Below are 72,089 nucleotides of genomic sequence, written 5' to 3' on the forward strand. Positions count from 1 at the left end.
AAGCATTGGTATGGGTTAGATTTACTGGATTAGGTTTAGAATTTTGGAGAGAAGAGATTTTGTTTACAATCTGTAAGGAAATTAGTACTCCGATTAAGATTGATGAGGCTACATTAAAATGTGAAGTAGGATATTATGTTAATGTTTTAGTGGAAATTGATTTTACAGAATTAATTCCAAACAAAATTTGGATTGCTACTAAGTTTGGTGGATTTCATCAAGATGTGTTGATTCCTGATTGCCCCAATTCCGCAACACTGGCAAAATTGTTGGGCATTTGATCACTGAAAACAGATGTTAGAGCATTGCCCAGTTGAATCCACAGGTTTTGTTATCTCAAGCTTGTTAACAATGTCAAATGAACAAAACTATATCTTGATTTATAGTCTACTAAGTCAAGTCTCGGACTAGGTTTAGAATTTGGTAGTTGAGTGTTAGATATCGCCCTCAAAGAATGAAGATCGAAGAAGAAATTTGGAGAACTTCATCAGCAATGTATGTGAAGACTGAACCATTATATCTATTTTAGACTATGTTGTGTGCAAAGTAGTCAAAATCGGTCTCCTCGGCCAAGGAGATTGAGTATTATATATAAGTCAGATGAGTACTAGGTATAAGTCATGACTCATGAGTATTATATATAAATCTCTAATAAATATGTTTTGAGTATGAGGTCGAGTTTTGGCGATTTTTCAAGTCCGAGCTCATCGCTCCTCGATACAAGATACCCCACCGAGTAGGACCGAGGAACGTTTTCGATTACTTTGGTTGTATAACTTATTAGATTTATTGGAAATAAGAAATTTCGATTGAAGCTTGTCTTGCTAAATATCTCGAAATATGATTCAAACATTGATTGTTTAAAGGTCCTTAACAATATTAGTTCGAAACAATTTAATGTTCAATAATTGTTTTGTGGATCATTGAAAATTTCCCAAGCAATGATTCTACTCTAACATATAATATGAATCATTTTTCTTCACACAGGCCCCACTATCCAGAAAATGGCCATGCTTCAAAGTTTGGAACAAAGTCCGTACTTTCAAGTCTTAAGGTGATACGGGATTCCGTAATCTTGGACACCTTAATGTTGCTCTTCTTATGAAAACTGATTATAATACTTAGAAATCTATATCATGTCCAAAGGATTTCCTCGTGTCAATCCCTTTGATGGTCTAAATTTTATGAGGAATATCCGTTCACCGGTATACATATAAATGATTCTATGGCACATACCAATGTATCCAACCTCTCCACTTCATACTAAAGCCATGATTCTCTAGGATTTTAAAAAAGGGATTTCATCAGACATTTTCAAATGCTTTCTCTTTGTCTATCTTGTATAAAATTTCTGGATTCTTTTGTTTACCTTGATGAAAGCACCTTGCGAAGTACCACGTACACCACCAAATTTTTATTCAGAAACATGTATGGACAAACTTGTCATAATCAGTAGCACAGATCAACAGTAAAAATTTGCTACCTACAATGAAGACAAGTTTAACTTACGCGATCTCAGAAATCAATATCCAAGTAGCCACCTAGTATGCACCTGAACTCTAATATGAACAGAATTCAAACAAGAACAAGTCTTGTAATCTTTCATTCAAGATATGAAATCTCAAAAACAAATCTTGTAGGTCCTATACAGTCTTTTAGACTTAAAAAAAATGTCAAGGTTATTTTAACGCGCTGCTTGTGATATTTATATTATAAAGATAAACAATATAATGTGGAAATTAAATAAAACAAGACAGGAGAAATTTTGTTGACAAGGAAAACTGCAAAGCTGATAAACCTCAGACCTAATCCATAACTTAAACACCACATTGTATTAAGCCTCTATAGACACTAGCCTACTATCAGACTTCATACATGAATGTAGTTAAGACCGAATCGATTCGACGAGTAATTCATCTTCAATTGTGCTCATTTACGTCTCTTTATCTCGCAAGACCCTACGCAACATGATTCCCCTAATTGGCGTCCTCCACAGGCCTAGGAGTTGCTTCAACCTAAATGAAGACGTTTATGACTATTCTGCCTCTAATAGAAAGCATATTTGATTCCCTTTAGAAAAATATTCAATCAAGGTATATAAATCTATTATGAAGGTTCGAGAAAAGAAGATATCGAGTAAACTCAAGATTAGGTTGAACTTATTTTCTTCAAAAGTTATAGAGATGCCTAATCAATTCGACCTCACAAGAACAGTTTAAACAAACCAAACCATATATAGTTTAGATATCTATCTTGTGGAATCACAAAGTTTGATACGAAGAGTACTTTGTGATTTCTATCTATCAAGTTCCCGATCCAAAGTTTTGAAAACTTAGAAAATCAATAAGAACAAGATCCACATAGGAAGAACTATTAGGTAAAAGATAGTCTGACTGGGATTTCCGAATCCCTTAGTGAGCTCTTTCAAAGTCGTAACCTAATATATTTTCACCAGACAAAACATAGGTTTTTAGAGGACGAAGCTAGATGCAACTAGGACTTAGAAGTGCCATGATTGAAATTCTAGTGTGCATGGAGTTCTTTATGATGATGAAAAATGCTAAATAAGGAGGTTCGTGAACTAGTTTACATGCTTATAAATTTATTTGTATTCACCAGGCTAATTAAACTTCTCCAAATATATTATGTATGAAGCATGTGATAAATTCGTTTTGAATGACAAAGAAGATGTGTGCAACCGCATGTATACATAATGCACCGAGTAGTTTACCAGAGAGCCATGGTTAAGTGGTTATGGAACCGACAAGCAAAAAGTAGAGTAATATATTATCACAGGACCAAGTCCGTTCATGAACTATCAAAATAGTTAGTGAGCTCAAAGTCGTCTTGTAACTCAAAAACCTTTTGATTTTGGCAAGTTCGCGGACCGTCAAAACAATTTGTGTACTTGGAAACAAAAAGTGTACAGGAAATATACAAAATCAATTAGTTCGCGAACTTTACAAATCAGTTCATGTACATTTGAATTAAATAGTGTCCAATACTATCACAAAATTGACCAGTTCGGGAACTGAATAATTCAGTCCGTGCATGCGATTTAATTGAGATAGGAAATCATATTTATAGGTTCAAAAGTTCATGAAATGGTAAAACAGTTAGTGAACTTTGGGACTTAATTTACTCATATGTTGCACTCTTGTTTCCAAGTATTCATCATTATACTAAAGTCATACGACTTTTCTCAGTAGATAGAATGGTAGATGATATGTTAAAATAGGATACTCAGTCTTCACAAAGCTTTGTTGATGAAATTTACGTTGATGTCATCTGTAGTCTTTAATCTTCAAGGACGATTGGTGAATTCTGATACTCAACTACCATGTTATATTCTTAGTCCGAGACTGACTTTAAACTAAGTCTTATGGGATAGACATGGATGCTAGATTAGACAAATAACGTTGCAGATTACACAAAAAGCGTTGTCTATTCTTTAACACTACTTCTCTTTCCAGATACAATAAAAACTCCATATATTAATAAACTTTATATATTAATTAAAAATCATAGTTCCGACTTGGGCCAGTTATAAATAGTAATAACCTCCATATTTTAATATTAATAGATTTGTTTAGTCCCGCTATAAGGAATTTACCTCCATATATTAATATAATTGACATTATATTGGAAACTTATAGATCTTGTTACATCAAAATATAAGGTAAAATAAAATAATTATCTATAGTTGTTTTAGACAAGGATGTAACTTGTTGAATTGTCATCGCATCTTTTAATTTGAGGATGTGTAAGATCTCATTACTATTGACACCTTCTTGTTGAAGCCAAAATATTTCCAACTTTTTGAGTATGTTTAAGGCTTTTTGGGCTGAAGGTTTTAATATATTTGTACTATCATCATCAGGATTATCTCCCTCCACTTCTTATCTAATTCCATCGATGATTTATTCTTCGGTTAGAAAAACTTCGTTTAAAATTCCATTAAGAACGGATATCTTTGATGTTCCCAAAACATGCTCTTCAATTCGTTTCAAAATATCTTTTACATATATTAAATTGGCTAGAAAAATATCGAAAAATTCTTAAATGGTCTTATAAGTTCATGCATAGATATATATGTATTTATGTATTGAGACTGCAAATATGTATACACATTATCCAATATTATTTACATACTTTGAATTAGCAAAAAAAAAAAAAATTTTTTGGTATACCTCCATATATTAATAATTTGGTGAAGTCGCAAGGCTATTTATATATGAAGTATTTACTGTATATCTCGTATTCCGACTAGTAGCGAGATAGTTTCGTTGAATGGTTCAGCGCAAATTGATTTATTTATTTTGATCCGACGGTTGAGATGGTTGCGCAGTTCCATTCAGCGCGGCCACGGGGAATGGTTCAACGCATCTAGATGCTAGATTAGAATCTTCATAAGACTTAGGAGGTTATTCTAGCTTCCAATCCATATGCCAGACTATAAGACCACATGACCTAGCCTTAGGAGACTATAAATCAAGACATAGCTTTGATTAACTAGAATCGACAGCAAGCTTGACATACCAAAACTTGTGAGTTTGACCAAGCGATGCATCTTGAAACTTTTATATAAGAAACATAGTGAATCTTTTTAATCATTCAGTCAAAATCTTTGAGATGAGATTGTAAATGTTGTTTATAAGTCCAAGAGGGATAAAATCCTTAGGAGAGATTGTATCTTCTTTCAGTTATGAGAATGATGCAATTCTTGAGAGAAGCTTGAGAATGGAATGGAGGATTTATAATGGAGGGTGAGGTTGATATAGCTGTCTTACTAGTTTTTCTGAAAATTTTGCCACTACGAACGTTTAGTGCTTACCTATTGCATCATGGATTCATCTTGATATATAGTCCTTAACTTTGAGATTAATACTTGGGTATATATATAACTCTCATATTTTTTAATTGTCGTAAGTTTCCTTTGTTTTTTATCCCAGTTGATGTTGGACTACTGGTCGATAATAGTAGACGTATGTTTATCGCATTATTAGGTGTATATACTTCTTCTCGCGATAATATTATTTTATAGGGACGACAATAAGGGATCTTGGTTAATAAATATTATCCACAATACATATCAACTCCAATCTTATTTCTTAATTGGTTATTATTTATTCTGAGAAAAACATTTCAGTATAGAATATAGATGTTTTCCCAAACACATATAGCTTCAACAGATGGACGTGATTTGCATTACAACACAAAAGCTTTTATCGGTTATGTTGACATACTATTATTTAGATGTGAGTTTGTGGCAAATAGTGTCTCAACGTTCTCTTGACTCAGAGCAGATGTTGGGAGGTTTCACGATCATAAAGAAACACCAACAATTAAATGATGGGTTGTCGCATTTATCCTGGACACATAGATTAAGCTTAAGCTTGCTTCCTGAAACATTGACTAATCTTGTATCTGATATGTCGCGACCTGTACCAGAAAATATGAGAAGAAAACAAAAACATGTTAACATACTATTTTTATAACCACAGAAATTGTATATATATATATATATATATATATATATTATTTTTAATCGTAGTTTTTCTTTTATATAAATTCATTATCAGATCGTTTCATTTGTATTACGAACGACACATATTATCAATAGGATGGTTTATATTCTAAAATTTGAAATTTGCAAAGTATAGATCAAGCTACTCCCATTATGGGATTCGTGCTCATTATAACAATATCCCTCAAAATTGGAGAAATTATTACGACAAGACAATTAAGCCAACGCTCAACTTCCCTAACCTACATCTATGTTTGAATAAAAACTAGAAGTATCTATTCATCATACAAATCCAATACTTTTTCATTTACATGATAGAAAAAAATGCTTAATAGTAACATGAATAAGGTGCCCTTAAAAAATATGTTAATACCTTGGGTAAGGGAAAAAAGAATTATGTGAAGAAGAAAAAAAGGAACTATGCGCTTGAAATCGAAAACAACCATTGTTTTGCAAAATGAAAGAGAAACGAAATATTTATTGCTATTAGTTTTCTAAGAGGTGATGCTAAATGTACTTTGTTAAAAAACACTGAGATCCCAATTTATACCATTTTATACTAAAGTAGATCTATTCTTGAATCAGTGATACCATACACATAAGTGCATAACTACATAATACACGTGTACTTCTAAGCCATTATACATATTTGTATAATAACAAATTTGACGGTTTATATTAGTGTGCTCGTTGTGCAATCATATGTGTGATAACATTCTTTAAATAGTATCTTAGTGAGATACCCTTATTAATTGTAAAAAAAATCTTTTACAAAAATAATTCATGTCTATAAGTCTATGACATGTGTAAAAGCTTTCTTCATGTATTCATGTTGAATGTATTTTATCACTTGTTATGTTCTATCAACAAGATCAATTATTTTAAAAGACTTTAAAAGGAACAATTTTAACACTATGTTTACCATATAGTCATTTACCACGTTATCTTTGGTTAACTAAGTTTGAGAAACCATTTAGACTGTTAGCTCCTTTACTAAAAAGAATATTACAATTACATTCTTTTTGTTTTTTTTTTCTTCTCCAGGTTATGCAGCCACTTCTCAGGTCCATGCAGAAACTAATGGACATTAAGGAGAGTGTGATAACGAATGCCCAAGCACGAGCACAAAAACAGAAAGCCGGCCAACAAAAAGAGAAAACCACCAGCAAGAATAAATGACGTTAAATGCTCGAGAGAAGTTGGATTGCCTGGCTGTGCTGTAAATGATCTCTCTTTATATAGGCTTTACAACTTCCTCTTTCTTTTGATGTTGGTACTTGAATGAGTGTTAGTCTAGTAAATGGTTGTTTATTTATTATTGTTATTTTATTTTCTCACAACTACTTTTTCTGATAAAGTCTTTTAACAGATTTTTCTCACATTTAATATTTTCTTTATCGACCTCCTATTTTGTTTGAAATTTTTGGATTTTCAATTATTGTGAAATTTGTAAGCATCTTTTGTTAGAATAGAGAGGTACTACATATTAAATCAAGGTAACATGCACGGTAAACTAAAATTGCACGAAGCCTCAAACTAATTTATGTAATACATGTGTTAGTAATGGCTCGGACATATCTGGCCAAACACATTTTGTTGTCTTATACTTGCCAATTGATGTGGTCGTCGGCACGTCAAAATTAATTTACTATCGCACTACGTAAGTGAAAAGGAGAAGGTAACTAGTACACCACCAACTTTTTCGTTTGGGAGCCTATGTAGACAATCCTTGTAAGATCTATACGTTCAATTTCAAAATTTTATTTAAGATTTTTTTAACAATGTGAACCTAGTATATACCCAAGTTGTTCACAAACCGAATTATAAAAAGAACAAGTATTGTAATCTGTATTTCAAGAAATGAATTCAACAAGAACGAGTGTTGCAGCTTCTTTATAGTTGAGTTAATACTATCTAGGTATAGATACGTACAACCTGTGATATTTCAATCAATTATAAAGATAGAACAATATAATGCAGAAAAGAAATAACACAGACGCCGGAGATTATTGTTAACGAGGAAAACTACAATCCTGTAGAAAAACTCGGGACCTAGTCCTTGAACATTCACTCATTTAAGCTGTTACACCAATTACCTACTACCAAACTTCAGACTAGATGTAATCCCTGCCTCAGTTGTATTAAAGCACCTGTAAAACTCCTAGCGAAGCACTAATTCTCTTTAGGAATTCCTCTTTTAAATCTTCTAGAATAACACCAATTCTCTTTAGAAGATACTCTCAAAAATCTTCTAGCAGATTGTTAGGTATTTGTAGAAGATGCAGCAACACCGTTAATACTCTTTGATATTTTGTTTTCACAAAACACCGGTTTGATTTCCCTTTAAATGTGAAGCAAGGTTTTGGAAATCTTGTGTTTGTTTTAAATATTACCAGGTAAAAATAATATCAAAACAAACTTGTAGATTAGGATTTATTTTACTCTTCAAAACTGGAAGAGAAACCTAATTATTCTACAATAAGAACAACTAGAATAAATCTAGAGATATATTGTTAGAACTTCTTAAAGAATTTATGAGATACCTTAATTGAAGTTTTCTTTTTAACCCAAATATCGACCAACTAATGTCGGTATATGATCGTGGATTGAAATCTATCATACCTAGAGTTTATTATCAACAATCCTTGAATGACCTTATATCAGAAGAGGAATATAAAAGAATTATTGATTAACCTAGATTACAAGTTGTGTAACTATCAAGAAGATTATTACCACCTCGGCTTTGCGATCCCTAGACAAAGACCTTTTTTATTTCTCTCTTGTTAACGAAAAACAGAAGTAGTGGAAAACAACGTTATGAAGCACATACGGATTTTCTAGGGGATAAATTGTGTAGCTTACATAGACCCCGGCAGCGGCGCCAAAAATTTGATGGTTTTTCAAAATGGTTGTAGTTGTAGTGGTAAAAAGGTTCTTTTCAGACTTGTGAAGGTAACAAAATTTCTAGATTTAAATAAAATTTAGGAAAATAGCAAACTGACATAAAATTTTATTGAGAAATAGGGGTTAAGATTCCACCATTCAACAATACTTATGTGATCTAATATTTTTTTTTACTATGCAATTTAAATAATTGGGTTGATTCTAAATATTGCCAAAAGCATATTTTCCAAAATATCAAATGTTAATCACAAGTATAATGCATCAAGAGTCTAAAACTAAGCATGCATTATCAAGGGAAAACACAGTTGATTAATAAAAACCATTTAAATCATTTTTATCAATGCAATCAATCATATAAAAATATTGCATAAATTAATAAAATAGAGATTACCACATAATTATTGTGAGAATGGCTTCCTCTGTCACCCCTGGGTTTGGGTTTAGCTCCTCATCCCAAAAACACACTCACAAGATAAATTCATGGCTAAATAGATGTTTTTATTGATGATATGGTGTTTAACAGAATTTTTGCAACGCTGTATAAATGTTACAGCGTGACTGTTACAATGTTCGAAAAAGACTGCCTATAAACGATACTTCTGAACTGCAGCAAAATAACGACACAGTTATGCTGCTGTAGGTACTATTGAAGAACGACGCTCCAGGAGCGTCTGTTCTTCGTTCTTCGTCTCCTCCTTGAACAGCAGCAGCAGCAACAACAATCAATGGTATCTTCCTCGTTTCGGCTCTGAACTCTCTCTTATTTCTCTCTAAACTTTTCTCACCCTTCTATGACAAAAACCCAACTATATATAGCCTTCAGATTCCCTAGAAACTCGATCAAATTCGAGAATAAATCTCTTATTCTTCACGTGCAGTTTGAACAATAATTCCATCTGTCGATCTTTGTATGCGTCTGTTAGCTATTCTATTGCTCCCAAAATCTTCTCTGACTTGAACTCGACTAAATACATGGTTGTCCAGCGTAGAAAATCCCCCAAAAATCTCTCACCAATCTTTGAAACTCAAAACAGAACACCGTGTCCTGTTAGGACTTTAATTACTTCTCCCGGTCATTCCAGCCCAATTGGTTGGGTCCAATTGATTGTACCAGGCATGTTTAGTCATGTAGAGTCCATACGTACCAAATACAGCAATTGAATCTCCTAAAATCACGTCTGAATTTCGATCTCCAAATCTGCCAGACGCTGCATAGTCCTTTCCCGCCAAAATCTTGAGTTTGAAAATTGAGAAGGGATGCCCCCTATCCTCTGATGGGGTGCGAATAGCAAGTGTGGTTGAAATAAAATTGTTGGGTGGAAATAACCAAAACTTGGGTGCCTTTAGTGATTTTTCTGGGATGTTTTCCGCACTTTTTCGGGGTTCCTCCGGGATATTCATGAGGTACTTCCGGTACAATTCTGGGGCGCTTCCGGTACGTTATCAACGGAGGTCCAAATGCCGCATTTTTAGCCAATTTCGCCACAAAGCCTTAATTTTCCAAAAACACCTACAAATAAATAAAATAACCAATTAAGTACAAAATCGAGCACTAACACTATATACAATTGAGATATATTAGACACATAAATGCGTCTATCAATGGTTTCTTGAATTCTTAGCAAGTTCATGAGCTAATTCCTTTTACGAAACTCTCCTTATTTTGAGAGTCTTTCCTAAGTTACAACTCTTGCATAAATTATATGTTTATAAAATAATTTACAATTTAATTTAGGAAGGAGTTTAAAACATCATATACACTTTAATATAGCAATCAATTGTGTGTGGAAAAATAGCCATCTTGCCTAGATGAGGAAACATCAAAAACTTGTCTAAAAAAAGCATTTAGTCAAGTTTTTGCGCTCACAACTATGACATGTTATTAAAAACGACTTGATGAAATGCTTAGATGATTTTCACAACTATGCCTCTATGGATTGGAGGTTGAATTGTTCTTTCATTACCTTCATTCCTAATAAAGAAGACACTTGCACTCCAAGGGACTTTCGGCCATTAAGTCTTATTGGAAGTGTGTATAATATTATTTCAAAAGTCTTAGCGGAAAGACTAAAGAAGGTAATGTCGTATCTTATTTTTGATTTTGAAGGAGCTTTCATTCATGATAAGCAAATTCTTGATGGATTTTTGATTGCAAACGAGTGTGTTGATAATAAATTCAAAGAAAGGAAACCAAGTATTGTCTGCAAAGTTAACAATGAGAAAGATTTCGACCATGTTAATTGGCAAACACTTTTTTCCATTTTGCAGAACCGCAGGTTTGGTACTAAATGGATATCTTGGATGAAATGGAATGTATCGTCTTCGCATTTGGATGTATCGGTGATGGTTCTTCTACTGAGAAATTTAATCCTAGTAAGGGTCTTAGACAGGTAGATTCACTCTCTCCTTTCTAATTTTTGTTAGTTGTAGAAATTTTGTCAAAACTTATAAATTATGTAGTAGAAAGTGGTCAACTGTCTGGATCCAAAGTGACTAAGAATGGAACAACGATATCTCATATGAAATTTGCAGATGATACTCTGATCTTCTTAGATGCGAGTGTTGAGCAGGTGAGAAGACTACTCATTATTCTGACCATATTTGAAAATCTAACAGGTTTGAAGCTGAATTTAGACAAAAACACTATGATAAGTGTGGGGGTTGATGATGTTATTCAAGATACAACTACAAAATTGAGTTTTAGAACCAAAAGACTCACTTTTAAGTATTTGGGTATGGCTATCAGAGCTCAATGTAAGAGTACTGGCATATGGGAGACTATTCCTAAAAGAATGAAGATTAAGCTTGCTGGTTGGAAAAAGAAATTTATTTCGAAAGCAGGGACATTAGTTTTGATAAAAAGTGTTTTAGCTAGTTTACCTGTTTATAATTTGTTTCTCTTTCATTTCCCAGTGAGCATTGAAAAGAAGATGATTAAGTTTATGCGAAATTTTCTTTGGGGTTCAGATGAAGGAAGAAGGAAAATGACTTGGGTTGGATGGCCAAAAGTAAGTATTTCAAAATATTGAGGAGGTCTGGGAGTAAGGGATTTGAGATTAGTGAATATGTCCCTTTTGGCTGAGTGGGTGTGGAGATACTCAAAGCATAAGAAAGCTTGAGGCAAAAGAATCAGTTTCGATGCCTATTACAGACAATAATGCGTAAAGTACAAGTGTATGGAATAATGTGGTAGATTTGGTACCTGTTATTCAAAAATTTCTAGCATTTAAAGTTGGGGATGGTGAATCCATAAGATTTTGTCAAGACATATGGGTAACTAGAGGGAGTTTGAAAGATCTTTTTCCAGTAATCTAAGGATTGCAGGAACAAGCATGCTACTTTAGCTGAACGATTCATGAAGGGGAATGGACTTGTGGGTTTTTACACACACTCAATGCTCATGAGAAACTCGGGTGGGATTTACTTAGAAGAGATTTAAGAACAGTCTCGGTCTTAACTGAAGGCGAGGAAGATGAGGTGATGTTTTCGTGTGATTTCAACAGTAAAATATGTTATGAAACTTTAGCAGGTGACACCTTGGCTTGCGATTTTAGTAAATATATGTGGAAAAATGATATACCTCAAAAAGTGAGTTTCATGGTTTGGGCTACATTTCACAATTCTCTGCCATACGTGAAATTGTATGTTTTGTAATAGTGAGATTGAAAGTGCAACACATTTTTTCATGTACTGTTCTTACTCGTTCGATATTTGGGATTACTTCTTTAAGGATTTTAGAGTTGCTTGGACTTTGCCAGAATCTATCCTTCAGCTTTATAAAGCTTGGAGAATAACGTTCTTCATGGTAGAGGAAAGGAAATATGAAAAATTCTACCATATGCAGTCATATGGATTGTGTGGAAGGAAATGAATAACATGGCTTTTGGTGGAAGACAAAATTTTGTTACGGAGAGTGTGGCATTGACTGAACATGAGCTTGTTTCATGGTGCTGCGATACAAATACTTTTAGTTTCACTGACACTAGTTTGATCTACAGTAAATGGGAGAAGCTTATGGTTTCATAATCTCATTGTTGACCCTATTGAGTCTCAATTGGTTTAGTTGGGACACTCCGTTATATGAAGGTAGAATTTATCCAGTTGTTATTAACTATAGTAGTCATTGCATGTCTGCATTTTGTTCCCTGCAGTATGGAGGATTTGTATCAGACATTGCCTGCTCAACTCTCCGTATTCTCTAGACTATACTTCTGTGCTCCAAACTGCAACTTCTTCTCTGCAGTCTCTATACTATGTTGCAGTCGCTCCAAACCACAGCTTCTTCTCTGCATACTTTATGTTGGTCACCTGTTGTCGACTTAAACAGCTTAAGCATCCTTCCCTGATGTCTGTAAGACGTCAGCTTTTGGTTTTAGTGAATTGTTGTCAAGTTTTTGTCCTTTCTCCGTAGTTTTCAGTCTCTGGGTGTGGAGACTATGTATCTTATGTATTGTTTATTGCTGGCTTGGCCTTTTCTCTTTTAATATAACCCTTTCATTCAAAAAAAAAATTGCTCTCAAGTCCATGAACTGTTACAAACATTTCGTGGATTGTTTCCTATTCTCGAAATGCAACAGAAACAGTAAAACTTATAAGTGTTGCTTCAATAGATCACTCATAACTTCTTCATTATAACTCGGAATTGAGTGATTATTGGCTCGTTGAATTTGTACAGTCATTTACTATAACATGAGTACCATTCCATGGATAAAGGTCATTATCACTAAAGTCATTGTTCAAATATTTTTGAGTCCATACATAAATGCATGTTTACCGTCATAGGAATTGTTCCATAGAGTGGGCACTTGTTTCGATTTATTAGAAAGGTATAATTGAACAAGAGTAGAAATGAAATTATTTACCACATATACCTTTGTTGATGAAGTCCTCATTGATGTATTCATTTGATCTTCAGTCTTCAATATTCGAGGGTTATTCAATGATATTTGATACTTAATTACCAACTTCTAATCCTAGTCCGAGACTTAACTTAGTAGACTAGAAATCAAGAAAAAAATTTCATCATCTAACATTGACAACAATCTTGAGATAAAAAAACTTGTGGGTGCAACCGAGCATTGCTCTTAAAGTAAGATTTATATGAAGTACGAGGTAAGGAAAAAAAATCCTGTAGAGAGGTCTAGGTTGTTACTTTTATGCAAACCAAGGGGGGATTAAACTGATTTTATAAACTAAGTTAAACCAAAAACAAACAAGCAAATCAAAGATATGAGAATATTGGATAAAGGTTTCGCCTTCAATCACAAACATGTTCTTGTATTAATAATTAGAATTGAAATTTAATTTCTCACTATCAAAATCCCTAAAATACCTTCATCGCAAAGATATCCCATAAATTTCCTCAAGTCATCACACTTACATAAAACAACTCAAGTATGAATTCTATCCAGAGAACAACCTAATGTGTAATACACAAATCAAGTTTAGTTCACAAAACCCGGTAAGATTCATGAAATTTGGCTAATCAATGTAATTGACATACAACGTATAGACAGTGTAACAAAGGCCATAATTCACATGCGATTACAAGGATGTATCACTACAAGCAGTAATAACACTATGCTATTTGTGTTCAAGTAATATCACTTTTTGCGTATAATAAACCCTGAATTAGCTCTAGATATGAATGTGAGTCCAATCAATTTGCAACTTAATTACTTAGCTAAACAAACAGGAAATCATGCATGAAGATATTTGTAGTAAAACATGAACGATATTTATGAGAAAAAACTAATTCATTAACAAAAGAATCATGTATTAGGAATTTCAACTAATCCTTACCTAATAAAAGGAATCAACTATTCATGTTTTTGGAAATCATCATAACGAAGAGAAAAAAGATTTATCATGTGAAGAATTATTATGATTTTCCATAAGGAAAAGGTGTGAGTCCCTAGAGAAAGAGAGAACTCTTCTCTTTTATAGATTTCTTTCAAAAGGATACACTTTTATTATTCTTCTCAAACACCTCCAACTTCCATAATTAGGTCATATTCTAGTCTTCTCTAAGGTCCATGTCCATATACTAGCCTATCACGCCCATGATGCAAAAATATACATCTAAATTTTTTGTGTGAAAATTGGGTCATCGGAAAATGACGTCATTGGAGGAGTTCGATCATTATCACCGGAATCCGTCAATGGGAAACTATATCCGACCACCAGAGTCAACTAATAGTCGCCATTAGGTATAACAGTCAACTCAACTGTCGAGAAATGAGTCAGCTAGTCTAACTCAGTTGACTGGTATGAGTCAACTGAGTTGGATCATCGAAATTATTTAGTCGGCTCGCTTATATGAAAATATGGTAGAGCTTCCCCTAATGCTGGCTGACTTCCGACCGAATTTTAGGCATATCACTCATTTCAGTCAATTCAATCACGCCTTTTCTTGCTTCAAATAAATCCACACTTCATCAATCTTCACAAGTAACAACACTACCTTATTCTCTAACTACAAGGCTTGAAAATGTTTTGTCCAAAACCCCACAAACTCATAGTAACAGAACCAGTTCCTTCCAATTCCTATCACCCATTTTTATAATGACTCAACCTAACCCTCATCTGCAACTCTCATTTACACAGTTAGGTCAGCGACAACTTGTAGCTTCACATTACTTTTCTAACTGTTTACAACAAGCAACAACAACACAAACTTGCAATTGTTACCAAAAAATCACCCTCTTCTTGATTTCTTGCATGTATGACCCCTCACAGATTCACATCAGTTATTGTGAATCAATGATAACTATCACCATTCTCATACTGCAAAAACAATCAGTAACACAACACCATCTCCTTGTCATGTTCTTCTGCATATTCTCAACCAATTCTAACACCACTAGCAACAATCAATCACAAACCCAATTTTTCCATCAATTATTGATTCTAAATAACACTAGAACCCATTATTTCTCACATTGTCCTTGAAAAAGAGAGGGTACCAAGTACACCACTAGATTTTTTGTTCGGTAACTTGTTTGGAAAACACCGAATACAATTGCAAGTAAATATAAATTAAAGATCCTTGAATAATATGTATATATAATTTTTCTCTTTCTCTTCCACAATTAATATGTCTAGACTCAGAAATCTGTAAACCTGATCATGTAGAATTTTTTTCAAATGATATCACAAATCAGTATCCAAGATCAATATAGTCGTATCCAAATCAAGAGGATCCGAATTCTGACAAGTATGAAACTTGTAATCCATCTTTCAAGCTACGAACTCAACAAGGACAAATGTCGTTATCAATAACAATTAATAAGTACTTATACTACCTAGATTGATTACGTACTACTTGTGTTATTCTTATTATAAGGATAGAAAAATATAATACGGAAAAGGAGAAACGTAAGATACCAGAAATTTTGTTAATGAGAAAAACTACACCTGCAGAAAAACCATGGGAGCTCGTCCAGCTTTGAACACCAAATTGTATTAATCCGCTACAGACACTATATTACTATTAGACTTCGGACTGGAAATTAGTTGAGATCAATTTAACCCTCAAAGCAATTCAATTGCAATCATTTTGTTTATGTCTCTTGAACATCCCAAAGTTCTAAGCAATTGATTCCCCTAGATGACGTCCTGGATAGTTTAAGAATTTCTTCAACCTAAGTGAAGACTTTTGATACCAATCTGCCTCTAAATTCTAAGACTATTTGATTTCCATTTTGATATTTATATTTAGGTTTGGAATTTTTTTTGCAATAGACAAAGTTTAGCAAATCTCACGAATCTCGAACACTTACACTCAGTTAGCTGAGAATGCTCGATTACTAACTACCTCTCAAGAACAATCCAAACAAATCTTAGAAGAACAATTTTAGATATCTATCTTGAGGAAGCACAAAGTATGAGACAAAAAGAACTTTTTTTATTTCTATATATCTCGTTCCTGATCGGAAATTTACAAAAACCTCAATGATCAATAAAAATACGATCAGGATGCACGAACTATCAGATAAAATATAGTCGTACTTGGCTTTACGAATCCCTAAATGAAGTATTTAAGTTCAAAACTAATTATGTTTCTTATAGGAAACCTAGGTTAATAGAGGACGACACTAGAAAGCAACTAGGACACTGAAGTGTCATGGATTGAGAATTCATGTTGCATGAGTTTCTCTATTTATAAATTTTCAAGGCTCTAGGTAGTTTTGAATTCAAGCTAAGATAACTTAAGATTCAAGAAAAAACTTTCTTAGTTTAGGTAAAATTCTTATTAAGAATTCATGTAAGCATGTGAGAATTTCGCTTTGAATTACACAGAAGAATGTACATTATAGTCCAGGGTACTGGGACCATGTACAATAATAGTTCGTGGAAAATGTGCCTTATGAACTTGAAAGCATAAATCGTGTTCATTAACACTTGACACTTAAACCATGATTCACAAAAATATAGAGATTTAGTGAATAAAGATGTCTTAGAAGTGTTTACGAGAGTTGTAGCAACGCCAAACATATATGTGAAAATAGTTTATGAGCAACTGCTTAGTTCGTAAGAAAAAACTTCAATTTTTATAATAACCAAGTTTGGACACCAAGGAATTACCAAACCCTAAAATACTAAAAGATATGCAATAAATACCAATTATTGGTTTTCTAAATATTCCAACTATTTTCCAATTAATATACTGAAATCTCTCATGGATGACAACCAAATATTAGCTAGCATACAAGTATACTTTACTAATATAATATCCAGAGACACGTTTTAATTACTAGGAAACTAATGACATATAAATTATGAATATCAAAAAGGATATTATATAATATTTCGGGTTGGGATCTCACCTTCAGTATTAAGAAAAATACTTGAACATTAATTAATAAAACAAACCCAATTTCCGACATCTTGTGAACTTTCCAAGACGTCGGAAATTGTTCAAAATAATATGTCGACATCTTGTGAACTTTCCATAATAACCAAACCCAATTTCCGATAGATAACAAAACCCTAAGATTATAGCCGGAATGGAAAAAGCATTTAAATGGTTATTATTAGGGATCGGTCCTGCTATGTATATCCTTGGGACCGGTCCTAGTATAGATTCTTGTTTAAGGGATCGATTCTAGAGTATATTTTTGATTCCTTTCAACTATGAAACAAGTTTCGCAAATCTACTTCCTTAAACTCATGTAGTTAAACATAGTTTTCCAGGAACTGAATCAACCCAAAGTTCAACACATTAACTAGTAACGAATAAGAAAGATAATGTTGTATTGCATTTACAAAGTGCAAAACATAAACTTTATAATTCATAATCCAGTATACCAAATTTGTATGTAATAAATAGTATATACTTCCTTGAAACTTTGATCATAATGGAATGATCAATTATCCGATACTATAGATACATAAATTAACTTCGTATTATGTTTTCAATCTAAAGACTTGAAAGAAACGTAGACAAAATGGAAGCAAGTCAAGTCTGTATTATTAACCTCGAACAAAAGTATGATGTGTATGTTGATACCGATACGTCTTCAGGTTCTTCAGAGTAACACGAGTTTGTCTTAGTATTTATAATGCTCCTAGTCTAATCTAACAAAGTTGACTCTAGTAATCTAATCAAGCATCTTCGATTTTTGGAACTTGAGACCAGCGCTTGGTGGGTTCAACCGAGCAATGCTCTAACATAACACCAGTGAAATAGACACATGGAAAACTCTCCAAGCCACTGTGGGAAATGACTTAAGCATCATAGTCTCTATCGAGAAACATAGACTCTACTGGGTCTCCATCGCTCGATGAAGACTCTATCTCCAATGACTCTTTTTGTGCCTTTGTCATAACACTATAAATAGTGAGGCTTGTATTCTTACAAACTCATCCTGTAACACAAGGATTAATCGTTTGTGTAGGAAGACAGCTCGTTAATAGAGGAGAGTAATCTAATTAGGTGAAATCTTTTGTTTTTTCGTCGTTAAAATACTTCTTTGGGATCAGGAAGTTTTAGTAGTACCGTTGGTGAAAAAATTATTTTAGTTTTGGATTATTAATTTGACTAACTAATGTTATTGCTATCTTTGATATATCAAAATTGATTATTAAATGGTCATTCTCTTCTGATATAAGACCACCCAAGTTTGTTTGAAGATTGATTATTACAGATCTAGTGATTCAAGATCCGTAATAGAACTAGTGATCCATAAACGTTAATAGACTTCGTTATGTGTCTATTGATCATTAGTAGGAATCAAGTTGTTCGTCCAGGTGATACTTTGAAGATTAAAGAAGAGAAGACTGTTTCTTTTTGGTATCCAGGTCTTCGTGATACTTTGTGCACATTTGATTCTCTAGGATCCAAACAAGCAGTTTATTTCGATAGACATCAAACTTATTGTAAAATTTAATAAACTGTATAGTTGCTTCTCCTTGTAGAGTTTCTTGGATAAAGCTTGTTCACTGAGATGGATTATTTTATAATATTTATATTGGCTTGGTATATTTGACCAAATGAGTTTATATTGAAGAAACAAAAGATCCTTAATACTGAATTTAACTTTATCTCTCACTATTGGTGGGTTTGAGAGGTATAAAAGGAGGTGTTTATCGGAACATGTTAGCCCCTTATTGTTTCTGGTTAAGATCTAAAAGAATTGAGAGCATAAGTCTTCACAGCAGGTGAAGTGACTTGAGACTGGGATTCACATGCTTATACCAGATAAGTTGTAGGCGCATGGATACTGAAGAAACTAAGTAAATAAGAGTAGTTCACTTGGTCTTAAATATATGAAGTTACGATAGTCAATTCATATAACGACCTAATTCTAACAATATTCAAAATGTACTAGGTCTCATGATGTTTCTACTAATTAGCAGTTTCCTCGTTAACAAGATTTTGTTGTGTCACTTGATTTATTTTACTTCCGTGTTATATTGTTTATCTTTAAATTTAAAAGAAATATACTTATATGTTAGTCAAACTTGGTACGGTCTCATAGACTGGTTCAGTCATGAACTTAAGCTATATACCAAGTTACATTTGTCGAAGAAATCATATGGAAGTTATTGTTTATGTAAGACTACACAAAGTGTGTTTGTAGTAGGTTAATACGAAAAGATTGTGGTATACTCGGTACCCTCATCATTTCATATTTAAAACTAAAACACCTTAATATATGCCTTCATTGAGCTTCATCTGGTGAAGAAGCAATGAGTGGAAATCATATTTGTGCAACACCATAAGGATGCACAAACCTAAAAAACAAAAATATTTTTCGTTCACTCTTCGTCATTCCCCAAGTGATTTGGTTTACATACTTTCATTGTGCATCAATAATGTTAAGACTAACATACTCTCGTTCTAGTACATCTCTGTTAATCACACAAATATGAGTGTTGTAGCAGTAAGATTGCGGTAAATAAGAATTCGTTGCTCGGACTTCAAAAAGATTTATAAATAAAAATATATACACAAAAATTTGTCACAGGATCAAGAGATACTGGGACTCAGGATTCCACCATTAATCATTCACAGGATTCATATATTTATTCCTAACAGTTATAGCTCAAATAATAAGGACTCTCATTCTTGCCAAGGTAGATTTTTAGAAGATTAATTGTAAATCGAAATCATGGCATATCAAAAGTACTAAGACCAAGCATAAACCATCAAATGAAATGACACTGAATTAAGAAAAATATTAAAACGATTAATTATAAGTGCAAGTAGTTAAAAAAGGAATTAAATATAATTATCATATGCGTGAAATATGGCTTCCTCCATCATCCCAGTAGTGGGGTTTAGCTACTCATATTAATCATGTTCTCAAAATACATTTTTATAGCTCAAAAAGTTGATTAAAAGATGAGAAAATGCTAAAACAAAGATTCGCAACAGTTATAAGCGTTACAATTGCGCTGTATAAAACAAAACTGAAGTGTAGCAAAGAGCGATACAAACTCAGCGTTGTAAACAGCGACACAAGGAAAGTGCTGCTGGTGATGTTGAAGAACGACGCTTCTGGAGCGTCAGTTCTTCGTCTTCTTCCTCTCCTCGAGCAGCAACAGGAATTTCTTCCACCTCTCGGCTCCAAATCCTCCCAAACTCTTCTCACCTTTCCCAAACTTTTTTGCCTTGTATTTATAGTGAATTGGAGCCAAAAATCCGACCATTGATTGCATATATTCTCCATTTAATCCAAATATTCTCGGATATCAATAATAACGAAAATTTCCATTTTTAATCCCATGCATGCGTTAACTTTGATCCTACACGCTCCCAAATGTCTTCTCCACGCCTCAACACTCTTCCAACGCTAGTAGGACTCTTCCATGCATACAAGAACTCCATTTTTGCTCGTGTTACAATGCACGTGCTCTGTTTTGGGATCAAGGATCATCACGCGTTTTCCAGCCACTTCTGATCGAACCCACTGCCCATAATGTGTTCCTAATGCCATATCACATCTTCCTACCAAGTTTGAGCGATTGAATCTCCCTAAAACACCTTCATTTTGTTGATTGAAACTGTAACAGTTGAGGACTTCATTTCCCGCCAAAAAAAGTTTTTGAATTTAAAGAGATGAAGTGCCCCTAATCGTCTGTGGAGTGTAAATAGCAAATGCCCCACTGAGGTGCCCCTTAGTAATTGGGTTGCCCCTTAACCAAAATGAGAGTCCGAATAACAAATGTCCTCCTGGGATACCCCGCATAATTTTTCGAGCAGATCTTTCCAAAAATGTTTATTTCCTAAAAATACATAAAAACACAATATTAGTACAAAAATAGAGTTCAAACAATACGGACATTGAGGACAAATTAGACACAAAAATGTGTCTATCAAATACCCCCAAACTTATTATTTGCTAGTCCTCGAGCAAAACTAATAAAAAATAAATAAAACCGAGTTAATCTCGGGAGGGTTTACCAGAGGTGTGCCCACAAAACCATTACTCCAGACCCTAGCTTATCTATGCAGAACCTTGGAAGGCACTAAAGAATCTCCTTGGTTGGCATACTTATTGACTATAGGAGGAAGTACCCTGATGCGAAATTCCAATTGTTGTACACGAGTTTGCACTCAAGCATACTAAAATTCATATAAAGTGACAGAGCTCTACTCAGATAGTTGCACTATGGACATCATATTCGGAGTCAAACTAATCATATGGATACAAAAAGGAGATGGAAATAGAAAAATGTAGATGGTTTTGATGTTAACCAAATGATCGATGTTTCACATATCTGTCTGAAGGCCACCGCCAGAATGAACCTATCATAATGGACTGAGATACCGGTCTGACTAATATCAACACAACTGGCATATACAAGGGAACCAGTGGTCAATAACTTAAATCTAGATCAACAAACTGGCAAATACAAGGGAACCAGCAGTTGACTACACAGAACAATAACCATTTTTTTTAACTTAACGGCATGAATAGATATTTTTGATCCAAGCGCATGCTTCTTTTCAGCATATTACACGATAGTTCCCACGGGTCCTGCATTCCACGCTTGCTTAGGCGACGGAAACAGGGAGAACACACGCATATTGCTATCCAAGTGTTAATACTTATTCCGATTGGTCTAACTGGTCCGGTCTTTTTTTTTTTTTAGTAACTCAGTCACTCTAATTCACCCTAGCAGTGGTAACAACTTGAATCGTGTGCCCCACCTAATCACTTAGAGAAACATAGTTTAAAATGAAAAAATAAAATAAAAAAAAGAAATGAAAAGGACTCAACGAGATATGGTGCAACTATCATGTTATTTCTAACACCTGAGCTCTGTGCTTTTATGAATAGACTCTATAGATGTTTCCATCTAATCAGATTGGTTCCTCAACTCCTACAACCAAGATGCTTCCATCCACTTAGATTAGTTATTACCATCCTGAATACGCATAAATTTCTAGGCTATGGAGTTTATTTATTGCAACTAAAAGCTAACAAAAAGTTTCTTCCCCACCCTCAAACTTAAATCTAACATTGTCCTCGATGTTCTAAAGATAAAATTAAAAGCATGAACAAGGAGAAACTGTTACCAATGAAGCAAATGAGATAAGGAAAGATATTACCATGTCGCATGAATATTGGGTTACCTCCCAAGAAGTGCTAAGTTTAAAGTCTTCAGCCAGACTAAGCAAGGATTAGTCACCACATAGAATCATATAGTAGTAGCCGGAATAACTGTGGGTCATATGGATCAAAAAGTGTTACCCACAAGAAGAGGAAACTGCAACAGACCAAGAAGATACCGAACATACCCTTGCTTAAGACAACTACATCTAGTTGTGGTTCAGGTTCAGGCTCTATAAAAGGGTCTAAATAAAAGTTTTTCATCGGTTGGATTTCCTCAAAGCTAAGATCCGGTTCAGGTATTAGAGTCTGGAAAAACTCAACTAAGAACTTAGAAGCACATAACAACAACCTGAATAACCGGGGATCCTCTAAGTCAATCAGATTTGACTCACACAGCTGACCACAATGAAAGAGGTGGTCTTCCTTAAGAAAATGTGTCGACCCTAATATCCTAAAGTGATTAGGTTTAGTCTCAAAACTTAATAACCGACACATCTTAAAATCAAAAGTTCCCACAATTGGTTGAAAAGTTTTTGGTGAGAAAACAAAGTCAATCTTGGTATCACAGTCTGGGTTAACCACATCAACTAGAGGATGGGTTTCTAACAACTGAGCTTCTCTATGGACATCATTAGGTTTGGGAAAACATGTATGAAGATAATCTTGTAATATGGTTGAGGCATAAATGTCAAGTCCTACACGAGGGAACTTTCTAAGAGTTAAAGCACATGGAGAATGATAATCACCCCCAAACTTAGAGTTTTCTGTGTCTCTAGAAAGACTAGTCACAACTTCCCTAATTTCTAGGTCATCAGATTCCTGGAAATGGTCAATTGATTCTTCTAAGTCAGGTTCATCCTCACTCATCTCTACGAGTTCATCTTCTTCGTCTAAGACTATTGTTTCTAAATCGCTAGACTCGAAAAAATTATTCTCAAAATAAACTCGTTCCTCTAAATCATTATCGGCTTTGTAAACAGAAAATACTACATCGTCTAAAACGAGGGTATCTCTAGTCAAATCCTCGTCCTTTTGAATAGGTGAATAATTATTAAAATTATTTGGATTTGAACTAGAAATAATATTATCATTGTAAAGCTCAATTTGAGTAACCATTTCCTGATTACTATTCCTACATAAGTATGATTCTCCATCAAAACTATCCTCATCATAATAACATGAAAAAGATCGAACCTCATCAAAACAAGTAGTGTTACCAATTCTAACCTCGTCATCTTGATTATGCAAATAACTATCCTCATTTTTAAGGGTATTATTGGAAACACTATATTGGAAAGTAAGATTATTTCGAGCAAGTCTTTCGTTCGTCTCAGCCATCAGCTTGAGGGATTCCTCTATAGAAAGTTCACTCATTATTGTAGTTCTTTCGTCTATAATTACATTATTCATATCAGCTAACTTACGCGTCGACTCAGCTAACTCCCTGAGGGACTCTTCTAAAGGAGGAATAGGAACAAAGAGATCATAAAAAGGACTACTTTTCAATATTTTGATTGTATCCTCTAGATACGAAGAAGTAGTACTATAATCTTCTTGCTAGTAAGACTGATGCATGTGTGGATAGTAATTGGGCTCACCAGGGTATGACCCATATCCTTCCAAAGGATGGCGTTCCCAACCACTATTCCCAACATGGTCATAAAAAGGATGATGTCCATATTCAAATTCAGGTCGATAATCATTGTATTGGCTTCTATCATACCAGTTCGACATTCTTAATTGCAAGGGAATTCTACACAATCACAAACAAGGCTGACTCGACCAAATTAAACCTATAAAATCTAGCAAACAACAAGCATGATGGCTCCACTTAGATTTTTTTCTAGACCAGCTTCTATTCCTTCGAAAAGGAATTCGTTACAATTTGAGCACACCCCTATGGAATCAATCCGAGCTAATGTAAGTTGAATCGAGGTGAGGGAAACTCGGTGGAGCTTTGATACACAAGGCCTCACCGCTATCACAAGGCGGCGCAGTCACGCATTCAACTTACAGAAACCATCAAGAACTTTGAAGTATGCTTAAAAGAGTAACCAATATTTTTCGAAAGATTTTCCTACCAAGCTCGTTACCCTATCAGTCTCGTTCTAATCAGATTTTAAGCTTGGGTTCGCGTTAGGTTTCGTTTACCTAAGGCGGGCAAGAAGGGAGCGATAATGAAATCCGAACCCTTATCTTGTATTGGCCAGACCTTTCCCTTTACTAGGAATTTAAAAACAGTCCAAATTCGTCCTCAATCAATGAATCACCTTAAGGAATACAGTAACTCGCTTACAGGAGATTCGCGAGTGTTTCGATGGACTTACCTCCCGTACCAGACGGGGGATGAACCGTTGAAGTCGACTCGGGCCACGACTCCTATGTCATTTGCGAATCCGAGGGGCCGAGACGATATAGTAATCGTCGTCCTTCCCTGCACACAGTTTATATAATTTTTTTTTTAATAATACCCTTCCGTAGGGTTAAAAAAAGAATAAAGTCCAATTGTTTAAAGTCCAAAGTCCAAAATAAATAAATAAAAAATTACAGTTTTCCTCACACACTCTAAAAAAAAATTAAAAATTAAAAATTAAATCCTAAAATTGTCCTTTTTTCTTCTCTTTTCGCTTTTCGCTTTAGGCTTTTTCCTCTCCAAGTCCTTAGTGCTCCACTTCGAACCTGTAAATCAAAGAAAAAAAAAAGACAAAGTAAAAAGGAACAAATAATAAAAAAAAAATATAAACCTAAAAAAAAAATAAAAAAATAAATCCATATACAAGTCCGCGTCGGCGACGCCATTTTGTTGTTTGAAACTCTAACAATTGAGAACTTCATTTCCCGCCAAAAAAAAGTTTTTGAATTTAAAGAGATGAAGTGCCCCTAATCGTCTGTGGAGTGTAAATAGCAAATGCCCAACTGAGGTGCCCCTTAGTAATTGGGTTGCCCCTTAACCAAAATGAGGTCCGAATAACAAATGTCCTCCGGGGATACCCCGCATAATTTTTCGAGCAGATCTTTCCAAAAATGTTTATTTCCTAAAAATACATAAAAACACAATATTAGTACAAAAATAGAGTTCCAACAATACGGACATTGAGGACAAATTAGACACAAAAATGTGTCTATCAATGAGCTGCCAACTTTTGTGCATCACAATTTCTGAGGTTCACTATTTCTTCAATAAATTCTTCAATTACGTTTTCCCATAAATGGTTCCTTATTTCCGTGCAGCATTGATAACATCCTGCGCAGAAAAAATATAAGTCATGCAAATACATTCATCTTCGATTACGATAATTATTGCACCCCGATGTCGAAGTTGGGATGAGAAACCATATTACAAAAAACTAGCAAATGGTGAAATGTATAGAAGATGTAAGTAAAAATGATGAATTTTGTTTTAGATTATAAAAATGTGAGTGAGAGATGGTTAAATGCTGAAAAGGTATGATTTAAAAATTGAATATGTATAGAAAATTGATGTATAGTTGTTGGATGATAGAAAAATGAGTGATCGATTTTTAACTGAGCGACTAAGACTATGTTCCTGGCGATACAGACTTGATAGAGCGTGTAGTCTCTACTAAGCTATCGAGAGTCTACCACTCGATGAAGATTCCACCTCGATGGGAAAAATGACAAATTTGCCGCTTTGGCCATTTTGTTTGCCGTTTAGCCCCAATCCCAGATTAGCACCATAACTGGCAGCTCAGTTGCAAGGAAACCGACCTTAGATTGTTTTTTTATCTTTTTTTTTTCTATTTCCCTTTCCCTATATTGTTTTTTGGGAAATGTACAAAATAGTCCTGGTATTAAGACCCGATTCACAAAACCATCGTACTGTTACAAACTATTAACAATATGGTCACACTTCCGTTAAGAAATAGAGTTAAATAATGATTCACAGTTAAATATGTTAACCAAATTACCTATGTGTCCTTCCTACTTATCCCTCCGTACACAATTTTAAATTTTGCTTCATTGTAATTGTTTTGACGGTGGTGTTATTTGTTAGTGGTGGTGCCGCCACTTACACACTGATACACCGCATTCAGGATCGTTACACCACATTCAGGTTCGTTACACCGCATTCACCCAAAGGGTTCATCGCTTCCCCTATGAGGTTTAATGAAGATTCTTAAGCTTTCACCACCACCACCACCGCTTCATCACCACCACTTCAACTAATTAGTTAAATGAGAAGGGTATTTTGAAGGAGGTTATTTTAGGAAAACATAACATCGTTTTATTTAAAAGTGTTAAATCGGATGGAAATATGACAGTTTTGTGAAGGAATTACAAAAGTGTGACCATTTTGTGACTCAATTACAAAAAGTATGACCATTCTGTAAATGACCCTTGTTTTTTATCATAGTAAATATATTAGTGAAATTGGCTCTAGAGCTATTCTTCCATGGGTTATCATAGGTGACTTAAATATCACTACGCATACTCATGAAAGATCCACTTTCACTGTCCCGACTATTACTGAATTTCCTGAGATTCAAGCCATTTTAGACAATGCATACCTCTCTGACTTAGGTTATGTTGGTAATATGTGCAATTGGAACAATAGACATTCAGGCAATAACTGCATTTATGCTAGACTAGACAGGGCTCTGGTTAATTCATTATGGTACTTCCCCTGTGTACCATATTGATACTATTGGCAGTGACCATATACCTATTATCTCGGAGACCAATCTTATGTCTTACCAAGGTAATAAGCCCTATAGGTATTTCAAATGTTGGAGTAAAGATCCATCTGTTAGAGATGTCATTAATAATGCTTACTCTAAAGATGTTAGAGGCTCCTCCCATTCTAGTTAACTAATAGGCTGAGATTTGTCAAACATGAACTCAAACTATGGAATATCCAATACTTTGGAAATATTGATATTAAAGTTAGAACTCTTAATGCTAAACTCCATGATCTTAATAATCTCCCTTACTCTTCTAGCAATGTGGAACTGATTAAACAAGCAGAGTTTGACCTAAAACATTGGCAAAAAGTTCAAGAACACTTTTATGCTAAAAAATCTAAACAAGAATTCTACAAATCCTTTGACAGAAATACTGTTTTTTATCACAATTATGCTAATAGGAGGAAGCACTTTAATCACATTAGTGTTCTTAAACTGGACAATGGGCATTGGGTTAATGATAGAGCTAATCTTGAAACCCTTTTAGTTAATCATTTCAACTCTATATGGACTACTTAAAATCCATTTAGAAATCATGAAATTCTCAATTGTATAGGCCCTTGCATTTCTAGTAGTGGTAATTTTAATTTGATAAGACCAATAACTAAGCAAAAAATTATTGATACTATTAACCAAGTGACACCCTGGACTGCCCCAGGGCCTGATGGTTTTCCACCTGGGTTTTACAAAGAGAATATTTACCTCATAATAAAAGATGTCGGAAAACTGTCAATTGTTTCTTTGATTCCAAGCAACTTTTAGAGGAGATGAACCACACTTTTCTAACTTTGATCCTTAAAAATAATAATCCTTCTAGTACATTTGAGTTTAGACCCAGTTCTTTGTGCAATTCTAATTACAAAATCATTTCCAATATAATGATGAATAGAATGAAACCACATTAAGTAAAATGATTAGTCATTTTGAGGCAGCATATGTTCCTGGCAGGCATATCCATGATAATATCATTATTGCTCATGAACTTGTCCACACTATGAAAAGGAAAAGAAAAAAGATAAATGGGGTGTCATGGGCCTTAAACTTGTCATGTCTAAGGCCTTTGATATAGTATAATGGTGTTTCCTTAGAGACATTCTTAGAGATTTTGGTTTCTCAGACCACTGGTGTGATCTAGTTCATCAATGCATTAGTACCACTAGCATTTAGATTATGTTAAATGGTTCTCCATGCAAGTCTTACATACCAACAAGGGGTCTGAGGCATGGCGATCCCTTGTCTCCACACATGTTCATATTGGTAATGGAGTATTTTTCAAGATACCTCATTTCTGCTAAAAAAATCAACTCATTCATGATTTAAAAGTCACCAAAGAATCCCCGAGTATCGACCATATGCTTTTGCTGATGATTTCCTCATTTTTGCTGAAGTTTTTCATGTTGAAGCTGCTAATCTACTGAGTTTAATCAAGGATTTTAGTCTTGCTTCAGGTCAGGTAATTAACTTTCATAAATCAGGTTTTTTCTTTAGTAATAATGTTAATCCTGATCATGCAGTGTATCTTATAAAAGACCTATAAGTAAAGAAAATTGCTTTAGATGAGAAATACGTAGGTATTCCTCTTTTTATTTCTAGGTCTAGAACAAATTCTTTTCACCATCTAAGTGAGCATTTTGATAAAAGAGTGGCCAAATGAAAAGGAAAACATTTTAATCAGGCAGGTAGTCTATTATGGTTCAAAATGTTTTAAAAACATCACCTATTTATCATATGAACACTCCAGATACTATTATCAACAATATGGAGTCCTCTCAAAAGGACTTCTGGTGGCATAAGTCTAGTCCATGGGGTATCTACTTAAAGGGTTGGCCAAATATCCGTATTCATAAATCTTAGGGAGGTTTAGGATTTATAAATCTTAAATTTGTCAATCTATCTCTTTTAACTAAAAAAACTTGGAATTTGATTCATAAACATGATGATCTATGGGTAGCTAGATGTAAGTACTTTAAAAATTGCAGCCCTTTACATTGTATTAAGAAAGCTGATTACTCTTGGACTTGGAGGAGCATAAGTCGTGGTCTAGAGGTAATCCTTCATAACTACTTACGGCAAGTCAAGAATAGAGACAATATCCTTGGCTTTAGAGATAAATGGACTCCGAGTTCTAGTGAACCCAAGTTTGTAGCCAGTCCTAATCCTAATCTCATTGTTTCAGTCTTTATTGATAGAGACACTAAATCTTGGAAATCTGAGATGGTTAGAGATTTTTTCACACCACAAAATGCCAACAATATTTTGAACTCTAGGATTCCTTTCTCAGGGTGTGATAAACTTATACGGACAAATACTATGAATGGCATGTTTTCGGTTAAGTCTGCTTCCAAACTTATTTCTGGTCAAAACACTAATATCAATAATCCTCAAAGAAACAATCCTCTATATAAATCCCTATTGCAAAAAGTACATATTTTTGCATGGAAGTGTCATGAGAATATTCTCCTAGCTAAATCCATTATTCACAGGTCTACTAATGATCATGATTCCTCCTGTGCTATGTGTAATTCAAGTCCTATTGAAATACTTGAGCATATTATTATGCACCGTGCTTTTTCAAAAACTGTTTGGTCCCTAACTCCTTTTGCAGATCTCATTGAGCAGTATAATATCTTAAATATCACCATCCAAGGTTGGATATCAAGTGGATTACAGATGATAATTTGAAAAAAAAAGGCAGGTGCTGTCTTTTCAATTGCCTGGAGCATATGGAAAGACAGATGCTCTTGCATCTTCCTGGGGAAAACACTAAATCATCATGTCACATCAAGACATGCACTTAAACTAGTTAATGACACAGATTTGTATTTGAGTAATACAAACTCTCAGGAATCTAATAATCCAGTACCTGTAACAGAAAATAGTCTCAATACAGTCATTAGTTCATTACCAAATGATTGTTGCATACTTTTTAACGATGCTGCTTTTGATAAAAATTCAAATTATCTGGAACTGGTCTAGTTATGCATCACACTACAGGTTCATTCCTTGGATGAAAACTTAAATCAAGGTCTGTGAGGAATTCAGAGGAAGCTGAAAGTCTTGCTTTTATGGAAGCTGTTTTCTAGGCAAAGACGAAACGAATGGAGAAAGTTTGTTTCATCAGTGATGCTAAACTAATCATTGATTCTCTTAATAGCAATAATAACCAACTACCTTGGTATAATAATTCAGTCTTAGAAGATCATTCACTGGTTTAATTTTATCGAATTTGAATTTTTACGTAGGAATCACATTGTACTTGCTGATCAGGCTGCAAAATTCAATAAAAAGTCTAGAACCTCATAAGAATGAATGGAAAATATCCTTGGATTTCTCGGTTCTACTTTGTGTAATCTTATTTTTCTCAATAAAATTCTTTTTCATAACAAAAAAATTTAAGATTGTTTTTGTATCTCTTTTTTTCTTTTTAACTTATTTCCCTGGACCTGGATGGTTGAAGGGTGCATTTTCCATTACTGGTCCAATGCGGTCCAAAGATTGACTTTTGCTCGTTCGATCGTGTGCCTTTATTGATCGGGTAATACTAACCACCGGTTCATAAAACTCACCACATGAGCCGCCTCCATGACAAAACCCTAAAATTCGACTATAAATCTAAAGGATGAAACCAAACTAAAAGATTTTAGAGAGGCGAAGAGGTAGAGAGAAGAAAAAATGCAGATCTTCGTGAAAACCCTAACTGGGAAAACCATCACCCTTGAGGTTGAGAGCAGTGATACCATCGATAATGTCAAGGCTAAGATCCAAGATAAGGAAGGAATTCCTCCAGATCAGCAGAGATTGATCTTCGCTGGAAAACAACTTGAAGATGGCCGTACCTTGGCTGATTACAACATCCAGAAGGGTAAGTTCTTAGGTTTCACTTGTTTTTTGTTTTGATTTTCATTGTGTTATGTATTTTGATGAGTTATTTATGGGGTTTTGGAATGATTTTGTTGGCAGAATCTACACTTCATTTGGTTTTGAGGCTTCGTGGAGGTATTATTGAGCCTTCTTTGATGGCTTTGGCTAGGAAATACAATCAAGATAAGATGATTTGCAGGAAGTAAGTTGGCTACTGTTTTTATATTTACTATCAATTGATTTTTATTTGATTTATTTTCAGTAGTTTTATCACTTAGAGGTATTGTGTGTACAGATTTATGTCATGTTGTGTGCTTTTTCGTTCATGTGTGTGTGGGTAGTTGGAGACTAAAGGTTACTCAGCAAGTGTATGGATCTATGAATTTTTCTGTTGTGTTGGTCAAAAATTTAGTATGAAGGATTTCCTCTGGTTCATAAGAATCATTGATAGTTTGCCTGCATTTTAGTAGTAATAACGAGACTTTTTTTGTGTTGTCCCATAGATAGTTTTTGTTAGTTAGAAAATTGTACTTCTTTAGTATTGTATTTCTCTGTATTGTATCTCTCTGTATGGAAGAGCCTAATCCTTTGGAATTTTTGTCGTGTTGGACCTCATAATTTGGCCTAAGAATCATTTTGTTCTGGTGATTTTTTATTTCATCGATTTAAGTTTTACTGTTTTTTTCTTCCCTTTTTTGATTTATTTTAAAGAATCTTCTTTTGAAGATAAGTGTTGTGATGATGAAAGTTCTGGATCCGACTAAATTATATGAATGGATAAATAACCTCCTACTCATTCTGAACGCTATCTATCTCTACAATGAAGATTCACAATGCACTTGTTATTTGTGTGAGGAAGCAAGTGTAGGACTGCATTTGAGTAGTACTTAGGCTTGTATCATGCTATCCCATTGATGGTTCTTGTTAGTTAGAAACTAGACACTATATTTCTTTGGAACATGAATCCTAGTTTTATTGTCCTAAGAGCTTTTTGTTCTGGTGATTCTTATTTTTTTTAATTAAGCAGGTTTGTTTTTTCTGTTTTGATTCATCTTTAAGAAACATCTTATGAATTGAGATTGAAGTGTTGTGATGATGAAAGTATTTTAAGCCGACTAAATTATATGAATGGATAAATAACCTCCTACTCATTCTGAACGCTATCTATTTCTACTAAGAAGATTCACAATTTTTTCCCACTTCTGCACTTAATAGTTCTTTTTTTTTTTTTTTTTTGATTCATCTTAAAGAATCTTCTTATGAATTGAGATTGAAGCGTCGTGATGATGAAAATTATTTTAATCCGACTAAATTATATGAATGGATAAATAACCTCCTACTCATTCTGAACGCTATCTCGACAATGAAGATTCACAATTTTCCCACTTCTGCACTTGTAGTTCATATGAGGAAGCAAGTGTACCACTGCATTTGAGTAGTACCTAGGCTTGTACTATCCATTGACGGTTCTTGTTAGTTAGAAACTTTACTTCTTTGCACTGTATTTCTTGGTATGAAAGAGGTTAAACTTGTGGAACTTGGGTCTCTAGTTTTATAAATTGGCCTAAAAAATCTTTCTATGATGGTGATTATTTTTTTTAATTTAATCAGATTTGTTTTTCTCTGTTCTTTTCTTTTTTGATTTATCTTTAAGAATCTTGTTATGAATTGAAGCGTTGTGATGATGAAAAGTATTTTAATCCGACTAAATTATATTAATGGATAAATAACCTCCTACTCATTCTGAATGCTATCTATCTTTACAATGAAGATTCACAATTTCCCCACATCTGGTAGATTTAGCAATTTCATCTTCTGTGTTGGAAAATATGGTCGTCTTGATTTTTGATTTGGTTACATTGTCATGGATTTATTTATGTTATAATTTATTCAGCTGTGCTACTTTCCTATGGTTGTCTAACCTAACTGTACTGCCTGTAGATGCTATGCCCGCCTTCATCCAAGAGCCGTGAACTGTAGAAAGAAGAAGTGTGGTCACAGCAACCAGGTAATTTAGTTGTTTATGATGAAAGTTAAGGTTACATATTTGGTTTGCCTGGACATGGGACTATTTATTGAATCTGTTTATTTCTTTTTCATTGCAGTTGAGGCCCAAGAAGAAGATCAAATGAGCACTGGTGTTGCAAGCTGTTGTGGGAGGTGGTAGAAGTGCATTTTGTGTTGTCTCAAATCTCCTAATTTTGTTTAGTTTTGGAACCTGACTCCACTGTTATCTTCAGTTGACTATGTTCTTCCCGTATATGACAATTCACCTATAAAATTTTGTTTGAAGTAATATGTTTGAATTTCTTAAGTCATAGCTTTTGATAAGTTTTTGGTTTATCTCATTTTGAATCCTAAATGTTTGCAAATTAGCAAACGAATTGCCTGACAGGGATTTCCTGCTAAGCTGACAAATTTTGCGGCTTTACATTTTTTATCGCTTGCCGTTGACCGATTTGCTAAGAATCTATTGGAAATGGGCATGTGTAGGAATGTGTACCCATAGGGACCATAACCAGAGCCAGTGTGAGTAGGTGTAGCTATGACTATGAGACCGCGTGGTCGCTGGCCACAGAAGTTGTCAGTCAAGTAGGTCTTAATGTCATGTGTCTGCGACACCGGCGGAGGGAGAAAATTTTAGAAATGATTGAAGTCATTGCTTCAAAAAACTAATTGCAAAAGGCAAATAAGACGTGTCCTTGCTAGGAAACATCATTCTTACCTGTAAAAGTACAAAAACACAAACCAAAATCGAACTTCTAGTTGTTGGTGATAAACTTCCTTCAATTCCAAATCAAGTTTCTTAATCGAAAAATTCCATTGTCCGCAGTACTAATAATTGTTTACCTGCCTTATTCTCTTGAATCCTCAGTCCATACAACCGCATGGAGCAAATAATACAGGAACGACAGACTAACCTAAAAAAATCTCTAACAGCCGGCTGGCGTTCTCGTGCTATAAATACAACTGATCAACGTTCAAGCAAAAACCATCATTTCCATACAACTCTTTACTAGCATTCCCTGAATACCTATCAACCATGGCTTCAACTTTTGTTATGTATGTCATGATCTCCTTAGTTCTTGGCTTTCTCAGCTCTCCAATAGCCCAAGCAGGCGATCCAGATATCATCACTGATTTTATAATCCCGGCAAATGCAACCCTTATGGGTCATCATTCACGTTCACCGGGATACAAAATTTGTATGCAACTGATCCCCCACCAACCTTCAGGGTGATAAAAATTGGCATGAAAGAATTCCCTGCCTTGAATGGACAAAGTGTTTCCATGGCTATTCTTTGATTACCCTGCCGGTTCAGTTAACCCTCCACACACCCACCCTCGCTCTGCCGAGCTCCTTTTTGTCGTTGAAGGTAGCCTCGATGTAGGTTTCATTGACACCACTAACATGCTTTTTACCCAAACACTCCAACCTGGAGACATGTTTATTTTTCCCAAAGGTCTTGTTAATTTCCAAAACAACAAGAATGCCACAGAACCAGCCGCACCTATTTCTGCATTCGGTAGTGCAAATGCTGGAACAGTGTGATGAAACTTAGCTTATATAAAGACAACTCTCTTTATTGATGTTTAGAAAATCTCTCAAAACTAAACACAAGCTCTAATCTTGCTCATATGATCAACCACAACTTTGGTGATCATATACATATAGAACTATGAATTCCTTTTCCTAGTCCTATTACCTTATTACATGTCTTTCCTTTTCTTAGAACTAAATGACTTCTAATTCCCTTAGGATTACATCAATTTCCTAATCTTGTCCTAACCAGCTTGTTAGTGACTTCTATGTTGAAGTTAATCCAACATTCTGCCCTTTAAGCTTCAACTGTGCTTGTGAAAAATCTTGTACTCCTATTAATTTCCTCATTTCTTCAAACTTGATCCGAGCTAATGCCTTTGTCAATATATCTGCTTTCTGCTCAGTTCCTGGTATGTGTTCAACGTTGATGATCTCCTTCTCGATACATTCTCGTATGAAATGATACCTTTTGTGAATGTGTTTCGTCTTCCCATGAAACACTGGATTTTTAGTGAGTACAATTGTAGACTTATTATCAATCTTGATGAGAACTTTTTCAGGTTCTCTTCCTTTGATTTCACCCAATAATTCTTGAAGCCATATTGATTGTTTAGCTGCTTCTGTTGCGGCCATAAACTCAGCTTCACAGGATGAGAGGGCTACAGTGTCTTTCATCTTCACTCTTTCAAATTCAGACATTAAGGTTTGCAGACGGGCTTCTTTAACTCGATCAGCTCCGAGATTACGTGCCTTTATTGCATCCCAAATTTTCTTTGAAGTTTCCTGTTCACCAACTTGTAGAACAAGACATTCTGGTATTGCTTGAAAGAGTAATACAATGGCAACATTGTTTTTGTTTGGGTCCAATGTACCAGGATCAATTGTTTCCCAAACTTTGTAGATTTTCATCAGTACCTTCATTCTCATGGCCTATACTGTGTAGTTTGTGGCGTTGAGGATTGGAACTTGTATTGATGGTGGCGTGAACTCCTTTGCACGCATGGTGGTGCTCTCGTCTCCCATGGCTCGGTGTTGACGAGTTTTGAATCGTATGATCTTAGTTTTATCAAAACCTCAAAGCTCTGATACCAATTAATGGCAACTGCAAGATGAAACTTAGCTTATATAAAGACAACTCTCTTTATTGATGTTTAGAAAATCTCTCAAAACTAAACACAAGCTCTTATCTTGCTCATATAATCAACCACAACTTTGGTGATCATATATATATAGAACTATGAATTCCTTTTCCTAGTCCTATTACCTTATTACATGTCTTTCCTTTTCTTAGAACTAGATGACTTCTAATTCCCTTAGGATTACATCAATTTCCTAATCTTGTCCTAACCAGCTTGTTAGTGACTTCTATGTTGAAGTTAATCTAACACAATGTTAGTTCCTATGAGTGTGTTCGCCACAGGTATCGATGATGCAATTCTTGCTGAGTCGTTCAAGACAGATGTTACTACCATTCAAAAGATTAAAGCTGGTCTTGCACCCAATCCCAAAGCTTAAACGTCTCCTTTCAATGATCTAGGACATTGTGTGTCACTACGTCCCGTTCATGTGTGCTGTTCAATTTCCTTTAGCGCAATAAGTTTGAGTGTACCCATTTTAATTACTTTGTCATTGGATTTGTCTCTTGTTTTACTATGAAATAAATTATGAATTTTCAATCAATATTCATCTGGTTTGGTTGGTATTGTGCGTTTTTCCTGCAACATGTCTCGAAATTTTCCTACCAAAACAATCGTATAAGTACACCAAACAACTCATTAGAATGTGCTTCAAGATTTTTGATACTGGAACAATGCATGTTTTGTGCAATGAGGCAAGAAAATTAGATCAAATGTAAAGTTAGTCATTTGTACTCTCTTGTTCCATATTTCGGTTCATGCATATATTGAGGAAATTCAAGTTCTTGTACATCTGTCATTTTGAGATTTACTATGTCAGTTAGGTTGCTAAATTCTGACCAATAGAAGAAAGAAGAATATACGTTAAACGTACTCACATTTGCTTTCTTCTTTTCCTAGATCCCTAATTAAGCAAGAAATGACTTTTCTTGCTTTCTTTTCAAGACAACTTCCTGTTTTCTTTTACACCATAACATCAAGATTATCACAGCAGGGAAAATTTTCAGGCCATGTTTGAGCTAGCACAACAATGTTCTTCTGTGGACGGAGACATGTAAATTATCGCGGTAGAATGGAAGTCCATAGTTCAGCAACAACATAAGGCCAGAGTACAAATGTCTATCAAGCAAATACATGTTAATTCGACGTACATTTTTCTTTGATTCTTTATGCTTAACCATCATTCTGTCGATTCATGTAAGTTAAGTTTCCTTGCGTTGGCTACAAATCAACAACTTTACTATATTGAATATAATGATCGGAATCCTAAGACACCCGTTATTAAAATTATAAGGATGAATTTAAAAACTCCATTTAGGAATAGTGATACTTTTATCGGTTCTATTAATGGTTTGATCTGTCTTCATTGTTGGAAAAATGGTTTTTGCATTTGCAACCCCATGACAAAAGAGTACGTTATTCTTCCCGAACCTACGACGGATTAGGCTTTGGATTTGGTTACCTTCCTTCAACCAATGAGTACAAAGTTGTCGCATTGTGTAAGTTAAGCACTATAGAGGTTATGGTTATGGTATACACTCTTGGTAGTGGCAACAATGGATGGAGAGGTGTTGGAAGGTTTATTTATGTAGGTCAGTGTGGTATTCACCAACGACTAGGTGTCTTTGTGAATGGAGCTCTTTATTGGGTGCACGATTAAAAGGAGATTTTTGTCTTCTATTTTGCTAAGGAAAGATTTTTTGTACAACCTCCACCACCTGCTTCGCCACAAGGAGGTTATCGGAAGGCTGATAAAATAGGGGTTTTAGGTGGGTTTTTGTTTCAGAGATATTCCGATTCAGACGACGCACCAGCATCCCATGACATATGGCTATATAAAAAGAAGAATGATGATTATAACATGAAACAGCAAGATTGGACCAAAGAGTTTAAACTTCCTGCGGAAGAAATCTTAGACTTTACGAAGAGTGGGGGGATTTTAACTTACAGTTCTAACAATCCCAACCTTTATGATCCAAAAACATCAACCTCGAAAACGCTTGCATTTTTCAGGGAAGGCTTTCGTCGAGTATTCCCTCACAGGAACACTCTACTTTCGTTGGAAGAATTAGGAGAAGAAGATACAGAAATAATGAAGTCAGGGTAGATTACGTAGTGTTAGACTGTTTTATATCATGCGATTGGTTTTTATTTACCGTGTCATTTATCTTCATATCACTTTGTTCTTTCTCTCTGAATTACATACAACTAAATAAGAATTTTGCCAAGTAAAATGTTTGATTTTCTAAAGTTTTAGTTTTAGCAATTGAGAACGACAGTTACGTGTCTTCTTTCATTATATGGATGGCCAATGTACGCATATACAAAAAGTCTACCTGGTATGTCATAAAAAATCAAACAAAAACCTTGAAAATGACTTGTAGGAGTCCAGAGCTGTTTCGGCTTAATATAACCATCATCGTTATTATCATTGCAGCTACCATTACTAATCTTGTCCACTGTGCGTACAGATATTTGTTACCTGCCTGATTCTCTTGAATTCTCAGTCCAAACAACTGCATGGAACAAAAAAACAGGAATGATAGACAAACCTAGCTAAAGAGCTTTATCCATAGCCGGCCAATGTTTTTGCACTATAAAGGCCGAAATTTAGTGCTCCAGTGAAAACCACCATTTCAATACAACTTGTAACTATCATTCATTCCTTGAATATCAATCAACTATGGCTTCAACTTTTTTTATGTATGTCATGATCTGTTTAGTTTTTGGCTTTCTCAGATCTCCGATAGCTCACGCAGGTGATCCTGATATCATCACTGATTTTGTTATCCCCGTAAATGCAACCCTTGATGGGTCATCGTTCACATTCACTGGAATACGGAATTTGTATGCATCTGATCCTCCACCCACCTTCAGGGTGACAAAAATTGGCATGAAAGAATTCCCTGCCTTGAATGGGCAAAGTGTTTCCATGGCTATTCTTGATTACCCTGCCGGTTCAGTTAACCCTCCTCACACCCATCCTCGCTCTGCCGAGCTCCTTTTTGTCGTTGATGGTATCCTTGATGTAGGTTTCATTGACACCACTAACATGCTCTTTACCCAAACGCTTCAAAGTGGAGACATGTTTATTTTTCCTAAAGGACTTGTTCATTTTCAATACAACAAGAATGCCACAGAACCAGCCACTGCTGTTTCTGCATTTGGTAGTGCAAATGCTGGAACAGTGTCAGTTCCCATGAGTGTGGTCGCCACAGGTATCGATGATGCAATTCTTGCTGAGTCGTTCAAGACAGACGTTGCTACCATTCAAAAGATCAAAGCTGGTCTTGCACCCAATCCCAAAGCTTAAACCTCTCCTTTCGATGATATGGACATTATGCATGTCACTGTGTCCCGGTCATGTGTGCTATTCACTTTCTTCAACGCAATAAGTTCGAGTGTCAACCCAATCTACTTTATCATTGGATTTTTATCTTGTTTTACTATGAAATATATTCTGAAATTTCAATTAAAATTCTTCCGGTTTGGTCTTGCAAGTTTTTCCTCTTGGCCTGCAACATGCAAGATGTGAAATATGCGGCGGTGAGTGCATCTTGAAATTTTTACACCAATACAATCAAATAAGTACACAAAACAACTAATCATGAAAACTTTGGGGATAACTAAGAAACCAAATTTAACGTTGTCATTAAAATGTGCGTCTATAGTTTTGATACCGGGACAACGCATGTTTTGTGCAATGAGGCAAGAAAATAAGATCAAATGTAAAGCTAGTCAGTTATACTCTAGTGATTTCCTATTTTAGGAAACACTGAATTTCTTGAACTCCAAGTAAAAGAGTCGAATAGATTAGTACTCCGCCATTTTTAAACCCTAAACCCTGCTTTCCTAAAAAAAGAAAAGAAGGTATTGATGGATAACAATCTCCCAGGAGAGATCATATTTGATATCTTAACTCGTTTACCTAGCCAATCAGTCCTAGATTGCAAGTTGGTATCCAAAACATGGAGAAATCTCATTCAGCATCTCTCGTATGCACTCATATCGTCTTAATCCTTCTATTGATTCTAGTAAGTTGAGTTTTCTTGCCTTGGATACGCATAGCCAACTTTACTATTTTGAATATAATGATCATAATCATAAGACACCGATTGACAAAATTAGAAGGATGAATCTAACAACTCCGTTATAGTGATAAATTCATTGGTTCTATTAATGGATTGATCTGTTTTTATTGTTTGGATGCAACATGGAAAGGTAGTTTTTATATTTGTAACCCCGTGACAAAAGAGTATGTTATTCTTCCTGAACCTACGACTGATTTCGATTCGTTGAGCTTGTTCGGTTGTGGATTTGGATTTGGTTATCTTCCTTCGACCAATGAGTACAAAGTTGTCGCGTTGTGTACGTTACTCGACTTTGTAGAGGTCTTGGTATATATATACTCTTGGTAGTGGCAATGGGTGGAGAAATCTTGGAAAGTTTTATTCTACAGGTTCCAATTTTGTTTACAGCAAACAAGGTATCTTTGTGAATGGAGCTCTTTATTGGGAGTATGCTGGGAGAGGTATGATTGTGGTCTACGATTTGGCTGATGAAAACTTTCGTGAACGACTTCCACCACCTGCTGCGCCACTAGACGGTTACCAGAAATGTTTGTCTGATACAATAGGGGTTTTAGGTGGTTTTCTGTTTTATGAAATGATCTATTACGATTCAAATAACGTACTAACCCATCATGACATATGGCTATACAAAAAGAGAAATGACATGCAACAGCATGAGGAGCACCCGTCGTTGGGTTGGACTAAACAGTTTAAAGTTGTCGATAGAGAAGTATTAGATATAACGCAGAGTGGCGGTATTTTAAGTTATAGTACCTTCATATATGGGTTTTCCAACAATCTTAATATTTCCTATCCAAAAACATCAACCTCGAAAACACTTGCAGTTTTCGAGGAAGGATTTCGTCAGGTATTCCCTCACAAGAACACCTTTGTATCGTTGAAACAATTGGGAGAAAAAGGTGCTAAAATAATGGAGTCGGGGTAAATTGAGGAAGTCGGTCTAGTAACTTATACTGTATTGTTTTTACAAGTTGGAGTGGTATATGCAGCAGAAATTGTGCAAATCGGGAGTAAGTAAAAGCAGCAGCATTCATGCAATTTAGGAGCCTCCTTATTAGATGACAATTTTTTACTAATGCAGTGTTTGCGCATGTCTTATATGATTAATAACAATACATAATTTTAGGTTGGTAGCTTTATATCAGGTTATGGATAGTTACTTCACGCATTCTACATTGCTAACCATTAGAGTTTTCCATCTAATGACCTCTTTATCCATAGCCGGCCAACGTTTTCGCCGTATAAAACGCAGCTAATCAAAATTAAAGGCTCCAGCAAAAACCACCATTTCCACACAACTTATAACCAACCTTGAATTATGGCTTCAACTTTTGTTATGTATGTCATGATCTGCTTAGTTCTTGGCTTTCTCAGCTCTCCAATAGCCCAAGCAGGTGATCCTGATATCGTCACTGATTTTGTTATCCCGGCAAATGCATCCCTTGATGGGTCATCATTCACGTTTACCGGAGTACGGAATTTGTGTGCATCTGGTCCTCCTCCCACCTTCAGGGTGACAAAAATTGGCATGAAAGAATTTCCTGCCTTGAATGGACAAAGTGTTTCCATGGCTATTCTTGATTACCCTGCCGGTTCAGTTAACCCTGCTCACACCCATCCTCGCTCTGCCGAGCTCCTTTTTGTCGTTCAAGGTAGCCTTGATGTAGGTTTCATTGACACCACTAACATGCTTTTTACCCAAACACTCCAACCTGGAGACATGTTTATTTTTCCCAAAGGTCTTGTTCATTTTCAATACAACAAGAATGACACAAGATCAGCCACCGCTGTATCTGCGTTCGGTAGTGCAAATGCTAGAACAGTGTCAGTTCCTACGAGTGTGTTCACCACAGATATCGGGGATGAAATTCTTGCTAAGTCGTTCAAGACAGACGTTGCTACAATTCAGAAGATTAAAGCTGGTCTTGCACCAAATCCCAAATAAGCGTGGCGAAATTGCATTCATGGGCCATTAACCATGGATTATGCATGTTTAAAACTTGTCTAGCTGCATGGGCCGTGGACGTCCAGCCGACTAGCTAAGTCTAGAAATTATTGTTACCAGTTACCGATGACAAAAACTTGAAAATCAATCGATATCTAGAATGTTAGATAATTTTACTAGTGTGAAAGCAAGATTTTTGAACCCCTTATCAAACAACCATTACTATATTAGCTCAAATACAAACTTATATGGAAAATTATTCTTCTATCTGTAATGCACCAAAATCGGCCCCAAAAATCCATTGGCTTCCGTACGTACGTTGCAAAGTACACGTCTTTCTTCGTTTTCTTCTCAACATTCATGGTCTACCATTAATTTGGATTCTGGTGTTGTGTCTCTTTCAATTCTATAAACAAGTTTGTTCAAGTCCTCCAAACAAGTTTCCTCGACGTGTTTAGTTTGGTTTGTTTGGACTCTTGATTCTTGACTGAATGAGGTCATTGTAATTGCATATCGTGTAGATATATTTCACAGCTGGTGTGAATCATAGAGAAACAAATACTCCAAATGATATAAAAAATAAAAGAAGTTGCTCAAATTCATCTGGTTCTCGAATTCGGACATAGTACTAGTACGGAATATGCACTACAAAACAAAAGGCTTTTTGTGACGGCTAAAAAGCGTCCAAAGAGGCCCAAATCCGCCCCAAGAAGATATTAGTAATATTTTTCTGACCGTCCCCTGTTCCACCGTCACTAATACTATTTGATCGTCATTTCTTTTAGGGACGATCACTAATATTATTGCCTTAATTTAAAAATTTGATCACTAATAGGGACGAGTACTCCATGAGCGTTCCAAATAATCCTCTTTAAGGACGGTTTTGAAAAAACAGCCTGTCCCTAGAAACTACTTATTTTGTAGTGATGCTTAGCAAACTTAAACCTAGTCAAACAAGAAAGATTGACAAGAAAATTCAGTTACTTAGTTGCTGATACAAAACTTAAAATGTTGGGTACCCTATCGGTTTCACTCAATAAATAACTCAAATCAACTTATGGTGCAATGCAAAGGGTACTAGGACGAGTCCATGCATCTCCATACGATCACACACTTATAAATGAAATCACGTAGCGAATGAAATACTTGTCGCGTAACTTGCAAACAATTTATTTTCATCACACATGTATCATTTTCTTTTTGAACACATTGCAGCTCTGCTCCGTCATCCTGACATCAGCATTTTTCTTTCTCTTTTCTCCTGAATGTTTTCCACAATTTCTTCCAAAACTTACCAGATTTCTATCTTCTTTCACTCAATTCTTCTTTATTTGCTCATTGTTTGTGATTCTTGCATTTGCAATCCTATTCACCAGACTTGGAAACATATAATCTCAAGATTAAATTCAAAAAACACCCTATCCAGTAACATTAAGTTTTTTCATTCAACTGCTTCTACACAAGAAAAAACTGGCATCAAGAAAGTTCATTACAACTCTATCAACACCCAGTTGAACACCCTAAACAAAGCCCCTGACCATTACATCACCTGTGCTTCTGTAAATAAAAAATTTCAGTCTAAGCACCATATCGTTACCAAAAACAACACAAATACTTTACTATTCACTAAACACTTGGATTCTAACCACCAAAATACAGTTCGACTTTTTCAAGATCATAATAGTCTGAAACCACAACAAAAATCTATTAAAATACCAATTCCAACATCTTTTCCTATTCACATCACCTGCACCAACAAAAGAAAGCAAAAACTGTCCAACTAGAGAAAAACCACTACCTTAAAGTCAACACCACCTGTGGGAGACTTAGGAGGAACGAGAAGAAGTACTAGAAGTACCTTTGTGCAAAAAACTTGTTGATCATCTTCAAAATCTTCTCAAACATTGAAGATTTTACTAATCCCAGTACTTGTGAAGAGACGACTAATAGTCATCTTCATCAGAATCCCAATCCTCCTCTTCTCGGAACCATTCATCAGCACTTTCAGAAGGCGCAGGAGATGTGTCGACAGACGATGATGTACTCTCAACATCATCAACATCACTTCCATCATGATCCTCATCGGTTTCATCCTCTAGGGTCTCCTCACTATCACTGCTACTCTCCCCCTCACGCATTGTCCTTGTATAAATCTTGGGATTTAACAGTTCAAACTCAAATCTCCCCTTCAATTTCCTGTCATTATATTGCCCCATCCTTGCTTTATCCGCTGCAGCATCAGAGTCCAGATCACTGGTGTTCACCTCCTCAAGATCATACTCAATCCCTTGCATAAATCTTGTGATTGAACAGTTCAAACTCAAATCTCTCCTTCAATTTCCTGTCATTATATTGCTTCATCCTTTCTTTATCCGCTGCAGCATCAGAGTCCAGATCACTGGTGTTCACCTCCTCAAGATCATACTCCATCCCTTCTTCTGAATCCTCAGAATCCTCGTCTGTTGCACTCCCATATCCTTTATATCCTGAATGTTTCTCTATCCATTCCTCTCCCTTCCTCTGATCATATGCAAAAAACTTTGGCTTCCATGCAGAAAACTTGCGATCATATTTTTCCTTTTCCTCTCTTCGTCTCTGCTCTTCTTCTTCCTACTGACGAATTACCCCATGATGGCGATGATCGATCTCTGCTTGAATGTAATCTCTCAATTGCTGAAGTTCATTGGTACTCAAAGTAGGAAAAATATCTCTGGCTTGTTCAAAGGGGATTGAAAGTGGAGGATCATTCTGATTATTGGCAACACCATTGTTGGAAGCAACTTCATTACCTTGATTTTCCATATTCTAGTTTAACAAAACCCTCCATAATCCTTTCCTCTTCTGATAAAAAACCAAACTTTTAAGTTCTGAATTTGCTAATCTCTTCCATAAAACCCCTTTTAAAGAACCTATAATGCCCATTCATTGCCATTTAAGGCGTTTGGTTAAGCGTCTTGTCGCTTTGTTTACCACGCCCTTTCAAGACCATGCGTATGGTTTAATCACTGCAGACCATAATTATCCTATTCAGCCCTATTTTCAACACCTAATTCTTCTTTTAGCCATTACTTCCTTTGGAACTGCTATTAAGGGAGTATCTGGCAGGGCATCTAATATTGATATGCATTTTTGGGGTCTAATTAAGATTTTATGTTTTATGCAGATTAGAAGAATGCAACATCAGTTGAGAGGCACCATTGCGGTCCGGGGTATCTCTGCCACATGGGTTACTAGCTTCACTACCAAAATTATGCCTACAATGTACCTACAACAACCCTTTCAAAACCCTGAACCACAACAAAATCTTTCCCTCCATTCCCATCTTTATTTCCCAGTATTTACCCTTTCTACCATTATTACCTTTGACAGTTTGTACTATCATACCTACGTCAGTCTAAAAAAGGACAAACCCATTAATGATTCACCAACCCAAAACTACGTCAAGTTTACATACCATTCTCTTCCACCCCAGGCTTACATACAAAGTATTATGGGATTTGTCCTTACTTGGGACTCTTATCATCAAACTCACGTGAACACCCCAAATCTAAAGTTGTCCATAAAGCATGGATACGAAAATGACATCTCTTATGATGAACCCTCTACCCAACACAGTCTTTGCAGTATCACTACAACTACCTTACACCAATTTTCTCCTGGAATATATCCAAATTCTAGTCAACAACTTTCTCATTCCCTTTTTAAGGTTCAAACTATAAACAAATAAAATTCCCTTGCTTACTCCACATCCTTATTGTTTGTGATCAACTCCATAGTACCGACAAGAGATTCATTTCTCTTCAGCTATATTTTGTATTAATTATCTGTAACACTGATCGCAACCAACATATATTCATATATATTCAATTCTCTTACCTGATGGAGTTCTCAAATTCCTCAGAAAACCACCAAAAGTTAGATCAAGATATTCAAAACATGTCTACTCAAATGGCTGAAAAATTAACCTTACCTTCTACACTTGCTGAACCAGTGTTCATAGACAAAAAAGTTGTCCTAGCTGAATCTGATAGTAACTGGAAATGGTGTATGGCGGGAAATCTATGCTGTGAAACGCTGGTTCCTACATCCTCAATCCGTTTCTACATATGCAATAATTGGCCTTTAGCTCAACATCCTACTATCACCACCTTTAATGGTCTGCGAAACAAAGTCCTTATTCATTTCTTATCAGAAGAGGATTTCAATAGAATAAACTCTCATAAACCTTGGTTCGTTTGCGGTTACTTAATGGTGTTAAAAGTGGTTCCAGTTGAAGGATGGCATGCAAACCATCAACTCCATTTCGATGGAGAAATTATGTGGTTTATATTGTGCAATATTCCAAACGAATGTACAAAATTTGAGGATCTTCAGAAACTTACTCTCAGCATGGGCGAACTCATTGAAGCTCAAAATACTTTTGGTAAACACTCTCTAAAGAAGAATGTCAAGGCGTATCTCAGAATCCCAGTGCAAAAAGCTTTACCAGTAGACATTCCTCGCTTTACCAGTGGTGAAACTCAACCATTTTTGATTGAATGTAGACACATCAAAGTTCCAAGGTATTTCTGCACTTCTTGTCATGTTCTTGACCATAAAGATCAACACTGTCCAGCATGGAAATTGAAACAGAAAAAAATTAAAGAAATTGAAGCTTCCAGCAGCAAGTATTTTCTCCATGCTGTCTCAAGATTAATGATGCCTCATCCAGTGGTAAACAAGCAAGTATAATCTTCCTCCAATGCTATGACAAATAGCATTATGCAACAAACCGAGACTGTGCTCGAAACTCAAATCGAACCTCCTGCTATCACAATATGAAACAAAGGAAAAGCAAGGGATATGGATCAGAGAATGGAAAATACTACTCATAAAGGTTTATCAAACACTTTTCAGATGGGTCCCTTTGTAAACAGATCCTCTACCTTGAAGATCTTTGATGTTGGCCCTGTTCAACAACATTCGTCTCAGCTGGACAATGGTCTACCAATCATTTTTAAACAAGTTACTACTCAAAATGTTACCGTTGAAGCAACTATTTCTGGTTCCAAGCCAACTCCTAGTGGACTGATTCACACTACCAACTCTTCAAGAAGGTTCAAGACTGCTGCTGCCCCAATATTAACCCCATTATCACTAAAGGAACTCTTAATTCAACTTAGCATGATGCTTTAGTTAATCTCAAAATGAAGATTAACCCCAGGGATGATTTGAGGAAACGTACAAGAGCTAATTCTAGTTTGGCAAGTATTGAGGTTATTCCTGAAGAACAAGACACCACTGAACCTAACTATGCTCAGTTGTGTCCTCCAATTACCAAATTGGGGGATTTACCTGCTATCGATCTTTCTACATGTTCTCTCAATACCCAACCAATGGTTAATTTTTATGGGAGTTACAATGTACCTGCTGACAATTCCCCAAACAACAATGCTAGGTAATTCTAGAATGTTAGGTAAATTCACTAGTGTGAAAGCAAGATTTTGAACCCCTCATCAAACAACCATTACTATATTATCTTAAGTACAAACTTATATAAAAAATTATTCTTCTATCTGAAAGCACCAAAATCGGCCCCAAAAATCCAGTGGCTTCCGTACTTACGTTGCAAAGTACACGTCTTCTTCGTTTTCTTCTCAACATTCATGGTCTACCATTAATTTATATTCTGGTGTTGTGTCTCTTTCAACTCTATAAACAAGTTTGTTCAATCCCTCCAAGCAAGTTTCGTCGACGTGTTTAGTTTGGTTTGTTTGGACTCTTGATTCTTGACTAAATGAGGTCACTGTAATTCCATTTTGTGTAGATATAGTTCACATCTAGCGTGAATCATAGAGAAACAAATACTCCAAATGATATAAAAAATAAAAGAAGTTGCTCAAATTCATATGATTCTCGAATTCGGATATATTACTAGTACGGAATATGCTTAGTGAAATTAAACCTAGTCAAACAAGGAAGATTAAAAAGAAAATTCAGTTACTTGGTCTTAGTTGCTGATACAAAACTTAAAATGTTGGGTACCCTATCAGTTTTCACTCAATAAATAACTCAAATTAACTTATGGTGCAATGCAAAGGGTACTAGGACGAATCCATGCATCTCCATACGATCACATACTTATAAATGAAATCACGCAGTGAATGAAATACTTGTCGCGTAAACAATTTATTTTCATCAACGTGCTAGCCATTAGCTTGGAATTTGGATCACTTTTTCCTGCATGCATGCATGCTTGACTCAAATTCCCAAGCTAAGCTTTGAAGTAAGAAAATAGCCTCAGTTTGACAGTTCATTTCCAACTAAATATGACCATCACCCTAACGCATGCTCGGCTCCGCCACCGCCTATACGCTGGGATATTAGCTGCAAACTATTGATCCTTGTATATGTAATGCCTTCAAACATGCAATGAGTTTAGTTAGGTTTATCAACTTGAGAGACCTGAGGTGAAAACCCATTTGTATATATGTGTAGTGTTTACAATACTTGCAATACAGGGAATCTTAGTCGTGACTTGGCTTACACGATATAACAAATTGAACTAAAGATATATACGAGAAAACGGTATTTCAATAGGAAATAAATATCAAAATTTCCTATTATCTAACACCCTCCCTCGATCTAAGCGGGTGATCAGAAACAGTAAGCTTAGAGCGTAGAGAAGAGAACCTATCTCGTGAAAGGCGTTTAGTGAAGACATCAGCAACCCGATTTTTGGAAAAAACAAAGCGAACAAGCAGCTGACCAAGTTGAACCCTTTCACGAACAAAGTGATAATCAATTTCAATATGTTTAGTACGACCATGAAAAATCGGATTCATAGTAAGATAGGTAGCTCCAAGATTATCACACCATAAGACAGGAGGAGTGCAAACTGGAACTTGAAGTTCTTTAAGCAAAGATTCAATCCACATAAGATCAGCAGTTGCAATGGCAAGACCACGATACTCAGCCTCCGTACTCGACTTAGACACAGTTTTATGCTTTCTAGAACTACAAGAAACAAGATTGGATCCCAAATAAACACAATAACCACTAGTGGAACGTCTATCGGTTTGATCACCAGTCCAGTCAGCATCCGTGTAGGCTTGAAAACTTAGTTTCAAATCAGAAGAAGGACGGAGAGTAAGACCAAAGAAGAAGTACCTTGTAAGTAGCGCAAAATTCTTTTGACAATGATAAGATACTTGTCAGTAGGATGTTGCATGAACTGACAGACTTTATTAACCTAGATGGCAAGCTCAGGCCGTGTGATTAATAAGTATTGAAGAACTCCAACTAAACTCCGATATTCAGTAGGATTTTTCAAAGGAACTCCTCCTTGTGGATTTAATTCAGTAGAAGTGGTAAATGGAGTACTTACAGGCTTTTCCCCTTGCATATTAGCACGATCCAATAAGTCCTCTATATAACGTCGCTGGGAAAGAAATAGACCAGTAGGTGTTCTCGTAACCTCAACACCAAGAAAAAGAGACAATTCTCCAAGATTTTTGAGTGCAAATTCCTTGTGAAGAGTATCAATAAGATGTTGCAAAAAGGTAGAAGAGGAGCTTGTTAAGATAATATCATCAACGTACACAAGAGGGTAAGTGACATAAGCAGATGTACGATAAATAAATAGAGAAGAATCTGCACGAGAAGTAGCAAAACCAAGTTGTTGAAGAAACACACTAAGACGAGTGTACCACGCCCTCGGTGCTTGCTTGAGTCCGTACAAGGATTTATGCAGTCAAAAACACATGATCAGGATAATTTGGATCAGAATATCCAGGAGGTTGCTTCATATAGACTTCCTCCATAAGAAAACCATTTAGAAACTCATTTTGTATGTCAAGCTGGCGAATAAACCAAGCAGACGTAAGCGCCAAAGTAATAACAACATGAATTGTGCAAGGCTTTATAACCGGACTGAAAGTTTCCCCATAGTCTTGTCGTTCGCGTTGATAAAATCCTTGAGCAACTAACCGAGACTTACGATGTTCAACAGTGCCATCAGCACGACGTTTGACACGAAACACCCATTTACACCCTACAACATTCATATTCAGAGTACGTGGAACATAAAACCACGTGCCATTTAGAATGAGAGCATTATATTGATCATCCATAGACTTGCGCCAGTCGGGATCTTCTTTCGCCTGCGAATAACAAGTTGGCTCAAAGAAAGCATCAGTAATATTGGCATACTTCAAAGCTAAAAGAGCTTTCGATTTAAAAATACCATCCTTTCCCCTTGTAACCATAGAATGTGCATTTTTAGTTGGTATTCGAGAAGCTTGGACAGAGTCAGGTGAAATACTGGAAATACCAGAAGAACCAAGGTTGGCAGCAACTCCAGGCTGAATAGAAATGACGTCTTGAGATGCAGACGACAGCAACTCGATGGAACTGTCACAGTGTTCATCAGTAGTGGAAACCTGACTTACAGATTGGTTCGCAGGTAAGGCATGAGCTGCATGCGATAACAACCCTGGTGCGGAATCTGAAGTCGAATCCCGAAGTGCAGTAGCTGGCTCCGTGAAAATTGGTGCTGTGGTACTCGACGGAACAACTTCAAAAATGGGCAGATTTGATCTAACAACAGAACTTGTCGGCTGGGCAGGTACAGGCTGAGCAGAAATTGTCGTCTGGGAAGTAACATCATCAGATAAAGGGATAGAAGTAGACACGTGGGCCTTAGAAGGAGTAACTGGCTGAGACAATAATCGTCTTCTGTAGATATGACCAAATCGCTGTACTTCAGGGGAGGATTGTTGAGCTTCTTCATGAGACTATTCGAATTCCATAGACCAGGGAACCAAAACTGCAGGCGAGTCAGCTGTAGCAGGCAGTGAAGAATGTTGTACAACCGCAATGGACGTATCTGAAGAAGAATGTTGCAGTAGGTGCAGAAATAACATCTGCCAACATAGGAGTAGCAGCTGGAGACGGCAAGCGGTCCAAAAACTCAAGAAAAAGAGCAGCAGAGGGAAGCTGCAACATATTAGTAGAGATGCTAGAAACTGTGGCAGGAGAAAGATCTAAAACAGGAGGAAAAGACACAGCTTTGGAGGTGGGCAAGAAAAGAGAAGAAGTGGTTACATGTGAAGGAGATGGGGAAGATGGTAGTATCGACGAGTTGAGGCCTATAAAAGGAAAAGATGATTCGTTGAAAACAACATGACGGGACCAATAAACTCGACCAGAAGAAATATGAAAACACTTGTAACCTTTACGAGTTGCACAGTATCCAAGAAAAACACAAGCAGATGATCGTGGTTCAAGTTTATTAGATCTATAATCTCTAAGATGAGGAAAGCATAAGCAACCAAAAGTCCGTAAAGAGAGGAAATCTGGGACTTTATTAAAGAGCAATTCATATGGAGTTTTAACACCTGTAGGAGCTGAGGGAACACGGTTCATAAGGAAGGTAGCAGTGGAAAAAGCATCGTACCAAAAAGAAGGTGGAACATATGCCATAGATAAAAGATTTAAGCCAGTTTCAACTATATGTCGATGTCGTCTTTCTGCAAGACCATTTTGAGAAGATGTATGAGGACAAGTCAAACGATGCTGCTTACCATTTTGTTGTAGAATTTTGTTGAGCTTCTTATATTCAGTGCCGTTGTCAGTTTGGAAATTTTTTATCTTTCAACCAAAGAGAGTTTGTACTTGACGATAAAAGACATCAAAGATACCAATAACGTCAGTTTTTGTGTACATAGGATAAATCCAAGTGAAACGGCTAAAAGCATCAACAAAATTAATATAATATCGAAAACCTTCATTAGATAAAAGTGGAGCAGGACCCCAAACATTTGACACAATAAGATCCAAAGGATGTTCATAAACCATAGTACTAGATGAAAAACTAAGTTTATGACTTTTATTAGCTAAACAAGACTGACACATAGAAAATTTGGAAGCGGAAATAGGTAAACTGTGCTTAGAAACTATGGCTTTGACAGTTTTGAGCATCGGATGCCCTAAACGAGAGTGCCATGTCTGTAAAGAAGTACGTTCACCAACAAGAGCAGAAATAGGTGAAACCGGAAGAAGAGTGTAGAGACCCTCCTTATTAAGCATTCCTCGAAGTAATACCTCCCCAGTTTGGAGATCCTTCACAAGGAAAAGAGTCATAGAATTCAAAGAAGACATTATTGTCAAGACAAAATTTAGAGACAGAGAGAAGATTTTTAGAGAGTTGTGGAACATGAAGAACATTGGGAAGAATAAACTTACGAGTGGGAGTTGTAAGAATACCATCACCAGTATTTGATATTGGCAAAGAAGAACCTCCAACAGTTCGAATACGATCAGGTCCATTCTACTCATAATGGGTATGTAAGTTGCTGAGATCATTGGTCATATGATTCTTCGCACCACTATCAGGAAGCCAATCATAAGCGTAAACAGATTGATGAGAAGCAGCATATGCTGCGGGAGCATTGGAAGAGGGCCGTCTGCCCCTATTGGAAGTATTCCTGGGCGGTGATCTTTTGTCACGAGGAGGATAAGTTACCATATCCAACCTTTTACGACAATATCTAGCATTATGAAAAGGTTTAATGCATATTTGACAAACAACAGCTGGTTTTCCATCCCGTGTAAGAGGAGTGTCTGCAGAACTATTGAGAGAGGCAACATTAGCAAGAGGTTGTGAAAGAGAAACCTGATTCTGTGCAGCAAGACGAAGATCATAGATAGTAGCATGGATTCATATTCATCAGCCGTAATGACACCCATCGTAGTGATTAAAGAACTAACTATTGATTCATAGGATGAATCAAGTCCCTTAACAACATAATGCCGAAATTCTTTGTCAGAAACGTCAATACCACTAGCAGCAAGAGCATCAACAATATTTTTGACCGATTGAATGTAATCAGACATGGTTGAGTTTCCTTTCTTGATAGAAGAAAGAGACTCCTTGAGATGAATAAGATGTGCATCAGTTTTAGAAGCAAATAGAGCATCAATCTTGGTCCATATAACAAACGAAGTATCGCACGTCTTAACCTTAGCTAGGATTGGAGCAGTGAGAGAAGACATGATCCAACCAAGTAGAAGTTTATCAGTACGTCTCCATGATAAAAACTGTGGGTTTGGGAGGTCATTGACAAGAGCCGGTGAACTGGAAAGAGAACCATCTACATATTTCTCCAAGTCATAACCTTGCAGATAGGGGATGAATTGAGCTTTCCATAGCAGATAATTGTGACCTGTCAGCTTTTCTGAAACAGCACCATGAAGGCGCTCAAAAGGTACATGATCGAATGACAGAGAAGATGTTGAAGAAGTAGAAGTTATTGAGGAAGAAGTTGGTGAGGAAGAAGTTATTGAGGAAGAAGTTGATGAGGATTGAGAAGTTACGGTAGACTGATGAAGAAGAATATGTTAAGAAGTGGTAGGTAAAAGAGAAAATAAAAACCCTAGAAAACAGGTCGAAGTTGGATCGGCATGTCTGATACCAAAATAGGCAATGAGTTTAGTTAGGTTTCTCAGCTTGAGAGACCTGAGGTGAAAACCCGTTTATATATATGTATAGTGTTTACAATACTTGCAATACATGGAATCTTAGCCGTGACTTGACTTGACTTACACGATATAACAAATTGAACTAAAGCTATATACAGAAAAACGGTGTTTTAATAGGAAATAAACATCAAAATTTTCTATTATCTAACACCTTTCGAGTTAAGGCTTATTAGGCGCCCTAAAATTAGGGGACAAAAATACAAATGGACTTTTTCTTCTCTCCATGATTGGTGCCTTAATTAATGAAATGGCTAAAAAAAAGTCTGCCAAAGATTTATTTTCGGGACATCTTAAGATTTTTTTGGGACATGTACAACCTCATCTAATCAATTGTCTCCTACTTCTTTTGAAATTTCATGCCTTCAATTGATATATATATATATGACTCCATTCATAATCGACAAAGTTAGTTCGAAACTTGGATAGTTCATGGGCTCCATGTTGCCGTACTACAAAAGTTTATATAGATTATCAAAATTTGGCTGCAAATGCATGGTTTCATGATCTACCCTTTGATTCTTCTAGTATGGGTTTGACTTTTATTGACTGTATTTAGTTATCTCGGTGTCGTGTCCGTAACTGCATATTATTTCATTTTCGTAATAAACATGGCATTTGGTCTAGGACTCTAGTGGTATGATTTGCCCCAAGGAACTGAATAAGAATATAAAGGAAAATGGAAGCTTTGACACAACTAGCTTGTAAAGTTCTAAAGATTAATATCCGAATTCACAAAATTGGTTAAAAAGGTCAAAATCAACAATTCCTGGATAAAAAAACATTTAGATTTTGATACTGTTTAAATGGAGAAAAATGTAAAAATAGCCAGGATGTAAACAGTTTTATCCTACCCATTTTTAAATATTTTTTTATTTTTAATTTATATCAGGATGCATCCAGTTTCATCCTTGCTATTTTTTAAGTTTAAGTCAGGATGAATCCAGTTTCATCCTTGCTATTTTTTTGGTGTCCATTTCACCCATAATAATTTTTACTCTTCCATTTGAACCATGTTTTAAAAATATTTGGACAAATAACCCATTTTCCGTTTGAAAAATAATTTACGCGACAAGAATTTCATTCACTACGGGATCTCATTTCAAAGGTACTAGGACGAGTCCATGCATCTCCATAATAAAAAAAAAAAAAGAAAGAAAAAGAGTATAAAGATGCATGGACTCATTCTAGTACTCTTTGCATTGCACCATAAGTTAATGTGAGTTATTTATTTAGCCAAAATGATAGGGTACCCAACATTTTAAGTTTTGTATCAGCAACTAATAATTGACTAAATTTTCTTGTCAATCTTTCTTGTTTGACTAGGTTTAATTTTGCTAAGCATATTCCTTAGTATTATGTCCGAATTCGAGAATTCAAAGAATTTGAGCAACTTCTATTATTATTCCAAACAATAATCACATATTTTCAAACCATTTTATAAGCCTCATGGAGGTTTGAGAAATGCGAAATATCATTTCGGGTTCGGTTAATATGATAGACGACTTCGGAAAAGCGTGTATCATTCTGGTGGTATAAAGGCTAGTATTATTCCGGATTCCTGAAGAATTCGTTGATTCTTGAAAATATTTCGTATTACCACCTTGAAATGATAAATGGGCATTTTTATGGAATATTTTGTTACTTCATTTGTTTTTGTGCCAGGAGCACGTTTAGAGAAGCTTGAGGCTCCCTCTTTTATTGGGTGTGCCATGTGAAAATTTTATCCGTAGAATCTCATAGTGTCATTAACCATAAGTTTCATGATCTTGATTTTTCATGCCCAGGCATGGTTGATATGGACATCAAAATTTCTACCAAGATGAGTAGACGATTCAAAATGCTCATGAACATCTTTTACATAACCTGAAGCTTCTAATAGATGGGGATGTAAATTGTGTTGTTGTTCTCCGAGACAATTAGTTGTCAAATTGCATTAACATTAACATTATGGTAACCCGTTGTTGAATCACCAACATTAATCCCTAGAAAGTATTCAAGGTGTCATATGCAAGACATATTCACCCAGCAGTATGGACAATTATTTCAACATTTTCTTGTATTGATAGACGCATCTACTAGATGGTCTCTTGTTATATTAACACGTAGTGTTAGATTTTGCGAAACTGTTTGTGCAAGTCTTGTGGTTGCGTATCCATTTTTGGACTTTCCAGTTAAGTCCATTTAACTTGATGGTAAATTCACAGGCTTCTGATGCTTTGCCTTAGTTGGTATTATGTCGAGCATAAAATTGCACATGTGCGTACTCTAATCGGTATAGTTGAGTCCTTTGTTTAAGCATCTTTAGTTGATTGCTCGACCAACTGTTTGCCATCAATATTGTTTTGGGAACCAACCCGACATTTTAAATTTACGTGTTTGGTCCATAGTGTCACCTAATTATATATGTTGGTTTCAGTTCATAAGACATTTAAAACCCTGAGCAGATAATGTCTTATTCCATATGAGACTGTGTTACCGCCGTTAGGGGGAAGAAGTAAGTCTTTAAAAGGAACGACGTGAATTGTATCATCTTTTGTTGAGCCTGCAGCTGTTTTTGGGATGTTTTTGTACAGTTTGATTAACACCCAAAAACAAAATATCATGAGGTGAATAGTCTTTGAAAATTGGACAAAATTATGGAACCAATAGTTTTCAGAAATGAGATAATAATGTTTCCTTCATGATCAGGAAAACCAAAATACCACCAGAAGTTGGCATGACAACCCGCCACCAGAAGTTTGGCAAGAGTAAGGTTGATAACCTTTAAAGTTCTCCCATTTTAATCAGGGGGAGACAAGTCACCACAAGTGGTTGGTGCGAAGTATTTTCCCGCCTTAACCAGGGGGAAAAATACTGCCACTTGAAAGTAACACGTATTATGTCGACAAATTTAAGGGTTTTCCCTTGAAGTCATGGAGATGACAGACACCACCTAAAGGTTGCAGTAAGAAATGTGGACAATTAAATAGGTTATCTGATTAAGTTTTTATCCTGATCAAAGAAAGTTTGGTTGCCACTAGAATTGGCGTGAAACATCTCATTTGTTTTCTGACACCAAAATATTGGATATAATTGAGGTGTTGGATATTACTCATGATTAAAACAAATAACTGCAGTAGCTCTGGGGAAATATTGTTTGTCACTTGCTTGAGGATGCAGACACGAGAAGTTGTCACAGCAGGTTAAATCATGCATCTCGTAATGACCAAATCGTGTGTTAAAACACGCTTGAGGCCTGAATAACTGCCTCATATATGCCTCTTAAAAGAGAATCCAATCACTTTTCTAATATGTAGTGCTCTTGAATAGAGACTACAGATAGTGCTCGTGGAGACTATCAGAATATGATCCATAGTCTCTAAGTTTGAAATTCCTTATTGAAGATGAGGAGATGATAATCCCCCTGAAGTAGAGCTGGTACCAGTCTATAAAATTTTCTTGAATATGCATGCACTGGAGAATGTGTTAAATCGTATATAATTGTCGATTACTGTTTACAATAGTGGTTGTGTACCCCTCTGCAGAGGAACATTGACATTGTGTTGAACCCCTCAAAATAAGGTAGTGGATGCAATTTCTCGAAAAAACGCAAAAGTTCAGATCCGACTCACACTGTAAAATTGCGAGGTCTGAAAATTACAGGTTGGTGTTTGAGATGAACCGCAGAGAGAGTAAAAGAATTGCGTAAAGTGCGATTTGAGGGTTTTCCTGCTGAACCCCCATGATTGATTTTGTAAAACGAAAAGCATTCTCCTAATATAGATGCACTTTAGCGTGGTAGTCCCTGAAGGACTCATATTGCATCTTGTTATGACTAGTGATTGTAATGAATCCCTAAAGGATTCGATTTTCTGACTCAGGCAGCCACCTGACTTTGTGAACTATGTCAGGCTTGAAATAAGTCATTATCACTACATAGGAGAAATTCGTCAGCAATCCTTGTATGTGTTTTATGTTCTTGGTATAAGGTTAAAATCCGAATGGATCGATGATATTATTTTTGGCTTCTGAAAAAGCCTCTAGTAGCACTAAAATCCACGCTTGAACTAAAATATGAGATCTCATTGAAAAGTGAAACATTTGCTCGACCTGAAGTTCGATTTCATGCTAGCATAGTCTGTTTGTATAGACAAGAGTATCCAATTTTTATACTCATGATATTGTTGTGCTACTAAATTAGCACCATTACTATGTTATTTCTAAAAGAGGGAAGTGATCGATCTATTTGATACGTACGTTGAATTTATGGTCCAGAAATACCATACATGGATATAATGCATGCATTATCTTGTTTTTCTAAATTTTATTTGCAGGTTATATTGTTAAAGGCTAAAATATGATTCTACGGTATAAATGAGTTTACAAAAAGTCTTTCATTGTTATGCCTGAAGTTGAAGAGGAAAACTGAATTTGGTGTGTGATGGATGAAGGATTAAATGCGAGGTGTACATTGTTAACGGTGCACACGGCGCAAGACCTGCAGTCAATCCTCCATAAACTGCGAATAGTAAATCAGTTTTCTTGAAAGATGTATAATATTTACACCACCATCCGCTTTAAGAAGTCATGCTTCAGGGGGTAAACTCGTTAAATCATTCGCTGGACTTAAACGCGTTGTACTCTTTTTCCTTTGCCAAGGTTTTTTCCAGTTGGGTTTTCCTTGTCAAGGTTTTAACGAGGCAGCATATGTGTGTTCAGCACCATTATCGGGCGACGTCCGTTATACTTTTTTCCTTTGGTCTGGTTTTGTCCCACGTGGTTTTTCAGACGAGGTTTTTAACGAGGCAACATGCCCTTTTGACGTCGATATTATTATGAATATTGGGTGCTTAGGTTTTCTCCCAAGTGGTTTTCCTGGCACAAGCGCTCAGGTTTTGTCCCATATGGTTTTCCTAGCGCAGGCGTTCAGGTTTTGTCTCAAGTGGTTTTCCTGGCGCAGTTTTGTTAAAGTAAATATTTTGTGGCGGCGACCACCTTCAGTCAAAGCTCAGATTTTGTCCTAAATGGTTTTCCTGACGCATTTTCGACAAAAGAAAAAGAAAATTCATGGAAGAAATCAACTTCATTTGGAGTTTCAAGTATTCGGGTTTTGTACCAAGCGGTTTTTCCTGACACAACTTTTGACGAAGAGAGAAAATTTCATGGAAATATGCATCGTCTCGAAGCTACTAGTGATGTACTTCTTTCCTTCGACCGGTTTTTATTTCCGCTGGATATTTCTAACAAGATTTTCATGAAGCATCGGATTTTGTCCCAATAGGTTTTCAGTGCAATATTTATTAGAACAGTGGTCATCCAAAGGAGAGTATTGTGTAAAGATTGTTCTGGTGACTGACCCACCGTTTTACCCGATCAAAATGAGGATAAACATTGCTTATAGATAAGCTTAATTAAAGATTACCTTGGCTGTTTATGTACTACCATCTAGCAGGTTCATGAAACTTCTTTCAACCGACTTGTTCTTAGTCGAGAGTTATATATATATGGATGTTGCCGGTCATTTGTAATACTACTAATACCTTGAATGAAAACAAGCTCCGCTTGAAAATTAATAATAAAATAATATCATTCCATTCTCCTAATTTCTACTTCTCTTCTGTAACAAAAGTGTACCTTATATACACTTAACCGAATACTGATTACATCAGTTGCTTGATGAACACTATTGATATGAGCATTATTTACAACAAAGGCAATCACTTTACAATGTGCTTACTGTTACATACGCTAGACGCAGTTCACCATGGGAGTTATGTTTTCACTTGTAGCTATAAAAATTGAGCTAACTCTGCAAACCAAAGACTTCTTGCGTGAGATATTGCCGTGTGAACGGGGTAGATGATTGTGAATACTTTGTCTTTCAGTATGACAATGTAACTGTCACGAACAGACACGCATGTCTCTATAGATGCGTATTTCCCGCTATGTTCGGTCGACCTCATTCAGTTCAGTCAACAATCATTAGTCCAGCCAAGAAAAATTATTAAGAAAATGTCCAAGAAGCTTGTCTGGCGGATTGAATATAGCTTGAATTTAAGGTTGAAAGAGACATGAAAACCAAATTCCAAAATAGCGGTGGAACATCATTTTAGAACAAAAATGAAGACGTGTACTCTGTAGAGTACGTACGGAATCCATTGAGGGCCATTTTTGACGATTTTTCTATTTCTGAATAGTAGATGTTACCACTGCGTGATTAAGGACATGGATATTGGAATGGGACATTGCTAGTTATGAAGCTTATGACTCAAAATTGGATGGTTGTTTCCTTTACGTGGCCAAATAAAAGTTAAGTTTATAGTTGGCATGACCAAATTAGGTGATAGTTTTGACACATTATCTTAAGTTCAAAATCTCTAAGTTCGTAGAACATCGCTGGTATTAGACAATGCCGTTCATAGAAAATGCCGTTCATATTTTCAGATAATTAGTTGTCATATTGCTAGATAAAGAAAATGCCAGTTAATAAATGGGTCAATTCTTCAGAAAACCAGCAATCCAGTGGATTTGGTAATCCTCCATAGAAAATTGGTACCCATGCAATAGTGATGAAACTGACATGTAAGTTTGCAGTGAGAGTACCACCAAGTCTCCAAGTAGATACCCGTCTATATGTCAGCCTCGGTGCTGGTGACCGTCATCATCGGCATCTGAAAATTAATAACTTTGAATGAGACTTCGGGAAACATTTCAAGTCAAAAGAATAAGAACGGATGAATAACCCGAGCAGCCTCCCTTTCAAAAGTGTGACGATGGACTCAACAAATCTAAAGTCTTTCCATACAACAACAAACACACTGCCCGTCTCACGAATCATGTACAACGACGACTGACATAGCAATTGGCCTAGTTTCTTAGGAAGAAGATGCAAATTCGGATCGGAAAATGAGTCATTTATCCAAATATTTTTAAAACACGGTTCTAATGGACGAGTAAAAATTAGTATGAGTGAAATGGACACAAAAAAAGTAGCAAAGTGAAACTGGATTCATCCTGGCTTAAACTTAAAAAATAGCGAAGATAAAACTGCATGCATCCTGAGTAAATTAAAAATAAGAAAAAGTATTTGAAATGGGCATGATGAAACTGTTTACATCCTGGCTATTTTTACATTTTTGTCTATTTAAACAGTATCAAAATCTAGATGTTTTTTTCACCCAGAAATTATTGATTTTGGTCTTTTTAATCAATTTTGTGTTTTTTAAAGGGGTATACATAAATTTGATTGTGTTCAACTTGCAAACAATTTGTTTTTATCAACGTGCTAGCCTTTAGCTTGGAATTTGGATCATCCTTCCCTGCATACTTGATTCAAATTCCCCAAAGCCAAGCTTTGAAGTAAGAATGTAGCCTCAATTCCAACCAACTAAATATGATCAGCACCCCAGTGCATGCTCGGCTCCGCCAACGTTTATACACTCTGATATTAGCCGCAAACTATTGATCCTAGTCTATGTAATGCCTTCCAAGTTAAAACTTATCTAAGCCCTAAGTTAGGGGACAAAAATACAAATGGACTTCGCCCCCATGGTTGGAGCCTTAATTAATGAAATGGCTAAAAAATAAAAGATTTTTTTTGGGACATCTACAACCTCATCTAATCAATTGTCTCCTACTTCTTTTGAAATTTCATGCCTGCAATTGATATATATATATATATATATATATGACTCCATTCATAATCGACAAAGTTAGTTTGAAATTGGATAGTTCATGGGCTCCATGTTGCCGTACTACAAAAGTTAATATAGATTATTAAATTTGGCCGCATATATGTATGATTTCATGACTTACCCTTTGATTCTTCTCATATGGGTTGACTTTTAGTGACTGTATTTGGTTCTTTCGTGTCCATAATTTGAAAACCGGATATTATTTCATTTTCATGATAAACATGGCATTTGGTCTAGTGGTACTGGCATGATTTACAGAAAATGAGTCATTTATCCAAATATTTTTAAACCATGATTCTAATAGACGATTAAAAATTAGTATGAGTGAAATGGACATCAAAAAAATAGCAAGAATTAAATTAGATTTATCCTGGCTTAAACTTAAAAAAGAGTGAGGATGAAACTGGATGCATCCTGATGTAAATTAAAAATAAGAAAAAGTATTTCAGAATGGTTAGGATGAAACTGTTTACATCCTGGTTATTTTTACATTCTCGTTCATTTAAACAGTATCAAATTTTACATGTCTTTTTCACCCATGAATTATTGATTTTGGTGTTTCTAACCAATTTGGTGTATGATTTACCCCACGAACTAAATAAGAAAATAAAGAAAAATAGAAGTTTTTAGCCAGTTTTTATTATTAAGAAAAAGGTTGAACAAGCAATTTTTACTAGATGTACGTAATCATAAAATAAAGTGATGTAATTACTTACTCTCACCGTCGAATCTCGCTCTACATAAAAAGTACTTCTTGGCCTCCGTGGTCTAGAAACTTCTAGATGCTTAGAAAATGCGGTGTGTACTTAGTCGTACATATTCTCTGTCCTTTAGTACGGCATTTCGCATTGACACAACTAGCTTCTAAAGGTTACTTCTAAAGTTCTAAAGACTAATATTCGAATTTGCCTGACCTTATGCATCTTCTTCCTAAGAAACTAGGCCAATTGCAACGTGTATCGTCGTTTGTACATGACTTGTGAGATGGTCAGTGTGTTTGTTGTTGTATGGAAAGACTTTAGATTTGTTGAATCCATCGTCACACATTTGAAAGTGAGGCTGCTCGGGTTATTCATCCGTTCTTATTCTTTTGATTTGAAATGTTTCCCGAAGTCTTATTCAAAGTTATTAATTTTCAAATGCCGATGATGACAGTCACCAGCGCCGAAGCTAAATCGTGACATATAGACGTGTATCTACTTGGAGACTAGTGGTACTCACTATTACATGGGTACCAATTTTCGATGGAGGATTTCGAGAATCCTATAAAATAAAATAAAATAATTTTCTCTACTGGATTTATAGTTTTCTAAAGAACTGCATTCCTATTTATTAACTGGCATTTTCTTTATCTAGCAACATGACAACTAATCATCTGAATATGAATGGCATTTAATCTATTCACTCGGTCTAATCTAGCAAAAAGACTTCCGTACCAGCAATGTTCTACGGACTTGGAGATTTTAAACTTAAAGATAATGTGTCAACAACTATTACCTAATTAGGTCATGAGAGTACGGAACGAACAATCACTTCACTTTTAGTTGGCCACGTAAAAGAAACAACCATCCAATTTTGAGTCATAAGCTTCATAACTAGCAATGTCCCATGCCAATATCCATGTCTTTAATCACGCAATGGTAACATCTACTATTCAGAAACAGAAAAATCGTCAAAAATGGCACTCCAATGGATTCCGTACGTACTCTACAGAGTACACGTCTTCGTTTTTACTCTAAAATGATGTTCCACCACTATTTTGGAATTTGGTTTTCATGTCTCTTTCAACCTTAAATTCAAGCTATATTCAATCCGCCAGACAAGCTTCTTCGACATTTTCTTAATAATTTAGCTTGGCTGGACTCATGACCGTTGGCTGAATGAGGTCGACCGAACATAGCGTGAAAATATGCATCTATAGACATACGTGTCTGTTCGTGACAGTTACATTGTCATACTGAAAGACAAAGTATTCACAGACATGTACCCCGTTCACACGGCAATATCTCAAGCAATAAGCATTTAGTTTGCAGAATTAGCTCAATTTTTATAGCAACAAGCGAAATCATAACTCCTATGCTGAACCTGAACCGCGTCTAGCGTAAGTAACAGGAAGCACATTGTGAAATGAATATGTTAGTCAGACTTCTATATTGCTTCTCATTTATCCGTGATTAATCATTGTCTTGGTGTGCCTTTCGCAACCTGTATGGGTATAGTATGATAAGTCATTATCTATTGATTGTTGATTAAGAAACGGTATATTCTTTTTTTTTTTGTATCAAAATAGAAGAACAAGGACTAAATATTGTTCACAGACATTACAATATTAGTCGGAATTTCGGAGCTAGTCCAGCAACCTTGGACTTGATGAGCTAGAGAAAAAATGGCCAAATTATGAGCAGCAACATTAGCTGATTTGGGCACAAACTTATAAGCATTAGAGCTGTTGAGAGTAGTCATACTGTTGATAATGACCTCCTTTATCCTCCAAATTCTCCAAGGAGTATTTTTCAGATCTCCAGTTAAGTACTTCACCACAACTAGTTGTCCCTTTCTATGATGATAGAGCCTAAATTCCATTTGATGTCCAGTTCTGTAGCTAGCTTGAATCCATCTGCTTCTGCATAAAGAACTGTATCAGATTTACCAGTTCTGGTTCCTACACCCAGACAAGAACCATTGCAGTCTTTAACGACTGCCGCACAGGCGTATAAGCCATCTTTTCATGCTGCATCAACATTAATTTGATGTATGGATATGAAGGCGGCTCCCAAGTTAAAGTACCTGCTTCACATTGGTTCTGGAATTAGCTTCAACTGCCGCAAATCCAGCTTCTTCAATGAAGTTGTAATATAAATTGTGCCAGTAATATGAGCACTTTGTACTGTTGGAGTTTTGTTCTCGAAGACTTTAGCATTACTGACTTTCCATATGGCCTAACAGATTACCATACCCATCGCTGCAGACCATTCATTATCATTCTGTGATAGCCAGGTTTCAATTAGGTTTGAGACAGTCATGTTAGGGTTACCTTGGATACGAAAGCCAAACGGTGAGGCAAACCATACTGCCTGAGTAAAGTTGCAATGAATCAGTAGATGGCCCAAAGTTTCATCCTCAGAATTACAGATGTTGCAAGTGGTTGAGGCTCCTTCAATATGTCTACCTATTCGCTGAGAGATCAGAGATTCCGACCCCATTATGTAATGCACTCCACAAAAAGAATTTTATTTTCGGCGCAACTCTCTTGACTGCCCAAAATTTTTTCCATGGAAAATTTTGTTCCCTTAGTTGAGATGATTCACCTTGTTGTTTTTCAAGCATTTCCTGGAACGATTGAGGAGTAAAATCTCCGTGGTTGGTTAATATTCAGATGATTTTGTCCTCCTTAACCATGTTGGTGGAGATTTTCTGAATTTGACTGCAAGAAATATCATCTAAGGTTTGTGTCAGCAAGCTCATATCCCACCATCCTGTAGTATTGTCCAACAGCTGATGGAATTTTGAAATTTCCATTGAACTTGCTTCATTCCTTGTAGGAATCGGACCAGTTACAGATGGTACCCAAGGATCAGAAAAAATATTTATGGAACGACCAATACCTACAAGCCAGAGGCATCCTTTCTTGAGTTCACTTATGCTATCCAGCATTGCACTCCATGTGGTAGAGCAACTGTTTGGTTTTTTTGCCTCCTAGAAAAAGCGCCCTCTTAAACATTTAGTTGTTAAGATTTTGACCCATAACGACTCTTGATCATGAAGAAATTTCCAAGATAATTTAGCAGTGAAGGCATTTTTAAGATCAGACAAGGACCTTAGACCTAAACCTCATTTTTCTTTTAATATATTGAACCATTCCCATTTCAGGTAATGCATTTTTCTCTTGTCTCTATCATGTCCCCACCAGAAATCCCTTATAATTTGAGTTAACTTGTTTAGGACAGTTTTAGGGATCTTTGTAGTTTCCATGTAGAAGATAGGGATTAGAGCAAGAACTGACTGAATTAACACAGTTCTCCCTGCATAAGTGAGGGTATTTATTCTCCATCTTGTTAAAGATTCATCAAATTTTTCTATAAGAAAGTTGAAATTGGAGACTCTATTTCCTTGCTGAAGAATTTTTTACTCCTAGATACTTCTCTTCCTTCCCCATTTTTTTAACTCCCAGGTCCTTGATGATTTCATCTGCATAGATTTCCTGTACACTTTTGCTGAAACATATAGAAGATTTGGCATAGTTAATCAGTTGACCTGACATGTTGTAGTATTGTTGAAGAAATGATGAGATGGCTGAGATTGTTTTTGTGTCTATGTTGCCAAACAACATGACATCATCAGCAAACATGATGTGAGTCACACTTGGATCCCATCTGTTGATCTTATAACCACTATATAGGCCTTCATCTTCCATTTTGTTTATAATACCAGATAGATAATGAACACAAATGATGAACAAATATGGAGATAATGGACAACCTTGCCTTATACCTCCCCACCCATGAAAAAACCTTCAAGTTGTCCATTCAAGAGGATTGGAAAAGAAGCAGTTTTAACACAGCTCATTATGAGAGCATGGGCTCTGTCATTGATGCCAATGTTAATGAGATCTTGACTCAAGAACCCCCAATCAACCCTATCATATGCTTTACTCATATCCAATTTAGAGCAAAAGAGCCTTCAGTTGTATTAGCATGCTGCATGGAATGAAAAATTTCTTTGGCAACCACTATGTTGTCTATAATCAATCTCCCTGGCACAAAAGCAGATTGAGTTTTATCAATTAGGCTATCTAAGAAAGGACTTAGCCTATTTTTAATGATTTTGGTGACAACTTTGTAGAGCACATTTCATAATGCTATAGGTATGTAGTTAATTTCAGTCTCAACATGCTTCTTCTTTGGGATCAGTACCAGATAAGTATGGTTCAGACCAGGAGGAATAGAAGAGTATCTGACGCAGTCTTGAATCAGTTGGACCACTTCTTCACCAAAAAATTCCCAACACTTTCTATAGAAGAGAGCTGGGTAACCATATGGACCTGAAGACTTTAAAGAGCCCATTTTCTTTATCACCTTGAAAACCTCTTCAGCAGTAGGAATGGAGCTTAGGTACCTGCAATCATCTTGACTGATCATATTAGAGTTTTCTAGATTCATGGAAGAGTTTACATTGGCATCATTGGAAAACATATATTGGAAGTGGTTAATAAGAGTATCTCTGATTTGGTCATGGTCAGAAATCCACTCTCCATCGTTATTTTTCAAAGCAAAAATTTTGTTTCTGCTTCTTCTATGAATAACAGAAACATGAAATACCTGGGTGTTTTTATCAATTGATTAAATCCATTTAGATTTGTTTCTTTGTTGCCAAAACATCCTGTCTCTCCTTTCAAGGTTGATAATGTTGTTGCTGATGGCTCTTTCTTCCTCTCTAGTGTCTCCCGAGTGTGCTGAAGTTTGCAAGTCAATCAGCTTTTGTTTCTCACATTCTATCTCCCTTCTCGTGTCTCCGAAAGTCTTTATGCTCCATTTCCATAAGCCTTGAACAAGTGACCCCAGCTTTGTCATTGTAATTCCAGCAGCACTTTCCCATTTAGTTTGCATTACCTCCTTGAACTCTGGATGATCAGTACGATAAAATTCAAACTTGTAGTTTGGTTTTCTTTTTGTGGGTCTTCTCATTGTGTTAAGAATGATGGGAGCGTGATCACTTTCTATTCTTGGTAGATGGAGAATGGCAGCATCAGGAAAAAGAACTCTCCACTCAGAGTTTCAAATAGCTCTATCCAGTTTTTCGAAAATTAGGGTATTCTGTAAGGCATTATTTGACCAAGTGAAAGCCGGTCCAGCATATCCTAAATCCGGGATATCTCTTTCTCTGATCATGTTGCGAAACTCATTGCAGCTGATATCTGTAGTAGTAGAGCTTCCATGCTTCTCATATTGATACATGAGAGCATTTAAATCACCTATCATACACCAAGCACCTTCAATGCCAGAGACGGTGTTATTCATATGTCTCCAGAAAGTATCTTTTTGGGGGTGTGCCGGAGGGCCATAAACACATAAGAGATCACATTTAAGAATGGACAATCTTGCTGCAATGCTACAATGAATATTGTTGTGGGACTTTGAGATAATGGATAGGTCCACCGATTCTTTTCACAAAATTGCTAAACCACTCTTGTTCTATTTGCTGCTATATATTCAAAGTGTCTAAAGTTGAGAGAACTACAGAGTTTTATACTATTTGCTTCATTGAGCCTTGTTTCAGACAAAAACAAAATTTCTGGATTAGAACTTCTCAGGAACGAGTTTAAGGCCAGAAATGTCGTCTCGTTCCCTAGACCATGACAGTTCCAAGATTGTATTAACATTGGCCTTGCGACTTTTTGGGGAAAGTCGCCACAACCACTTCAGTATTGATGTAATGTTGCTTGAAAGGGGGGGTCGCAGTCCATCGGCTCGGACTATCTTTTACTGCCAATGTGAAGAAGGTTATCAGGTTCTTCATTCTCTTGAAGGTTTATAGCAAACCGTTTCCACTGTCTCATGTTTTTTTTGGTGGGTTTCTCTGAGATAATTAGAGGTGTGGTGGTGATAGTTTTTTTTTTGGGGGTTTTCTGGTGGGGGTATTGGTGTGGTTATGGTAATGATTTTTGGGTGGAGGGGGGTTCTTGTTGGTGGTGGTGCTTCCCAGATTAGTTGTTGTGGTCTGGGTGGTGGAGATTGGGTTTGGATTTGGTGGTTGGGTATATATGGGTTGCTGGGTGTTTACCTCATGGGTGGATAAGGGTTTTGAGGGTTGGGTTTCAGGTTGGTTCAATGATACTTATTTTTTTGCTCCAACAGTATCTGCATGAGGATTTGTATTAACGACTTGATGAGCTGAAGACTGATTCCTTCTAGGATGGATAGTAGGAGGATTTTTTGTGGTTTCCTTGTTTGGCTGAGGATTTGCTGTAATTTGGATAACAGAATTATCTCGTGCATGGCTATTTTTGGTAACAGAATTATCTCGTGCATGACTATCTTTTTCTGGGGAGTGAAAAGTGGAGATAATATTGGTAATATCTTGACTAAAAGCAGAATTAAGGTTCTTCCTTCTGACGTCATCTTCTTCCTGCATGCCTCTTGATGTTTCTTGCTGCTTTCTCGAAGAATAGTTATACTATGTAATTCTTGGCCCATAGTTGGCATTAATTTCTTCAGTAAGACGAGCTACCTTCATGTCCTGCATTTTCTCCATGAAAGTGTCTGGAGAAAAGAAACCAAATTTCTCACATTCTCTGGACAGGTCTGGGAAATGTTTCATGATGTGTCCAAATATTCCACAGAAAAAACAAACTTTAGGTAACCTTTCATATCTCAGCTTGGCCTTGCACTTTTTCTTTGACGGTAGAGTAAAAACCAGTTCTTGTCTGATGGGCTCTGTAACATCAATTGTAACTCTGACTCTTGAGAAACTCCCCCGTTTAGCTTGCTCTGAAGGACTTATAGGGTAAGGGACACCAATCTTCCTTGCGATGAATTCAACCATTTTTATTGTTTGAGAACTCATTGGTAGACCATGAACTTGAACAATAAAGTCCGCATACTTGAATTCATATTCTTCAGGAAGCTTGTCAGGATCACATATCTCTTGGAGTAGAAGATCTTCATTTAAGCCCCATGGAGATCTGGTGATAACTGTGTTGTAGTCACAACCCAGTTCAAAATGAACAAGGTAAATAGATTTAGTAAAACTTGAGATTTCTATGTTACCTGAGAGTCACCATGATCTTTGGAGCATATTATATAGTATGTTTAGACCATATTATCTTCTTGTAATAGTGGTAATGACAAGAGAATATTTGAGTTCATTCCTGGCTTCAATCAGATCGTCAGGAACTTCATGTTCTTCTTCTTGTGTATGCAATAGGGAAGCCATTCGATTGGATATATCTTCATATTCAGGGTTTGAGGACTGAGAGGTATTTGATTCCATTACGATCTTGTGGTGATGACGAGTTCAGATCTACCAAAACCCAACGGAAACTGTTGAGACGTACAAAAAGTTGTCAAGAATGAGAGAAACAAAGATACTGATTAACCTGCAAAACAAACAAAACAACATGAAAGATACGGTATATTCTTGTTAGTATTTGTTTGACGATATTTCTTTTGGTTGACTCAAGAGCGTTGCTCTTAAAGTATATTATGTACTAGTACTATTCTACGCGCTATGAAGTCAAGGATTTTCATTTATATTTAGCACCCTCGAGATTATCACGATTTCTAAAGGCTGATGCCAAATCTTCCAGAGGATATCATTCGATGTAAGAAAAAAAGATAAAAACATTCCTGGCCGTCAGATCATTCAAACGGTATCCACCTACTAATAGTGGTATCCCCCTTTAGCAATCATGCAAATTATGGAATTTTGTTATCCTTAAGGATGTTTGGATACCAGAAATAAAAGTATTTTTTCTTGTATGAAAGCTAAAATCAATTTCAAAAGTCAGAAGCAAAAATATTTTGATTCACAAAAATCTAAACTTTTTTCTTGCTTACAAGTCATTTTGAAATAATATTATAACTTCTAGAAAGTTGAAAAATTACTTCTCAGTGTACATCCAAACATGCTATTTAGCTTCCAGATTCCAATATTTTTTTTTGATATTGAAGATTTTTTTTTTCCAATTCAAAATAAATTTTTCACTTAACAAAGGGAACCGGTTACAATGAAGTAATCCTGACTTATCATGTTTACTATGTCAGGAGGAAACTATCATAAAATAAAAATTATGTTTTTTCTTTCTAGCCTAGCTAGAGAATGAGCAACATCATTATTTTATCCACTGGCGGAACTAGAGTCCATCTTACCTAGGCTAATTCCCTTCAAAAGTCCATAAAGTTTTTCTTGAAAACATATTTTATATAAAATTTCAGCCCTAATATTTAGGATTAAGCTAAGGTATCCAGGCTAAAGTCCCTTCAAAAGTCAACGATAGATTTTCTTGAAAACATATTTTACATAAAATTTCAAGCCTAATATTTAGGATTAAGCTCTAAATATTAAGTTCGGGTAGAAATCTAGTTAAGCCTATTCTTAATTGACTATTACCTCCACTACTGGCTTAACTTGTTTATTGACTTAAAAAACCATGAACTTCTAGTCTTCTACTAATAAACTTATCTTTATATCTAAAATAGTTTCTTGATTAATCCAATACACACTTAACTTAGGTTTATTTATTGACATACAAGATTTTGTTGACGAGGAAACCGTAAATGCAGAAAAATCCTGGGACCTAGTTCAGTTTTTAATACTCTCAAAATTAATCCACTGTACAAAAACTACTACCAACTTCGTATAGTTGAGACCAAGTATACTAAATATAAGTTACTCAGTTTTCTCATTATCCCTGCCCATATTATGTAATGAGACGTCCTTCCACCGATATTGTTCCCACTTAATTACCCACTACGGTTATCCAATAACGTGGAATTCTTAATGGAACTACTACGGTTATCCGACAATAGCTTCCCGAGAGGTCACCCATCCCGTGACTACTCCTGGATGAGCACGCTTAACTCGTCTTTCGTCAAATTTGAATTGCCAACTGTCTGCATTACAAAAAAACAAATCATTCCAATGCGAACCCCACCTGCCGAGTCGGGGTATTACAATACTACCACATTAAAATTGGGTCTTCCTTGGCTCCGAATATATTTAAGCAACCCAGATCTTCGATGTTTCCTACCTCTTATGAAACCAATACCTGACACAACCCATCAAGCGTAGTCTCTCACCCTCGGAAGATGACTAGTCATCGGCTCTGATACCATATGTAATGACCAGTCCAAAAATTTGGGCGGACGAGCGGATTATTATACAAAATTCAGGGTCATAAAAGTTGGTATCAGATCGATCGATCATACCAGCACTAATGCACCAGCACTCTGCAGTTAAGCATGCTCGGGTGGGAGTAATCCATGGATGGGTGACCTCCCGGGAAGTTGCTGCTGGATTACCGCAGAGATGCCCGTTTAAAACCCTACACTGTTGGATAACTCCGGTGGGTAAATGGGAACATTATCGATGGAGGGACGAGTCATTACATACTACCAACCTGGTCTACGCACGTGAATCCTAAGATAAATTCCATTATCTTAAGTTGCTTCACCCGTTGTGAAGATTTCTAGCGTTCAAGTCAGTTTTTTTTTTTTTTTTTGAAAGTTAACATATTGAAACATGCAAATGATTACATGAGGCTGGTTCCTCTGTTGGCTTCCCTTATCTCAGAAGTATGAAGTAAAATATGAGAATCTTCTAACATGGCGATCTCCTCAGATTGAATTGGAATTGCATTTGGAACTAAAAAACTAACATCATAAATCGAAGCAAAGCAAAGGAAAGATGACATTTGTCTCCATTGTTTATTGTTGTAGCCCTGGTTTCTTGCCTGCTTTTCTAACACATCTGCGACTTTATTGCTACTCCTATGACTGAAAATAAAACCCAAGAAATATTCACAAAACTTCAGTATCCTTTGAGCTTCAGTTACTATGACCTGATTTCTCCAATGAATAGTGTTTGAGTGGGTTTAAGCGTAATCTAAAACTCCTTCGCAATATCCCTCGATCCAGAAACATTTACAGTCCATGATTGCTGCCCACTTTGATTCTTTAAGAAAAGATAAAGATTTTTCCTCTTTAATGCTGGAGGAACATATGGTCCCAGATCCAGCTTGGACAGTTGCACCTAATGCAGAGCAAAAGATTAGTACATAACCTGCAATTGCTTTTTCATTAATCCAAGAAGCATCAAAGTTTAACTTGAAATGATTCAAGTTAGGAGGAAGACATTTTTTATTGTTGATAGGGTTCGTAATATAGTCAGCTCAACTCCTTTGGATCGTATTCTGAAATAGTAGAAGACTAATCATGCAGTTTGGAAGTGTGAAAAAGATGATAAGATTATCGAAACAAGATCAAAATTGATAAGTAACTGATAATTGAGTAGAAAAAAAGATAGAATTGTTCAGACCTCAAGTTATTCTTACGAATAACGACTATGAACGAATGATCCAAACCTCGTGATTCCAAGAAATCACAACTATGGGATTAGATGA

The 72,089-nt window shown here is 35.9% G+C and overlaps 3 protein-coding genes, 4 non-coding genes and 1 pseudogene across 7 annotated transcripts; all 8 read left to right on the forward strand.

Moving 5' to 3' along the window:
* Positions 1 to 30,819: 30,819 nt before the first annotated feature.
* LOC113338281 (ubiquitin-60S ribosomal protein L40) lies at positions 30,820 to 33,403 on the forward strand. The gene is made up of 4 exons (XM_026583724.1): positions 30,820 to 31,062; positions 31,161 to 31,263; positions 33,003 to 33,069; positions 33,167 to 33,403. Exons 1-4 carry the CDS (start codon positions 30,873 to 30,875, stop codon positions 33,191 to 33,193), a joined length of 387 nt encoding a protein of 128 aa, XP_026439509.1. The 5' UTR covers positions 30,820 to 30,872; the 3' UTR covers positions 33,194 to 33,403.
* LOC113339132 lies at positions 31,792 to 31,863 on the forward strand. Its single transcript, XR_003354963.1, has one exon. It is a non-coding gene; the product is annotated as a small nucleolar RNA Z105 (small nucleolar RNA).
* LOC113339133 lies at positions 32,146 to 32,218 on the forward strand. Its single transcript, XR_003354964.1, has one exon. It is a non-coding gene; the product is annotated as a small nucleolar RNA Z105 (small nucleolar RNA).
* Positions 32,337 to 32,410, forward strand: LOC113339131. The gene has a single exon (XR_003354962.1). It is a non-coding gene; the product is annotated as a small nucleolar RNA Z105 (small nucleolar RNA).
* Positions 32,735 to 32,808, forward strand: LOC113339134. The gene has a single exon (XR_003354965.1). It is a non-coding gene; the product is annotated as a small nucleolar RNA Z105 (small nucleolar RNA).
* A 701-nt stretch (positions 33,404 to 34,104) lies between the features above and the next one.
* LOC113338501 lies at positions 34,105 to 36,120 on the forward strand (annotated as a pseudogene).
* Positions 36,121 to 37,263: 1,143 nt separating this feature from the next.
* On the forward strand, positions 37,264 to 39,054 carry LOC113338502 (germin-like protein 9-3). The gene is made up of 3 exons (XM_026583911.1): positions 37,264 to 37,329; positions 37,432 to 37,844; positions 38,364 to 39,054. Exons 1-3 carry the CDS (start codon positions 37,264 to 37,266, stop codon positions 39,052 to 39,054), a joined length of 1,170 nt encoding a protein of 389 aa, XP_026439696.1.
* A 2,096-nt stretch (positions 39,055 to 41,150) lies between these two features.
* LOC113338503 (germin-like protein 9-3) lies at positions 41,151 to 41,777 on the forward strand. The gene has a single exon (XM_026583912.1). The coding sequence runs from the start codon at positions 41,151 to 41,153 to the stop codon at positions 41,775 to 41,777; it is 627 nt and encodes a 208-aa protein (XP_026439697.1).
* The last annotated feature ends 30,312 nt before the right edge of the window (positions 41,778 to 72,089 follow it).

The sequence above is a fragment of the Papaver somniferum genome, unplaced genomic scaffold (assembly GCF_003573695.1).
Source record: "Papaver somniferum cultivar HN1 unplaced genomic scaffold, ASM357369v1 unplaced-scaffold_19, whole genome shotgun sequence".
In the NCBI taxonomy this organism is placed as follows: domain Eukaryota; kingdom Viridiplantae; phylum Streptophyta; class Magnoliopsida; order Ranunculales; family Papaveraceae; genus Papaver; species Papaver somniferum.

What these genes read in the sequence shown, in the direction of transcription:
- LOC113338281 (XM_026583724.1), top strand. Translation starts at nt 30,873, where the DNA reads ATGCAGATCTTCGTGAAAACCCTAACTGGGAAAACCATCACCCTTGAG. An exon ending in GATAAGATGATTTGCAGGAA is followed by an intron (nt 31,264 to 33,002) that starts GTAAGTTGGCTA and finishes TACTGCCTGTAG; the next exon opens with ATGCTATGCCCGCCTTCATC. An exon ending in AGTGTGGTCACAGCAACCAG is followed by an intron (nt 33,070 to 33,166) that starts GTAATTTAGTTG and finishes TTTTCATTGCAG; the next exon opens with TTGAGGCCCAAGAAGAAGAT.
- LOC113338502 (XM_026583911.1), top strand. Translation starts at nt 37,264, where the DNA reads ATGGTTATGGTATACACTCTTGGTAGTGGCAACAATGGATGGAGAGGT. An exon ending in GTGTTGGAAGGTTTATTTAT is followed by an intron (nt 37,330 to 37,431) that starts GTAGGTCAGTGT and finishes TATTTTGCTAAG; the next exon opens with GAAAGATTTTTTGTACAACC. An exon ending in ACAGAAATAATGAAGTCAGG is followed by an intron (nt 37,845 to 38,363) that starts GTAGATTACGTA and finishes TTAGTGCTCCAG; the next exon opens with TGAAAACCACCATTTCAATA.
- LOC113338503 (XM_026583912.1), top strand. Translation starts at nt 41,151, where the DNA reads ATGGCTTCAACTTTTGTTATGTATGTCATGATCTGCTTAGTTCTTGGC.